Source organism: Pseudoliparis swirei, chromosome 11 (genome assembly GCF_029220125.1).
Source record: "Pseudoliparis swirei isolate HS2019 ecotype Mariana Trench chromosome 11, NWPU_hadal_v1, whole genome shotgun sequence".
Classification (NCBI taxonomy): Eukaryota; Metazoa; Chordata; class Actinopteri; order Perciformes; family Liparidae; genus Pseudoliparis; species Pseudoliparis swirei.
The window spans coordinates 21,884,709-21,940,051 of NC_079398.1; the positions used below are offsets into that span (position 1 = coordinate 21,884,709).

The 55,343-nt window shown below is 41.3% G+C and overlaps 5 protein-coding genes across 6 annotated transcripts; 1 reads left to right on the forward strand and 4 right to left on the reverse strand.

Moving 5' to 3' along the window:
- Positions 1-1,876: 1,876 nt before the first annotated feature.
- LOC130201481 (zinc finger and SCAN domain-containing protein 2-like) lies at positions 1,877-5,355 on the reverse strand. Its single transcript, XM_056426516.1, has 2 exons — positions 4,705-5,355; positions 1,877-4,231 (listed from the first exon to the last, which is right to left on the reverse strand). Exons 1-2 carry the CDS (start codon positions 4,874-4,876, stop codon positions 3,291-3,293), a joined length of 1,113 nt encoding a protein of 370 aa, XP_056282491.1. The 5' UTR covers positions 4,877-5,355; the 3' UTR covers positions 1,877-3,290.
- Positions 5,356-5,943: 588 nt separating this feature from the next.
- On the forward strand, positions 5,944-8,755 carry mrps26 (mitochondrial ribosomal protein S26). Its single transcript, XM_056426301.1, has 4 exons — positions 5,944-6,279; positions 7,290-7,436; positions 8,137-8,260; positions 8,365-8,755. Exons 1-4 carry the CDS (start codon positions 6,059-6,061, stop codon positions 8,494-8,496), a joined length of 624 nt encoding a protein of 207 aa, XP_056282276.1. The 5' UTR covers positions 5,944-6,058; the 3' UTR covers positions 8,497-8,755.
- Positions 8,756-9,095: 340 nt separating this feature from the next.
- Positions 9,096-37,892, reverse strand: loxl3b (lysyl oxidase-like 3b). Of its 2 annotated transcripts, XM_056426300.1 has the most exons (15): positions 37,663-37,892; positions 33,068-33,448; positions 31,911-32,074; positions 28,802-29,019; positions 23,355-23,562; positions 21,849-22,029; positions 21,025-21,179; positions 20,194-20,364; positions 18,911-19,066; positions 17,906-18,065; positions 16,311-16,554; positions 15,596-15,711; positions 14,603-14,739; positions 10,367-10,478; positions 9,096-10,257 (listed from the first exon to the last, which is right to left on the reverse strand). In XM_056426300.1, exons 2-15 carry the CDS (start codon positions 33,438-33,440, stop codon positions 10,184-10,186), a joined length of 2,469 nt encoding a protein of 822 aa, XP_056282275.1. In that variant the 5' UTR covers positions 33,441-33,448; positions 37,663-37,892; the 3' UTR covers positions 9,096-10,183. The 2 variants fall into 2 exon arrangements, with proteins under 2 accessions (XP_056282275.1, XP_056282274.1); XM_056426299.1 differs by lacking the exon at positions 18,911-19,066 and having other exon boundaries at positions 37,663-37,890.
- Positions 37,893-38,846: 954 nt separating this feature from the next.
- Positions 38,847-46,539, reverse strand: pank2 (pantothenate kinase 2). Its single transcript, XM_056427028.1, has 7 exons — positions 46,216-46,539; positions 45,395-45,747; positions 44,233-44,486; positions 42,905-43,081; positions 42,311-42,434; positions 41,634-41,759; positions 38,847-40,929 (listed from the first exon to the last, which is right to left on the reverse strand). Exons 1-7 carry the CDS (start codon positions 46,397-46,399, stop codon positions 40,879-40,881), a joined length of 1,269 nt encoding a protein of 422 aa, XP_056283003.1. The 5' UTR covers positions 46,400-46,539; the 3' UTR covers positions 38,847-40,878.
- A 212-nt stretch (positions 46,540-46,751) lies between these two features.
- On the reverse strand, positions 46,752-54,900 carry mavs (mitochondrial antiviral signaling protein). The gene is made up of 5 exons (XM_056427153.1): positions 54,833-54,900; positions 53,626-53,748; positions 52,361-52,541; positions 50,965-51,620; positions 46,752-49,892 (listed from the first exon to the last, which is right to left on the reverse strand). The coding sequence occupies exons 2-5, from the start codon at positions 53,746-53,748 to the stop codon at positions 49,212-49,214; spliced, it is 1,641 nt and encodes a 546-aa protein (XP_056283128.1). The 5' UTR covers positions 54,833-54,900; the 3' UTR covers positions 46,752-49,211.
- Between the last annotated feature and the right edge of the window lie 443 nt (positions 54,901-55,343).

Here is a 55,343-nt window from a genome sequence, read left to right on the forward strand (position 1 = left end):
TAAGTTTTTCTACGTGCGGCCCTGACGTCTCTCGCTTGACCCTTCGAAGTCTTTCAACGGCTGACCGGCTTCCTATGAAGTCTTTCTACGTGCGGGCCCCTGACCCGTCTTTCTGTCAAACTGTATCGTGATTTCCCTTTTTACGCTTTATTTTAATTTTAAATCAAGTCAAAAAATGTTTGCAGTTTCAATACTCACTTCCAATACTCCTGATCAAATTTAGAGTATTCAATCTGACTGATTCAAAAATAAATAGGTTCAGTCCTACCTTATTTTGTACACCGGTGTTTTGATCAGGGTTCTTGGAGTGGGCCTTGAACGCAGTGGTCCGTCTGGGGTCTCAGGTGCTCGTCCTCCTCAGGTCTCTGGACCGGATTTCACAACCATTCTCTTGCTACCATTTGTTGGTTTTTTGGACAGCATCACACCACCTGGACAGGACTCACTGGAAGAAAGAGCGGTAGACTTCTACGTTACATCTATTAGCGTTTTATTCAGAAATCAGGATACAGGTGGACAATCATTTGTGGACCCTTCTCCAGAGCTCTGACCGATGGCCTCGGCCCCGGAGAAAAAGACCACGACTTAGAGTATGCGGCCATTTTAAATAGCCGAAAGGAACAGTTCTGATTCGTCAGGAGATAAGGGGGCGGTGTCTTCTCATTGGTTCTTGTTGCCAGCTCCCGCCTCTGCCGCTCCTTCATTGGTTCTTCTCGTCTGCCAATGAGTTCACATGTTGTGAAAAGGTGGGGGAAGAGGAGATAGTTGATTTAATAAACCCTCTCTTGTAAGAAGACTTCCTTCGGGCCTTATCTCATCAGCGATGAGGCCTGGATCTTCTCGGAAGGGCGTCCACACACCGGGGCTTCTTCCCACGTGTGAGTGTGTGCGTGTGAGGGGATCGTGAAGGGGGTCAGTGAGGAGAGACAGTGAGGGTTTAAAGTGTCTAAGAAGGAGAATAAATGGCCCCATCTGGACCCTTGTTATCTATCCTCCCGACGAGGTAAGGACTGTGATTGCTCTTTCTAAACAATGAATACAATGAGCTCTTTCTCTAGTCATCTTCTTTGATGAGTGCAGTGCAGAAGGGGGTTTACATCAACATTCCTTAGGTGTCACTGTTATCTTTCTTTAGATCAGCTCAGACACCAGAGTGCTCCGCTGGAGGTTTTAACTTCCATTCAGTGTTTTCCATCTTACACATAATCTATATGCAAACAATACTAAGCTATGCTAAACTATAATATATATTCTTTAACAGGTACAACAACAGAGGACGTACTCACCACTGGGGATTAACGGGACTACTGTGGAGAGGGTGAGCGGGTATAAATACCTGGGAGTCCACATCACCGAGGATCTGACATGGTCAACGAACACAGACACTCTGGTGAGAAAGGCAAGGCAGCGCCTCTACCACCTCAGGCAGCTGAGGAAATTTAAAGTTTCCCAGAGGATCCTTCAGTCCTTCTACTCTGGAGCTGTAGAGAGCGTCCTGACAGGAAGCATCACAGCCTGGTTTGGCAACTGCTCCGCTCAGGACAGGAAGGCTCTGCAGAGAGTAGTGCGTTCGGTGAGCGCACTATTGGAACTACACTCCCACCCTGCAGGACTTGTACACCAGGAGGTGCAGAACCAGAGCCGGCAGGATCATGAAGGATCCTCACCACCCCAACAACAGACTGTTTCAGCTGCTGCGGTCAGGCAGGCGCCTCCGTAGTCACGCTGCAAGAACAGAGAGACTGAGACGGAGTTTCTTTCCTCAGGCCATCAGGATTGTGAACTCCGACCTCACCAGGACCCCCACATAGACCCACACAACTGCCCCTCTTAGGCACACACACACACACACACACACACACACACACACTTACTGTAAATATTGTGTTGTTTTTTATTGTAAATAGTGTGTACTTGTTGCCCTTGCACATTCCTGCTGAGCATTGCCACTTTCATTTCACTGCACACCCTGTGTGTGTATGTGACAAATAAAACATCTTGAATCTTGAATCAAATATTTGAACTTGTTCAATTTTCTTCTCCCTCACAATGGAGAGTTGCTTAATGTGCAATAGAATATCAAGAGAACGCACAATGTTACTTCGTATAACGTTATATTCTCAAGAAATTATTAAATAAAACAGTTGAAAGGAATATATCGTATTCCATGGACGGCAAGTGTACCGTGGAAGGTAGGTTATTTATTCTCTGCCTGCTTCACCTCATTGTACCAACCTGTTCTCATCGGCTGTCAACCATCTGCATGAATCCACGTGACTGCAGCAATAATTAAAAGGATGAGCTATATTTCACACACCTGTTCTGCGTAGCTTTATTTCAGGTTTCCAAACGATGTCCAGCAGTCTGCGCTGACGGTCGACCTCTTCCTGGTACTCGAAGATAGTTTTTTCAAAAACTCCGAAGATTTCTTCCGCAGCAGCAGTCAGCCGCTCGCGGACAAAGTTTCTCATGTTCTCAACTGACGACATTGTTGTTTTACCTCCGCGAAGACGACTAACGTCTCATCTTTCCCCCGCTAACTCCGTTGTTTACTTCCGCTGGGTGTCACACTGTCAAGTTCCGACGTTGGATACGAGTTGTTATTTTGGTTCCGCCTTTTTAATATATTTTTCTCTCCTCTCTACGTCAACTGATGTTTGAGTTATTTCAAAGACAATCATTTAACATAAAAAAATACAACTTTAGCCGGTAGATAAAAGTAACAAGGACCCTGTAAACAATTATCAGCAAGAGAGCAAATGAAGAAAAACACCCTCATGAGTAGGAGTCAACATGAAGCTCTCAGTCTCCTGCTTCAGCTCAAGCTGCTCTCCCTCCTGGCTGGTGCAGAGTTCCTCCTGTTCCTCTTTAATCTGTGGAGGCTCTGGGTCCGTTTGGTCCAGACTGAAGCTCCTCTGCTGAATACAGAGCTGCTGCTCACAGAGAACCTCCTCAAATGCCATGTGTCTCATGCTGACTCATCGTACTCATTGATCGCAAATGACATGAGACATTATCCACCTCAATAAAACACAGTACAACCCATTTTATTGTCATGCATTTATAAAGGAAAAAAAACAGTCTTTGGTTTCTTTAGAACATCAACGACCAGCTCTTACATGTTTGGTGGTGTCCGAAAAGTTCTGTTCTCATGGCAAATACCTATGTTTTCACAATTAACATGTAGTGGATGTTGACAAAGAATAACGGTGGTATTTTGTTGTATGTATGATCTTATAAGCCTCGTCAATGGAGTAGCCTCAAAGTATGTTTTCCCACAGGTCTCGTAGTTACGGCTTCTCCCCAGAGTGGGCTCTTCTCATGTGAACCAACAAGGCTGAATTACGTCGGAAATCTTTTTCACATGTTTTGCAAGAAAATGGCTTCTCACCTGTGTGTGTCCTTGTGTGGACCGTCAAATAACTACTTCTTACAAAACTCCTCGAACATGTTTTGCAAGAAAATAGGTTCTCACCTGTGTGTGTCCTTGTGTGGACCGTCAAGCTAGCATTGGATTTAAAATGCTTCCCACATGTTTTGCAAGAAAATGGCTTCTCACCTGTGTGTGTTCTCATGTGGACCGTCAAATAACTACTTTTTACAAAACTCCTCGAACATGTTTTGCAAGAAAATAGGTTCTCACCTGTGTGTGTCCTTGTGTGGACCGTCAAGCTAGCATTGGATTTAAAATCCTTCCCACATGTTTTGCAAGAAAATGGCTTCTCACCTGTGTGTGTTCTCAGGTGTGTAGACAAAGCTGACCTGCACTTGAATGTTTTTCCACAAGTATCACATTGGAAAAGTGCTTTCCCGATTTGAGTATCATTGGGAATCTTGAACAAGTTCTCATCGTCACAGTGACTTCTATTTTTGGGATCTATTTTCTTTGGTTCTGGCTCTGGATTTCTGGTTGATTCAGAGTCTTCATGCTCACTTCCTTTACGATCTGGGCTCTCAGCTACGAGCTGGTGGTCAGTTGTGGGTTCTGGCTCACTGTGGTCCGTTTCCTCATGGGTAGGAGTCAACATGAAGGTCTCCTTCTCCTGCTTCAGCTCAAGCTGCTTTCCCTCCGGACTGGTGCAGAGTTCCTCCTGTTCCTTTTTGGTCTGTGGAGGCGCTGGGTCCTCTTGGTCCAGACTGGAGCTCCTCTCCTGAATACAGAGCTGCTGCTCAGAGAGAACCTCCTCTTCCTTCTCCTCCTCATCCTTACAGACATGTTGCTCTGGGAGCTCTGGAGGGAGAGAGAACAAAAGGAAATAGGTAATAATCTTGTGATAAAAATGAAAATACCAACAAGTGAAACCAAGCATTCACCACACTGGCTATCCTGACAGTGGACGAGGACAGGATGGTAAATTTGTGTGAACCCAGGGCAGAAAACCAACATCAGTATTGGATCAAATATTTTAACTTGTTCAATCTTCTTCTCCCTCACAATGGAGAGTTGCTTAATGTGCAATAGAATATCAAGAGAAAGCACAATGTTACTTCGTATAACGTTATATTCTAAAGAAATTATTAAATAAAACAGTTGAAAGGAATATATCGTATTCCATGGACGGCAAGTGTACCGTGGAAGGTAGGTTATTTATTCTCTGCCTGCTTCACCTCATTGTACCAACCTGTTCTCATCGGCTGTCAACCATCTGCATGAATCCACGTGACTGCAGCAATAATGAAAAGGATGAGCTATATTTCACACACCTGTTCTGCGTAGCTTTATTTCAGGTTTCCAAACGATGTCCAGCAGTCTGCGCTGACGGTCGACCTCTTCCTGGTACTCGAAGATAGTTTTTTCAAAAACTCCGAAGATTTCTTCCGCAGCAGCAGTCAGCCGCTCGTGGACAAAGTTTCTCATGTTCTCAACTGACGACATTGTTGTTTTACCTCCGCGAAGACGACTAACGTTTCATCTTTCCCCCGCTAACTCCGTTGTTTACTTCCGCTGGGTGTCACACTCTCAAGTTCCGACGTTGGATACGAGTTGTTATTTTGGTTCCGCCTTTTTTATATATTTTTTCTCTCCTCTCTACGTCAACTGATGTTTGAGTTATTTCAAAGACAATCATTTAACATAAAAAAATACAACTTTAGCCGGTAGATAAAAGTAACAAGGACCCTGTAAACAATTATCAGCAAGAGAGCAAATGAAGAAAAACACCCTCATGAGTAGGAGTCAACATGAAGCTCTCAGTCTCCTGCTTCAGCTCAAGCTGCTCTCCCTCCTGGCTGGTGCAGAGTTCCTCCTGTTCCTCTTTAATCTGTGGAGGCTCTGGGTCCGTTTGGTCCAGACTGAAGCTCCTCTGCTGAATACAGAGCTGCTGCTCACAGAGAACCTCCTCAAATGCCATGTGTCTCATGCTGACTCATCGTACTCATTTGTACTCATTGCTGTGCAGGTGGGGCAACCTCCCAGTCGACGACGCCATGCAGTTCAGACATGAAGAGGTGGTGAAGGTGCTGAAAGACTACCAGCAGGTCTACAGGCAACAGGAAGCACAGCACTCTGAGGCTGAGCGTCCCCCAATTCTGAACACCATCGAGAGCATATATATATATATATATATATATATATATATATATAATAAACACACAAACATACGCATACACATATATACACACACATACATACATATACATATATATATTATTTTTTTAAAGAACTGACAAAACACTGTTTATTTATTTGCATGCTTAAAGTTGTGAAGCTAACTAGCTAGCTACCTAGCTTCGTGGCTAGCTACCTGCCATTATAGTTAACACTATAACACCGGTGCATGAGAGCCATTAACATTAAACATTAAAACATGAAACGTTATAAAAACTATTGTAATACATCAATAAGGAACACATGCTGCTTCATTACAAATAAATATAGTGTGCGACCTAAAGGTGGCAGTAGCGGCGAACAGAGGCCTTAGCTAAACACTTCCGCCGGTCAGAGGTCACCAAGATGGCCGCCGCCTCCTGTCGATAGCATTTCTGCCTCAATGTTAACTGTCAAATGCGTTGATTAAACCGTTACATTGAGCAACTTACAGTCCATTTCGACGCCGTCATGTTCCAGGTGATCGGCGGGAGGAGTGTCCAGGTGAGCCGGCTCCTCGCACCCAGGAGCGCCGTGCTCGTGGAGGCTGTGCGGGGCAGAAAGTCACGCACGGACCCGGTGGCCAAGTCCAAAGAGGGGCGAATCAAAGTGCCTCCGCCGGTGGACCCGAGGGAGATGGTCGTCCTCAAGGAGAGATTCTCGGAGTACCAGTTGATCACCAGGGCGCTTCGGTACGTTATGCGTCGGGGTCGAACTTCAGCGGGTCACCTGGGGTTGTGGGAAGTTCTGTTTCCCTGCTCAAAATCTGTGACCCCCAAACTCATTTTAAGTTGTAAATTGCTCCCGAAACCTAACTTTGTTTTACCTTCAGTCCTCATCCAATACATTATTCAGAATTTTTCAACAGGTGCTGCAACATTTGAGCTATTCTTGACAAATTATTTTTCATAATCTTTATTTATTATATTAAATGTTATATTATTTTTTGATTTTTCCATCCCACTGTCCATCTTTTTACTCTTTACTGGCTATACTATCCCATTGCACTGACTGTACTATTTATATCACTTTGCACACTGTAATATCTGTTTAATATATGTATAATATCTGTATACACCCTACTCCCTGTGAACATGGTCTCCCTATGTGTATTGTTTTTCTACTGTGATTCTACTGTGACTTGTGTATGTATGTTTGTGAGTTAAGTGTATAAGCTACTGGATGACCTAAATTTCCCTCGGGATTAATAAAGTTTCCATCTATCTAAAATGTGCAATCAGCTTTGTCAAAGATCAGATGGTACTATCTATAAGTATTTTACATTTGAATAAACACTGATTAAAATGTGTATATTTTGAATTTAGCTGGTAAATAAGATGAAATAAGATTATGCTTTATTGATTCCCAGTAGGGAAATGTGTTTTTTGCTGCAGCAGAAAGATATAAGTGAGACTTTTTCAAGAATCAGAAAGTTATTAATCATAGAATAGTAATGTTATATATTCCAGTCCAACAGAGATCAAATTCTTTGAAGAGTGAATATCTTTTTTACTATTAGACAAAAGAAGCATTTTTCACAACGCATGCTCCTGTTTTAAAACCATGCACACCCCAATCTGGGTCCGCAACTAAAGGTGTCTAATAAACATTAATGTTTGGTCCTGTAAGATCAGAAAGAAGAAGAAATAATCAAAATGTGCAGCCTTGATATTAATGTGGTTGTCTCCTCCGTGTCCGTCAGTCTGGAGTTTAAGGAGGAAGTGCTTCGGAAAAAGTACACGGAGGAGAGGGGCTCCCTGGCGGAGGAGAGGGCGAGGCAGGAGGCGGAGGAGCATCGCGCCCTCATGGCCATGAACAACCAGGAGAACCTCCGCATGCTCGAAGTCCGGTAAGAAGAAAACCCTGGTTGTTGAGACGCTCTCAAATGCATCAAAGGTGGTTCTCCCTATGTGCCCAAGAATGTGTGTTTTGGGACTCAAACCAAAGGACATTAAACTCAGCAGAGCTAACATAAAGATGGTTACCCTATGCCTACTGCAAGCCAGACGGACTATTGCAAAATGTTGGAAATCTATACAGAAGCCGACTAGCAAAGGCTGGTTAGAGGACATTGTACAAATGCCATGGAAAAAATAACATATCACTGAAAGGAAAATATGCAGTTTGAAGAGATCTGGACTTCCTTCTTGGACTTTGTAAAGGGCCCTCAATTTCTTAGGGCTCTAAAAACAACCCACTGTCTAAATACCCCAAATGTACCAATGAGTGTGCCATCCAGTATTCAGTGTCATTTTATATAATTTATTATATTTTTATAATTATTTTCATTTTATTATCGTCTGGTAACATGTTTCTTATGTTTACTGTATTTGTAACTTGTTCTTCCTTGAAGGGAAAAAAATAAGAAAAATCAAATAAACACATTTTGAAAAAAAATAAGAAAACCCCAAAATCACAACATGAAAAGTAAAAATCTCAACTTTAAGACCAGCGGAAGCGATCTGGGTTTCACGACTCATTCCCATCGTCTATAAAAGAAGGATCATTCTCCCAAAGTTACGGCTCACCGTGCCCTCTGACTCTTTCAGGACGTTGAGGGTCCAGAAGGAAAAGGAGGACGCCGAGCGCAAGCAGGTCGAAGCTTCCGTTCAGCGAGAACAGCAGCAGCAAGAATTCCTCAAAGAAAAAGAGAAGGACATTTTGCAGTTGCAGGTCAGATTTTGTTTCTTCTTTCAATCTTTGTTTATTTGTGTATTTGTGTGTGAGCACGTCCACATGTTCTCAAATGTGACTTTCTTCCCCTCAATCTCTCACAGGAGGATGTGAAGAACTTCATCACGTTGGAGAACTTGGATCGGCGTATCGAAGACGCTCTGGACAATCCAAAGAATTACAACTTTGCCGTTGACAAGGAGGGGAGGGTTGTGAAACAGACGATGCTGCAGTGAGCGACCTCTTCTGTGACGTCATTCAGGACCGGGAGCCGGGTTCGGTCTCCCCGGAGGCCGATTTCATTCACCTTCGGCGTTGGAAGATTATCGTACCTGTCAAAATATATACGTGAGACTCTTTCATCGGCAGAGAACTTGTAGATTAATGTGACTCGCTGTAATTTCCTGCCTTTTTTTATTTGTCATGTTTCTGCTTTGTATTTTTTTCTTTTTTTTTGAGAGCTGTACCGTCAAAGTAAAACCTTGTTCCTCTGATCATGACTGTCTTCTTATGATTTGTAACGCATGTAGAGTAAATTAATGTTCACTGGAGTTTCAATTTAATAGGTCTTAATCATTACAACCCTATTAGAGTAAATTAGATTATTTAAAAATATATATATATATTTTTACAATTTGACTGTCCTGTGCTCTCAGGCTGTTATCATACGTGGTTTGTCGCTCTGCCGATAAGTTATGTTCCATATTTGTATACAACCGACGTAATCAACAAAGTTTCTCTAACATGAACCTTCATATGAGGATATGTTAACTTTGACTCGTAAACAGAATAATCTGCTTGTCAAATTATTGTTTTTTTTTTCAACTTTCACAGAAGCATTTCAGTTTTTTATTTAAAAATAGAGATGGGAGGCGTTGGGAAAGAGAGAGAGAGAGGTGTAATATGCAACACAGAAGACGCTGCTAACACCAGGCAAACAAAATGAATTATTCATTCATATTCCTGCCACTTTTTTTTCCTGGACCTATAAACAACCTTCAAATGGCACAATCTCAGATTTAACAATCACTTTAGGGTTGAATTTATATCTGTTCATGTGAGGTCATTCACATTTAAAGAGTGGTCACAATACCAGAAACACCTTTAAAATAGACATTTGCTTGCAAGCGTGTGACTCAACACTGTTTCTGATCAAACGCGTCTCTCAGACGCGGCGTTGTTATCATTCCTCTCCGTTTTATTCAGTGGGTTGAGATCACATCAGTTTACATACAGACACTCATGAGGGTGATTGTAGTTTTCTTGCCCTATAACATCTGTGTTCTGACCCTAAATGACTCCTAATAGTAATACACACAGATTAAAGCCACAGACGGCTTCAAACCGTTCTCAAAGAAAATTGACGAGCGCTTTGATTTTAGCAATAAATACATTCACAAAATATTGTCACCGAGACGGCAGAAAACTGAACAGTAGCCCAGAGCGAATAATCCAGTTACTATGAACTGTTTTGATCCGAGGCGGCGGGACAGTCCATCTCCTCTGCCCATGAATCCCAGTATGAAGACCAGTAAGACTCTCACATTTCTTCTTCCAGTTCCTGCCTCGGACTTTTTATGCGTTACAGCTATAACGCTAACAATCTTCGCTAGATCTGAATCTGTCTCTCTTGAAAAAACAAAAACAAAAGCAAAACACCTCATTCATAACTCGGAACATTCATAACAGTCATTGTAATAAAAAATATGGCATTAGCTCACATTAGACTGACAAAAGAGAAACATTAGCACTTGAATATTCAAGTATTGCATGAAACACATTCAGGAAAACACTGTTGGCTCCTTCCATGACTCCAGATACTGTGTGTGTGTGTGTGTGTGTGTGGGGGGGGGGGGGGCATTTTGGCACCTGAAAACAAAAAGGTGTGTGTGTTCTGCTTTTTGAGCTGGTGAAGTGTGTTTTTTAAGGAATCTGGTTATTCAGCTGCCCGGGGTACTTCTCAAACCTCCTCTCGGCCTCCTCGCTGAACGCATCACCTGCAGGGATTAGAAACAAACCATCACCAAGGGCGGTTAAAAACAAAAAGGGTTGAATATAAGAGATGTGAAGTAATCTGGTAGTTGTAGTGTTTTTTTGACTGGTTACCAATGTGGCAGTTATGGAGCCAGATTCGATGTCCGTCATATTTACAGTTGCATTTCATGGCGTTGTTGCTGAAGTCGCTTTCAGACACTTCCTGATTTGGATTGATAACAATCTGACGGGGTAAGAAACAACAAAGGAATTTTTTTTTAGAACAGAATAGACATTCATAAAAATGTGGTTGAAAGCTGGTGTTTGTTGCTCAGTCTGTCGTCATTATGAACGCAACAGGTATCATTACCTTCGCATTGAAAATGCGGAAGGTTATGTTTTGATCGCCGTGTATTTATTTATTTATGTGTATGCGTGTTACTCAAATAACTCAAAACGTATTGAACTGAATCGCATGAAATTTGGTGGGATGATTGGTTATTATCCGGGGACCATTTGATTCGATTTTGGGATCGATCGGGTCAAAGGTCAAGGTCAAGGTCATGAAAGGGTCTAAATCTTCTTTTTACCATAGCGGGGCCAATTTCTATCCAATTGGCATGAAACTAATGCCACACGCTTGATCTTGTTCTTACTTATGGCGTTGACATTGAGCATTTGAACGTCTTCCCACAGAATCCTCTTCTGTCAGACCACAACCTCATAACTTTTGAATTTATACTACCGGAGTGTACTCCGTTAGTCAAAAGTTTTTACACTAGATGTCTAACTGATAGTGCTGTAGCTAAATTTAAAGAAGCGATTCCTTCTGTATTTGATTCGATACCACGTCTCAATATAACAGAGGACTCCTGGTCTAACTTTAGTCCGTCCCAGATTGATCATCTTGTTGACAGTGCCATAGGCTCTCTGAGAATGACACTGGACTCGATAGCCCTCTGAAGAAGAAGACAGTGAGGAAGAGGAGGTTTGCTCCTGGTATAACCCTCAGACCCGCAAACTGAAGCAAGCGTCACGAAAGCTTGAGCATATGGCGTTCAACTAATCTCGAAGAATCCCGCTTAGTTTGGCGAGATAGTCTTAAAACATATAAGAAGGCCCTCCGTAATGCCAGAGCAGCCTATTACTCATCAATAATAGAAAAAAATAAAAACAACCCCAGGTTTCTCTTCAGCACTGTAGCCAGGCTGACAGAGAGTCACAGCTCTGTGGAGCCGAGCATTCCTATAAACCTTAGTGGTAATGACTTTATGAACTTCTTTAATGAAAAGATTTTAACTATTAGGGACAAGATTAATAATCTCTTGCCCATAACCAGTGCCAATCTGTCCTCAAGTGGAATGGCCTTGGAAACCGCTGTATGCCCTGGTGTATATTTGGAGGATTTTCTCCTATCAACCGTGACCAATTATTTTCAACGGTTTCTACTTGAACACGCCTACCTGTCTCTTGGACCCCATCCCGACGAGGCTGCTTAAAGACATTTTGCCTTTAATTGGCGGCTCTCTATTAGATATTATCAATGTGTCTCTGCTAACAGGCCACGTACCACACTCCTTCAAGGTGGCTGTTATTAAACCTCTCCTGAAGAAGCCCACTCTGGATCCAGAGGTATTGGCTAACTACAGACCGATCTCTAACCTCCCTTCCTCTCCAAGAACCTTGAGAAAGTGGCTGCAAATCAGTTGTGCGACTTTCTACATCATAATAGTTTATTTGAGAAATTTCAATCAGGATTTAGAAAACACCACAGCACCGAGACGGCACTGGTGAAAATTACAAATGACCTCTTAATGGCAGCAGATAAAGGACTCCTCTCTGTCCTGGTCTTGTTAGACCTTAGTGCTGCATTCGACACCATTGACCATGACATCCTGTTACAGAGACTGGAGCAGTCGATTGGCATTTCAGGCACGGCACTAATTTGGTTTAAATCCTATTTATCAGATCGATCTCAGTTTGTATTTGTAAACGATGACGCCTCGATAACCACCAACGTTAATCACGGAGTTCCACAAGGTTCTGTGCTTGGACCAATTTTATTTACCTTATACATGCTTCCTTTGGGCAATATTATCAGGAAACACTCCATAAACTTTCATTGTTATGCAGATGACACTCAACTATATTTATCGATAAAACCAGAGGAGAGCAACCAACTCTGTAAAATTCAAGCATGTCTTAAAGACATAAAACATGGATGACCTGCAACTTCTTGATGTTAAACTCAGACAAAACCGAAGTAATTTTAATCGGCCCTGAGCACCTCAGAGATCAATTATCTGGTGATGTGGATTCTGTAGACGGCATTGCCCTGGCATCCAACACCACTGTAAAGAATCTTGGCGTTATCTTTGATCGGGACTTGTCCTTTAACTCCCACGTAAAGCAAATCTCAAGGACTGCATTCTTTCATCTACGTAATATTTCAAAAATCAGGCACATCTTGTCTCAAAAGATGCAGAAAAATTGGTTCACGTTCGTTACTTGAGACTGGATTACTGCAACTCCTTATTAGCAGGCTGCTCTAATAAATCTCTTAGGTCCCTCCAGTTGATCCAGAATGCTGCAGCTCGTGTTCTCACTAAAACTAAGAAAAGAGATCACATCACTCCTGCACTAGCTGCTCTGCACTGGCTCCCAGTAAAATCAAGAATCACTTTTAAAATTCTTCTCTTAACCTACAAAGCCTTGATTGGTGATGCTCCATCATATCTTAAGGAGCTTGTCGCACCATATTGCCCCACTAGAGAGCTACGCTCACTAAATGCGGGACTACTTGTAGTTCCTAGAGTCTTAAAAAGTAGAATGGGAGCCAGAGCCTTTAGTTATCAAGCTCCTCTTTTATGGAACCAGCTTCCAATTTCAGTCCGGGAGGCAGACACAGTCACCTCGTTTAAGAGTAGACTTAAGACCTTCCTCTTTGACAGAGCTTATAGTTAGGGCTGAATCAGGTTTGCCCTGGTCCAGCCCTTGATATGCTGCTATAGGCTTATAGCTGCCGGGGACGTTTTAGGATGCACTGAGTACCTATCTCCTCTTTTTCTCTCCTTAAGGATGAATTTTCATCTCTCAATCACACGTTACTAACTCTGCTTTCTCCCGGAAGTCCTTTTGACTTTCGTCTCATGGGGTCATCGGACCCTATGAGACGGCATAGATCCCATCTGCCTGATGGATCGCCTGGGTCGGAATTCCTGCTCATGACTACGCCACTGTCCTGTTGAGACTTCGCCCTCCTCCTCCCCACCGCCATCTGCCTGATGGATCGTGGAGGTCTCCATCGTGGAATATGCCTACTATGAACTATTCATACACTCTGTCATATTCATTGAATGTATTTTAACTCTAAATCTGTCCTTCTGTACACATTACATCTATTGCATCTGTCCATCCTAGGAGAGGGATCCTCCTTTGTTGCTCTCCTCCAGGTTTCTTCCCTTTTTTTCCCCCTGAAGGGTTATTTGGGAGTTTTTCCTGGTCCGATGTGAGGTTTTGGGGCAGGGATGTCTATGTGTACAGATTGTAAAGCACTCCGAGACAAATTTGTAATTTGTGAAATTGGGCTATACAAATAAACTGAATTGAATTGAATTGAATTCAATGCCCAATCTTGTGATATGCGAAGGTATGCGCTCTACCGAGTGCCCGTTCTAGTTAATGAACTATTTTGAGGGTCTTCATTCATATTAACAGGATTCTTGAAGTATTTGCATCAGGAAGAAATATGTCCCTCTGCGAATAATCAACACACTTGACTGAACGAGACAAACAGAACGTTTCGCCAACAGTTCCTTCCCCTCCGAAATCTTCTTGCCTGAGAAAAATATACCAAATGTACTAAAAAGTAATGAGTGCAGTCCTTTCTACTGTATTAACCCTCCTGTTACCTTCAAATGTACTAACATCTTTTTACCCAGCAATTAAAACCTCCAGAACATTATTTAAATTAATATTGTTTCCCAAGTTTAAGTGTGAGATACTTTATGTGTGTTTGTTGATACCTAAATAGCCCTTTAAATAAATAAAAAAGTTGATATTTCTTATATGTGTTACAAATTGACCTCAAAGAACACCGATGCGTACAAGTTGTGTTCTGGACGTTGAAAACATATCATCGTGTGAATTTTATGTTTTCCCAGTTGTCCCCAATAAATTAGGAAAAGTCATGAAATATGAAGCAAAATTAATGATGTCAATCATTTTTTTAGAGACGTTAAACATTGAATGGGGTCAAATTGACCCCAAAGGTAATAGGATGGTTAAGTAGTCGTCTGAGTGTTATACATATTCAAATATATATCAATGTATGTTTTGTGCTCTACAAATTGAGATGCACATGCTCACCTGCAGAATGTAGTTTCCAGGTTTGACGTCCGTGATGTCGATCCACTGGCAGTCGATGTCGTGGCGGTACAAATCCCAGCAGCCCACAGTGATGCCCTGATCGCCAAAGTTGGCGCACGCGTAGCGCTTGGAAACATCTGGGAGGCAAAAAGATACATCGATGAATTCGTGAATCCATGATGAAGCAAGCCTCGGTCATGGCCAGGGGTTCCCAAACTTTTTCCTATGAGGGCCACAGAACTTTTCCCTTCTCTGATGGGGGCGGAGTCAGTTTGTAACAGAAAAAGTGTGACGATCGCAGGGGTGCCTAAATGTAAATATTTGTTGTTTTCCAGAAAGCCACATAAGCAAATATTAATAACCCTTTCCGGGATCTTCACAGAAAATGGTAAATACTCTGCATTCTGAATACATTGTTCTCTTACCTAACCTTTTCGCCAGTATTACGTTCTATTTGACAGCGGCTAGTCGAGGATTTGCGTGGCCAGACTGAAAAAATAAATCATAATGCGTCTCTGGTATTGTTCAGGGGGCCGGGCCAAATGTGGCGGCGGGCCGTATCCGGCCCGCGGGCCTCAGTTTGGGGACCACTGGTCATGACTCTTTGATTCAGTGATAATAAACTAATAATAATAATAATAATACATAAAATTTCTTTCGCGCTTTTCATAGTACTCAAAGACGTTTTATAACACATCATTTAAAAAAAATCCTAAAAGCTATGCATTAAAAAATTACAATAAAAACAAACGATAAAAGCGAATATGAACTAGGGAAATAAAGGCAAATTCCTTTCAAAACGTCGACGTTTGATTAACTCACAAGTTACCGTACACACACACACGGCCTCGACACCTTCATGAGGGCAGAACACGCGCGTGTCTTTGCTTTTATTGTCGCTCGTTTAAAAAGGCGTGACGGCAGAGATAGTGTCACCCAACAGTGTCACCGGTGGCTCCGCCTCCTGACTCTCATCTGGAGCCTCGGACTCACCGTCCTGGCAATCCGAGTCTTCCAGACAGAAGCTGGCCTTGTGGCCCTCGGCCACTCGGGTCCCGTTGGCGCTCAGCAGGTCATAGTGGGTGAAGATATCCATGCTGTGGTAGTGGCTGTAAAATACAGAAAACACGCGATGATAAACATGTGAAAACTCTCCGTTGGCTTCTCCTTTTTTTTTGTCACTTACATTTTTTTATTCGTTTAGTAATATAAACATAAAACAAGTAAAAAAATGTCAGACATAAACATATATATACACACATATACATACACACACACACACACACACACATACATATATATACACATACACACGCATAAATACTTATGGTATTACTTATGTTATTACTCGTTATTACTCATGTTATTACTTTTGGTATTACTCATGTTATTACTTATGGTATTACTCATGTTATTACTTATGGTATTACTCATGTTATTACTGATAGTACTTTTGTAGTTCGACTATGTTGAGGAAATATTACTTTCTGTATTCTTGTTGTTCTGAGTTTGTACTCTAGGTTGATGCACTTATTGTAAGTCGCTTTGGATAAAAGCGTCTGCTAAATGACATGTGATGTAATGTAATGTATGTGTTTCTCTTCCACCCCCCCCCCCCCGAGACACATGACATTTCATCACCGCATCATTGAAACTCCAGTCACTCTCATCCAAACAGTTAACGGTAGATGACAGATAATATTACTACCCATGGCAGGCGTGCCAGATCCACGAGTGGCGCCCGGCTTTGGGCTTGAAGTCCGCCCGGCCGATGTTGTGGATCTGGGAGGAGAAGCGCAGCAGGCGTCGGTGTCCGTAGGGCCAGTCGGCCTTGGCTGCGGACTTGGACAGGCAGTCCTCCTCGGCCGCGCAGTAGAGCATGTGCAGAGGTCGATCCTCGATGTAAACCGTCTGCTGGACCAGAGGGGCGTCCAGGACCAGGTCAGAGGTCGCTGCGGAGAGGGGCAGCAGTAGGATTAGGCTCCAGCTACACTTGAGCTAATTTGAGGATTTTTTCTCTCTCCTTAAACTTGATTTATTGACATTTTTTCTACGCTTGTTTCAACAAAATAAACATTGTGAAGGTGTCACTTTGGGCGCTGTGTTTTTTTTCATCTGTCTTTTTTACAAATCAAACTATAAATTTGAATAGCGGAGAAAATAACCAGTAGATTGATTCATAATGAAAAAGGTAAAATCCTGCTTTTACATGAGTGCATGAGCAATAACAATCAAATGATATAATAAATAAGAGTGTAACAGTCGCTGGGGAACGTTTTCTGTTTTGAATTATTTTACTTTTCTCATTACACTTGCATACTTTTACTGAAGAAACATTCTTAATGCAGGACCTTTAATAGAGAGTATTCTTTAACAGTGTACTAGTACTTAAGGAAAGGATGTGAAATAGAGCAATTTGGCAATTTAGATAAATACATTACTACATCATCAGGCAATGTTATGGTCAGTGTTTTATTGAATAAATGTTCACTAAAAAAATAATCGGCGATTGTAGTAATGCGATATAATAAAACTATCCGGCGATTACAATTACGAACCAGCACATTTACTCACGTTTATTGTATAGCTCACTATACCAGTACCAGCTGAGGGAGGACATTTAAAGAGAGCTAAGTTGTAACAACTGAAGGGCAAAATGAATGATTCTCTCCTGATTGTTTCTTGGCTTTTGTTTGTGTTTTTCTTCTCCACAGATCGATCCGTTATGCAACGCAATGAACGGAGCAGCTTAATGAAAAACCTTCCGGCTATGGAGGACTTAAAATGACTTAAGTATAAATAAATAAATGCATGAATAAATACAAGAATAAATAAATAAATGCTTAAATAAATGTATAAATAAATAAGTAAATACAGGAATAAATAAACGAATGTTTAAATAAATGTATAAATAAATAAATAAATACAATAATAAATGTATAAATAAATAAATAAAGCTCATTTGAATATACGGATACGTAAATGTCACACATAAATAAATGAAGAAATACGTGTGGGCACATAAATAGATAAATAAATAAATGAAGAAATACAGATATGTAGAAATATATTTATTTAATGATGTCCTGTTGATTTATAACTTATATTTATTCATTCCTGTATTTATTTATTTATACATTTATTTAAGCATTTATTTATACATTTATTTAAGCATTTATTTATTTATACATTTATTTAAACATTTATGTATTTATTCCTATATTTATTCATGCATTTATTCATTTATTCATTTATACTTAAGTCATTTTGAGTCCTCCATATCCGGCTTGTTCGGTCACTCACTGTCAGAACAGATGACTCCCGCCGCGAACTTTGCCGCCGCTTTCTGGCAGCTGAGCGTTTTGTGATGCTGGCACTGAGCCAGAGACATCTCGCTCCCCGTGCACTTCACGCCGCTCATCATCATCTCCGTCACGTTGCTGCTGTCCCAGTACCACGTCTCCTTGGATGGGGTTCGGACAGAAAAGAGAAAACACAAAACAAACGCGGTGCGTCGGTCAGGAGAGAGCTGCCGAGAAGCAGATGTTCGTGACTCATTTTTAAGTTGCTGTCTGAGGACACAGCGTAACGCTGAGTTTATGAGCACAGGAGGACAAAAAAAAAGTCATTTTGTGATTCAATAATCGTTTAACTTACTGGAAGGCTTCTTATCAGTAACTTCTTTTAAATCACTTCTTAAAACTCATTTTTATAGAACAGCTTTTAAGTGATCTAGTCTTTTTATGCAGATCTTTGGTTCCCCTAATTTAGTTTGTCTGTTTATTTTTAATTTATTTGGTTTTTAATTCATTTTTAATTTAATTTTTAATTTTAATATATACTTTAAAATGAAATATTGGTTTCTTGCTATTCCACTTGTTTTGCTTTGACTCTCTGTGGAGCACTTTGTAAACATTGTTTTTAAAGGTGCTACATAAAGAAAGTTATTATTATTAATTCTACACCAAAATACATTGAATAAATGATCCATTATGATTATTGCAGTTAAATACATTCTCTCATGAGTATGTTGCTTTGGTTTGAGGCTTACTTACTTACAGCTTTTAATCTGTGGTTTTTTTGCAATCACTTTTAAAGATATCAACTATTTTGTTTTTTTACTTGAGAGCAACTTGATTTTATCGAAATATTCACAAAAGTGCTCAACAGATTCAGTCACGACATCAATAAAGCTTTTTTCGGTGTAAGTTCCTATCACGATGCCTCTCGAGTGGTTTCCTCTATAAATAATACATTCCTTCACCCTCTCATCGAGGAGCCGAGGGCTTCATCCGTGGGTCTACTTACAGTGATGGCATGCATGGAGTAGCCGAGCCCTAGCTGCCTGCAAACCACCATGGCTTCCTTTGTGGTCCAGCCTGTGCTGCACACTGTGCCCCACTTGGAGCCAACCTGAACCTCCACCCGGCCCTCATAAGTGGTCCGGCCTCCCACTATCCGGATCTGCAGAAAGGCCCTGCTGGGAGTCAGTGAGGGGGACACACACTCCCCGTCCCGTCTCTGGACCGTCTGCACTGAAGCTAACGCTCTTAATCACACAGGCAGGGCGGAGGACGTGTAGCAGCAGCGAGGTTAGACGTTGACGGCGTCGCCGTGGTTTCCAGATGAGGTCGCCACTTGGCTTTAGTGGCGAGTAGCTTTCTGAGTTGGATTAGAAACGTCATGCGAGTCTTTTTTGGTCCGCCCGTTGAGAAAAGACCAAAACGGCATCATGATGTGGGAGAAAAAGAAGCGTCTACTCCACAACGTACTGTCATCAACACATGCATGCTGCAAGTATCTTCCAAAAATACACATATATCAAAAATGATCATGTATTTTTAGGAAGATCTTAGAATGTGTGACCAGATCTAATGACAAGTGTTAGTATGCTACACTTACATAATATACGAGTGAATAGAAATATTGATTATATTTGAAAATATACACTTCCGTTCAAAAGTTTGGGGTCACCCAGACAATCTCGTGTCTTCCATGAAAAATCACACTTTTATTTATCAAATGAATATCAAATGTAGTCAAGACATTGACAAGGTTAGAAATAATGATTCATATTTGAAGTATTAATTTTGTTCTTCAAACTTCAAGCTCAAAGGAAGGCCAGTTGTATAGCTTATATCACCAGCATAACTGTTTTCAGCTGTGCCAACATAATTGCACAAGGGTTTTCTAATCAGACATTAGTCTTCTAAGGCGATTAGCAAACACAATGTACCATTAGAGCACTGGAGTGATCGTTGATGGAAATGGGCCTCTATACACCTCTGGAGATATTTCATTAGAAACCAGACGTTTCCACCTAGAATAGTCATTTACCACATTAACAATGTATAGAGTGTATTTTTTATTAATTTAATGTTATCTTTATTGAAAAAACAGTGCTTTTCTTTGAAAAATAAAGACATTTCTAAGTGACCCCAAACTTTTGAACGGTAGTGTATGCAGATAATGTAATGAAAGTTTTCATGAGAGTATATTATATTTGCATATGTCAAATATACCAAAAAGCAACCCGCTGGTCGAAGCGGCTGAGCGGCAGGAAGTTGGCCTCAGTGGTGTTAATGACCTACTTGCACGCCCTGGTTAGCGTAGCCCAGGCCCAGCTGCCTGCAGACCACCATGGCCTCCTTGGTGGTCCAGGTCTCTCCACAGATCAGACCCCAGCTCTGCGTCCCGTTAGCGTCCGGGCGCAGCACCTCCACGCGGCCCTCGTAACGGGTCCGCCCTCCCGTTAGTCGGATCTGTGTGTGGGGCCGAGGGGTTACGGCGGGCGGTAGATACACAAGGGGGCCGGGCGGGATTTAAAAAAAAACTTTCATCTGTTAGAAGTTTTTTTGTTGGTACAAATCTTAATTGGGACGTGGTCATGTGACCCGGAGAGTGAACCCTTGCCTCGGTGTGTATCTCCAGGAAACAGGCAGTATCATCTGGTCAAATATCAACTGCACAACCAGAAATACTTTGGGTTAAAAGGAAATCACTGCGGTCACAGAAAAATACACGTTTCTCACTGATTCTTCAAAGAATAATTTGGCCTGGGATGGTTTCAAGCAGCTGAACTGATTCGGAAAACATACATGACAAGGTTTTTTTTGTGACAGCAGTGAAGAAATATTGTTAAAGAGTGAAAATGTGAGATTTATCAGCTCCTAATCTCAAACCGAAAGGAGCAAACCAGCAAAGAGCGCAATGCATGGATAATACAATAAACACAATATAATATATCCTATGCAACATTACTTAGAAGAAAGTCTGATGCTGCTCTGCAACTACTAATTATTATTAATTATTCGTGCCACATGGAATAATACATGGTATAAAAACAGTATGTACAACATCTACTTCTCCTCCAGTTAACGCATGTTCAAATGAGTGACGCAGTAAGACGGTTCGGCTCTGACCGAGTCCTCCAGGCCCATGCGGGGCACGTTGCAGCGGACCGCGGCGTCCTCCACGTGCTCACAGTCCTCCGCTGTGATGTTTTTAAAGGGGCAGTTCCAGATGGACCTCTCCCGGCCCAAGCACTTCACCTCGTTCATGTAGATCGGACCCATTCCTGGACACACACACACACACAGTTTAAAAAAAAATCAAATAATACATCGAGAGCGTCTTCAGATAGACGCAAATATAAATGTTCTAGTTAAGTGTGGAAACCCCGAATCAACTGTTATCAAATGAGTATTCATCAAGTTACAAAATTAAAGAAACGCTCGTGTTTCATCAGGAGGCTTTCCTCAGCATTTCTGATAGAAACCTCTTTGAGTTTGTGTATTTTATTTTATTCAGTCAATCAAATCAAATACAATATATAATATACGAAACAGAAAGACTGAAAAGGTATAGGTAGAAGCAAAAAATGCTTATAAATTCCTATCCTAAATTAAAATCAAATAAATCAGAACATTTATATAAAATGGAAAAAAAAATATATATATATATATATAAATAAATAAAACATTTTTAAAATAATAAAATAAACAACAACAACAACAAAAATTAAAGCGACATAGCTGGAAAAAGTATTCTTCACCTCTAATCAAACTGCACATTGTACTAAAATGTAATAAACACACCCCGCCTTAAAACACAGCGTATTAAAAAAACCTTGGCTGGCTTGTATCACGAAACTACCTTTAATTTCATGTTTTTTAAAAATCATTGTAGTTACACACATACGGGTGGGCAGAAATCAAATACATTTTCAATTTCCTCTTCAACCCACCTTGTCCCATGCGGCCTCCGGTGAGCGCCTCCTTGGCGCTGCCGAAGCCGAGCTCCCTGCAGACGACGCTGGCCGACTGCAGGTCCCAGCGGTCGTCACACACGGTTCCCCACTCGTTGTTCTTCAGCACCTCCACCCGACCTTCGCCCACCCTGGCACCTCCCTTCAGCCTCACGTTGCTCTAGACAACAAGCAGACACGTACAACTAGATATTGAGGGGCCAACAGGAATGTGACCAGGCTATGAGAAGCCTTGCTGTTGGCTAATATGTTTTAATAAGTGTTTAATGGAGCTCTCTTTCATGAAGATCTGATACAGAGAATGTAGTATCCTTAATCCATTCCATTATTAGACTAGAACGGGCACTTGGTAGAGCGCATACCTTCGCATATCACAAGATGGGGCATTGGATTATGAACATGTTGGCATTAGTTGCATGCCAATTGGATACAAATTGGTAGAAAGAAGATGTTGACCTTTTCATGACCTTGACCTTTGACCCGATCGATCCCAAAATCTAATCAAATGGTCCCCGGATAATAACCAATCCCCAGATAATACCCAATCAATAACCAAATTTCATGCGATTCTAGAAGATGTTGACCTTTTCATGACCTTGACCTTGACCTTTGACCCGATCGATCCCAAAATCTAATCAAATGGTCCCCGGATAATAACCAATCATCCCAACAAATTTCATGAGATTCGGTTTAATACTTTTTGAGTTATGCGAGTAACACTCATACAAATAAATATATAAATAAATACAAGGCGATCAAAACATAACCTTCCGCATTTTCAATGCAAAGGTAATAATCAAGGATGACATTTCATGCACAGTCATGTAATTCTGCTATTTAAGGTAAACTTTCCACTAATCGATATTTACTGGAGGAAATAAAGTGAGTCGCCAAAAACTGGATTATGTCTACAAACTGTGTATTGATATATATTATTGATACAAAGGCCCTTTTTAAATGTAGTTTCACCCCATTACTCAACATTACACATATTTCACAAATAACTGTGTTGTTGATATTTTGGGAAGAGTAAAACAGCAATTAAACAAATTCAAGGTCCACAGACGGCTTCTTCTTCATTAAAGAGCAGAGCGAGACCAAAGTTTAACGCACGACTGAGTCGTGTCTGTTCCAACTGAACAACATCCATCTACTGAGGAAGACCTTGAGACAATGTCAAAAGCTGTTTCCAAGGTCAAGATCTCAATGTCACGCTCAACAGAGTGATGAAGCTGCGCTTTAAATAAATAAATGAACTAGATGTTTCTATCAGAGCATAATGGGCCTTTGTTTTCGGAAAAGCACGTCAATAAATAACCAATTAAGATGTTTGTATTCCATTTAGCTGCTTCGGTTTCGGGGTCACGGCATCGTCACGACTTACTGGATGAAAACTCGAACCGCTGCTGCTTTTCCTAAGATAACAAGTCAAAATATCTGCTGAGAAAAAAAGGACAATTTATCGATTTGAAGAAAATACTTTACCGAAGTTTTAGCTTTCTTTTTCATGGCTTTCCTCTGCATGAACAGCGGCCCCGGCATGCAGCTGACGACGGCCGCCGTGCCGCCCTCGCAGGTGGACGTGGCGTTGGCCTTGCTGAACTCCAGAGGACACGCCGCCAGGTGGACCTCCGTGCCCGCGCACGCCACCGAGTGAACGTGGAAGTGGTTCTTCTGACGCTCCAGATACAACCTGGAGGGAGCGGAGACGAGGACTGAGAGGTCAAACCTGTTATATACAAGATGCACGTACTCATCGGCATAGAATGTCGTTTAAACAGTTTGTATGGAGAAGCATAAACGCTAAACGTCAAAATGTTTAGGTTTAATACTTCCGCTTTTGTTGTTTTCTTTTGGAGCTGTTTCCAGCTATATTGATGATAATAATAATAATAATAATAATTTTATTTATATAGCACCTTTAAAAACAAATAGAATAGTAAGAAACAAATATAACATAAAAAAGATATATATATATATATATATATACAGTATATACAATGCAATGATGTTGTGCGTTGCATTGTGGGAGAATAGTGTCCATCAATAGCACACTCAAAAATGTAGTGAACTTAGCTTTGAGAATATACATTTTTGTCTTATTCATAGTGTGAAGTTTTGCTAAGAATAAAAAATGTAAATAAAAAAAGACTACACAAAAAAAATTCATTATTGAAAATGAGGCCACATAATGCTCCTTATCTACAAAGAAAAACACTATAACCATGAGCTCATATATGAAGATGCTGTAGGCTTGTTTCAGGTCCTCACAACATGCACCACCATCAGCTCATATTAGAGAAATAATTATAGCATATCGCACAAACTATCGAAGATACCAGTTTCAAAATATAAAAAACATGCTGTACAAAAGAATAAAAACACAGAAGTCAGCATCCCGGGTCCCAACCGTACATCGGTGTCCAGTAAAGCCAAATAATAAGTGGAGCTGATTGTATAAATTGAACTTGGAAAATCTTTAATTAAAAGGTAAAGTTTAACTTTTTAGTAAAAATGCTAAACCACTGTTTTATTATATTTTATTCTATGGGCCAAGATGCAAACACACACAAAACAAACCGTTATTAATCTCTTAAATGGAGCTCTTTAAGTAGATCACATGTCTGGGTTCTACCCATATGGATGAATGTATTTACTATAAGTTGCTTTGGATAAAAATCTAAATAAAAGTAATGCAATGAGAGGAGAAGATTGATACCACTATCATGCCTGCACTGTAAATATGATATGCTAAGATGGTATCAATATTCTTATTTAACTTATGGCAAGGAAAGGGAACAAGCATATTTACACAAAATTGCTCTTTTTGATCAAAGATCCTTGAAATTATTTGCATCGATTTATCACACAAGGGGATTTTAACTCTGCACATCTATTCCAGTGTTACTTTCACCAAATATTCAAACAAGTAAAATATTTATAAATATTTTTCTGTTTTTATGAACACACTAAAACAATGTCTGACTTTCTTATTAGTTGAAAGGACATTTGTTTTTGTCTTGTGGAAGTGTGCGTGTCTTTTCAGACAACTTGAATTTCCGTTAATCCTCAGATTACCTTTTGCCAGCGCTGCTCAGTTTAGATTTAGAGTTAGCTTTAGCTTTGGGAGTCGGCCTGCAAGGTAAACACGGGTTAGACTGCACACTCAGCAGAACACGAGGGCGCCAAGGAAAACATCACAGCAACTAAAGTCACATGACGCACAATTATGTGAAAACTTAAACTGAAGGAGGCGTCTCCTTCAACATTAAATATGTATAGAATACAGTTAAAATGTGGAGATTCAGCAGTTAAATGCATTAAATATTTATATAATACAGTTAAAATATGGAGATTCAGCAGTTAAATACATTAAATATCTATCTATCTATATAATACAGTTAAAATGTGGAGATTCAGCAGTTAAATGCATTAAATATATATATAATACAGTTAAAATGTGGAGATTCAGCAGTTAAATGCATTAAGTATGTATAGAATACAGTTAAAATATGGAGATTCAGCAGTTAAATGCATTAAATATATATATATATATATATAATACAGTTAAAATGTGGAGATTCAGCAGTTAAATGCATTAAGTATGTATAGAATACAGTTAAAATATGGAGATTCAGCAGTTAAATGCATTAAATATATATATATATATTATATATATAATACAGTTAAAATGTGGAGATTCAGCAGTTCAATGCATTAAATATATATAGAATACAGTTAAAATGTGGAGATTCAGCAGTTAAATGCATTAAATATATATAGAATACAGTTAAAATGTGGAGATTCAGCAGTTAAATGCATTCAATATATATATATATAATACAGTTAATATACCTTTACCTTTGGCCACATAGTGTATATGACACGTAAAGCATGATCAATAAATGCGTGTTAGTTCTTCTAAAGAACCAATGTGAACCTGGAGTTACCACATTGATTTAACGTATGGCAATGCTTTTAAAGCGAGGAGGTAGGTTTAATAAAGAAAGCATGACATTTAATGTCAAACCACACACTCTGTTAATTGGTTAATTGATTCTTCAACTGTTTCCGTACAGGGCTAAGATTAGAAATGCAGTTTAATTTTGTGAATCAAGCCTCAGATTACTCTGGTGCACAACCGACTCATTGAGAATCTGCAAATCCTTATTATCTTGTTTTAGCGCGACCTCCTCTAAAGCAAAGCCATACTGTCATGAGGAATGGGATTTACAGCTGGACTAAAGGACTAATCTGTGGAGAAATTAATCCCCGGTAATTGAGGCAGCACAGATTAACGACGTCCGTCTCATCCAAAAGGGCCTCAGATAGTCAAATTGACGTCATGTTGAGAGCAAAGAAGAAAGAGATTCTTGCGTATTGACTGCAATTAATATCAATTATAATTTGACGACTTTACAATCTGTGCCATGTCAGTGGAAATGTGAAAGACAATAAACAGAAATGAAAAAAACGATAAACAGAAATGAAAATGAATAAAACTCCACACAAAGCAACAGAGAGCTTCAGCTAGATCAAATATAAACCTACAACCCATTCGCATGAAAGAGAAGCTAAATGGTTATTGTCTCGCACACCGACAGGAAACCCCCCGTCAGAGATACGGAGGGCAGACGGAGGGTTATCCCGGGGACGGAGTACCTTCCACCGGCTGAAACATTGACCTTTGGCCTGGAGGGCGTCTCAGCTGCTCTCTTTTTCAGAAGTCTGCAACAGTGAGACAGCCATTCCATCACACACAGGAGAGAGACAACACACACACACACACAGGCTGCACAGCACACACACACACACAGACACACAGACACACACACACACACAGACACAGGCTGCACAGCACACACACACTGTCTCTGAGCTGCACACACACACACACACACACACACCAGTACTTTCAGGTAAAGTACTGGCGGGTCAGCAGTGATTAGCATTCCTCAACTCTTTAGTATATTATATTACAGACTTCAGGTCTGTAACAGTTTAGCTCCACACCTTCCTTTTTTTATTCGTGGTTTTCATCCTGTCTCACTAACTATCACGTCATTCCAGATCTTGCTTCCCATCTCGTCAGTCCAGCTCCCTTCAGCTGCCTCTGGTCACTCCCTCGTTAGTCCCTCATTACCTTCACCTGGTCCTCATGCCCGTCTCACCTGTTGCTCATTCCCTCGTTAGTCCCTCATTACCTTCACCTGGTCCTCATGCCCATCTCACCTGTTGCTCATTCCCTCGTTAGTCCCTCATTACCTTCACCTGGTCCTCATGCCCGTCTCACCTGTTGCTCATTCCCTCGTTAGTCCCTCATTACCTTCACCTGGTCCTCATGCCCGTCTTTTTTTTCAATTTAACATAGTATCTCATCGTAGGAACATCCTTAGATATGTGAGTTAATGAAACATTAATTTTAAAGGTCAGGTATGATGTTCAGATGAGGACATAAACAGGAATACAGTGCTCAGTCTTTGAAGACGATGCCATCAGATGCCATTTTTTTGCCATCAGAATGGTCAAATATGTGGGACAATTGCAAAATAGTCTATAGTATCTGCCTTTTGCCTTTAACACCAAACTCATAGGTACATTTTAAGTACTGAAGTAAAAAGTAAATCTGAATGTTCTCAAATTGTAAATTCATACAATACAACCAAAAAGACCTAAAAATGCCAGAAGCACAGAGACAGCACACGACAATGTGAGTGTTCTGGCTTCTCTCCCGTCGTCTGTTCATCACGTGACCTCCCCGGACCCATTCCTCTCAGCCTTCACACATGTTTGAGAGAAGACACACGTTTCCCCTCGTACTACTGTGAACCGTCTGCAGGGGATGAATAATGCTGGAAGAACAAACTCGGAAGAAAGGAAGTGGAAGTCTGAGAGTCCACCAGACTCCATGGTCTCTTCAATCCACCGTGATGTTTGAATTAGTAAAGAAAACAATGGGAATAGGTTTTAAATGTAATTCTGGGTTCATACACATGTTGACCAATGGATTTCCAGGACTTTTCACAAAATTTCCATGACCAAGCATTTTGTGAAATCTCGGCGCATACGTGAAAAAGTGAGAAAATGTCGTATTTAAACTAACAATGAAAATTACAAAGCATACGGTATATAACCTTAAATGACAAAAATTAATGCGAGACAATAGTTTGATTAAAAGAATAAACATGTTTGTCTTTTTAGTTAAGGTGCGTTCACTTGCAGCGTGAAGAATTTAGAATTAGAATTAGTACGAGAGCTTGTATGCCGGGTTATATTTTGAGCGTCATTCTTTTAAAAGCATATCCATTATTTAAAACTCAGCGTAAATGCACATATGAATATAACACAGTTTCATGACTTTTCCAAAACTTTGGGGATTTTTTGTTTTTTCCAGTCCTGGAAATAACCATTTTTAAATTCCATGACTTTTCCAGGTTTTCCATGACCATACAAACCCCGGTAGTTATTATTAATTAATTATTCCCTGTAACGCTACTCTAGTTTAGGAAACCTCTCCGACCTCTATCCCTCTCCCTCCCTAGTCTCCCCCTTGTCTGATGTATTTCTCTGTTTATATGTACACTCTCCCAAAAATGTTCAATGTTATTTAATTTGAAAGACTGGATGGTATATATTGAATACTACACCTGTGCTGATGTATACTTTGTAAATTAAGACTGTCCAAAAACGAAAAATAATTTAAAAAAAAAAGAAATATAAAAATATTAATAAATTATTAATTTGGTTCTGTTCAATTGTCCTGTGCATGTATTTAAAGCTATAAAAGTGTATTTAAAGCCATAAAAGTATCATGGTTAACATGTACATGCTAAACGACCTCCAGTGCTTCTGATTGTCCGTATAAAAAGTTGTAAGATGCATCTGAACCAGAATCAGAGTTTATTGGTCGAAGTGGAGCAATTATTTCTTACTTGTAGAACTTCTTGTTGACTTTCCTCTCGTGTGGGAATCCCAGCATGCCGCAGACCACGTGTGTGTTTTTGATCGTCCACCCCAGGTTGCAGATCTGCGCCCAGCCGTCTCTGCGTCTCACCTCCACCACGCCCTCCGTGACGGGCGGCTTCTTTCTGGACATGGCGACCACGGGCCGGAGACGCACCTCCTCGATCCTGTTCTCTTCGACTTGAACCTTGTTTCGGGAAAAAAGAAAAATCAGGAGCCGACTGCTGATTTAAATTTGACTGAAAACTCAGCGGAAAAAAAACATAATCCCACGACTCATCTGCACCTACATCTTAATGGAAATAACCAAATATATCATGCAGAAAATTGGATTGGATTCAATCTATTCTCATTGCACAGAGTACAGGTACACAGGCAACGAAATGTATTCATTACATTACATGTCATCTAGCAGACGCCTTTATCCAAAGCGACTTACAATAAGTCCATCAACCAAGAGTACAAACTAAGAACAACAAGAATACAGAAATTAACATTTCTTCAAGATAGTCGAACTACAAAAGAACCATAAGTAATAAGTAAGAGCCATTTAAGTGCCAATCTGTGTTTTAATCCAAATATAGTTGGATATATTCTCTGCATTTAACCCATCCTTAGTCATTAAGGAGCAGTGGGCTGCAGTGATGCGCCCGGGGAGCAACTGGGGGTTCAGTGCCTTGCTCAAGGACACTTCGACTTGCAACTAATGGCGAGAGCGGGGATCGAACCGACAACCTTGGGGTTGCAGGACGACCCCCACTGAGCTACACATCGTTCTTCTTCTTGTATCTGCGTGTAGATTTCTTCCAAATCCCTAATGATGATATTTAAATGACGATGAGAAGCTTTATTTTGCAGTTTCACGATCACGATCCTCCTGACACGTGACGCTCACAGACATGCGCGCGTCTCTTTAAGACTCCGGAATGAGAGGAACAGAATAAACAATGAGTCACAGCTATTACGGTCATGCAAACGGCTCGTAGCGGTAAACTTTACAACCCTCGGGTCGCCAGCGCTGCAATGAGTCACGTCCGCTGCGGTTTACTTGGAAAAGGAAAACAGGCTCGAGGTCGCAGATTAAAGTCTGTTGACGGAGTCTGACTCGCAAAGGAGCCAACAGAGGGAGAGTCGCTCTGCCTCTGGAAGGACGCCCACTGACGAAACTCTTATGAGACATTTTTTCCGTAAGACCCTTCGAAGCAACAGAGACCCCTCATCCAGTCAGTCAAGCCGTTTCCCGGAGTCAAATGGACATCCCCCCAAAAAATGAAGAACATCTAGAAATAGCTGGTATACCTCTGAACAGTGACTTCTTAGATTACGATTCCAACTTTCTGTCAGTTTTAAATGTTTATTAATTATTCAGGGAGGTTTTACTAAGCACACTTTTCTCTTACTATGTTTATTACCTTCGCATTGAAAATGCGGAAGGTTATGTTTTGATCGCCGTGTATTTATTTATTTATTTGTATGCGTGTTCCTCGCATAACAAAACAATTTTTAAACCGAATCGCATGAAATTTGGTGGGATGATTGGTTATTATCCGGGGACCATTTGATTAGATTTTGGGATCGATCGGATCAACGATCAATGTCATGAAAAGGTCAAAATCTTCTTGAATCGCATGAAATCTGGTGGGATGATTGGTTATTATCCGGGGACCATTTGATTAGATTTTGGAATCAATCGGGTCAAAGGTCAAGGTCAAGGAAAGGTCAACATCTTCTTTTTACCATAGCATGGTCAATTTCTATCCAATTGGCACTAATGCCAAAATGTTCATAATTCAATGCCCAATCTTGTGATATGCAAAGGTATGCGCTCTACCGAGTGACCGTTCTAGTTGTGACTGTTTTTTGGATGTAAAAATCTATATTTGGAAATAAACTGGTTTCTTATTCTGATGTAATCAGTATCTTACGTCTTTAAAATGAGGTGAGTTACGATATAGAGGTATTTATGATACTCGTGATATTTAAGGACGAGGAATGCACACTTGTGTTGGAGAGCTGCTGACCACAGATCATAGTCACAATGTAAATAATATTTAATAATTGACCAACGTTTCGACATGACATCTTCCCCTGGGTAATGCATCACAACAGTGACGTGTTAAAAAATTAAATATTGATGTCAAGATAATAACATATGATAATACAGTATAAATACAACTAACTACATCTTTTAAATAATTAAATCTCCCTCCACAAATGCACATACACACACAAAAGAGTGTAATTAATGTACCTCTCTGAAAAGTGAACTGAACAGTGTCATTAAACCAAAGGCACGCCACACAATCTGTTCATCTTCATACAAATAAACACAAAAAGGAACTGGATGGATAAAAACATTTTTTTTTAAAGGATTTCATCCTTTACAATTTGCTCTGATTAAACCCAAACTGGGAGTTGCTGCTGAAGGAATGGACTGAATCTGACCCGGTGACCTGAGTTCACAACCTCGACCAATCAGCCACCGGAACTGATGCTGCACTCCGTGATGGAGTGTATGTCAGGAGGACACCATGCATGGAGAGCCTGCTGCTTTAACAGGCTCACACACACGGAGCAGAGGATCAACACCATGTGTGTGTGTGGAGTAGCACCGAGACCATGAAGGCCTTCCAACATATAGACCACAGGTGTCAAACACAAGGCCCGCGGGCCGAATTCGGCCCGCCACATCATTTCATGTTGCGCCTGACAACTTGAAAGACTTATAATCACCTTTTCTTCAAGAAATGTAAGAAAATATCCTGTGCTTTTATGTTGAAGGTTCCAAATTAAATGGATTTATGTTATAATATTAGAGAACATTTCTTACGTACAATATTTCTACACTCAAATAAACAAATTTAGAGTTATTTAACAATATGTCGGGTAGTAGTGTATACGTTTATATGTTTCAGTGACAACCTTTTGAGGACAGCCATGAAGCTGATGTGGCCCACGGTGAAAATGAGTTTGACACCCCTGATATGGACTGTGGAGCCCTACGGGGCTCAGTTTATGGGCTTTTTTCGCAGCTTCTAAATGCACATTACTTTTTACTGCGACAGAATTACAACTTACGTCAATAACGTTGGAATCCACAAAGCCGGGGATCCTCTCGTCTTTGCACACCGCCCCGGCGTCCTCGTCGTGAGTGCAGTCGCTGTTGCCCCAGCCGCGAGACTTGCAGAGTTCGATGCTCTTCTCGCCCCCGTTGCACTGCACGTTGTCCAGCCAGATTTTCCCTGAACAGGCAGCAGACTGTTAGCGCCTTTCGGAAAGTTGACTTACGTGTGTATTTACCCGGGGACGGCGCAATGAAATCAACAGTTCAGTGTCCAGCTCAACGTTAGCTAGAAAGCTCATGTCCGTCTGCACCGCCGTGAGCTTTTCTCCTTTCACAAAAACATCTGGTTGCCTTTTATAGTTAGGAACATACAGATGTGTTGTTCATGTTCAGGTGTAAACATCAGCCGCTCCACACATCTGATATATATGGGCAATAGATGCGGTGAGTTTGTTTGCAGCTTGTTTGTTTTTTGCGTGAACATAAACTAGAACGGGCACTCGGTAGAGCGCATACCTTCGCCGCAGCCACATTTTGGCCTTTTCATGACCTTGACCTTGACCTTTGACCCGATCAATCCCAAAATCTAATCAAATGGTCCCCGGATAATAACCAATCATCCCACCAAATTTCATGCGATTCGGTTTAATACTTTTTGAGTTATGCGAGTAACACGCAAACACGCACACATACAAATAAATAAATACGCGGCGATCAAAACATAACCTTCCGCATTTTCAATGCAAAGGTAATAACGATGTCATCAGCATACAGTCGAATGCTAAACAAAATAGGGCCCGGTATCACCAGGATTACGTCATTAGTCCAGGCCTGGAAGATGCTCGTGGTGCTCTGGGAACTCATGGCGACAATCTCTTATTATCAAGAGGCTGAATAAAAGATACGAGTCGTTGTGTTTTAAAATACTCTGAACAAACATGAGGGTTCCTTCACGATTCAAATGTATTTTAACCTACTTTAATTGCAGGATAGGGGATGATTGCTACAACTGCCAAACAGTAATAAATTGATTCAATATTACATTGACACACATCATCCTATGATTGCATTCTCTGAATATCTTGCGTGATCTCCAAACATGTTGGACGTCATAAATGCCCGTGTGTGATAGCACACAGTGTATCAGGTCAGAAGCTGAGGTCACTCTTACCTTGGCCCTTGCCGTATTTGGCGCTGTGGGTCCATCCCGTGGCCGAGACGAAGCCCAGTTGGCGACAGAGCACGTTGGCGTTATGTAATGAGAAGTCGTCGTCACAGATGGTTCCCCACTCCCCCTTGTGGAAAAGTTCGACCCGACCCTCGTTGTGTTTTCGGGGGTATCCGGACAGTCTGACCTTTAGCCGCGCGGTCGGGGACTGGGGGGACGGGGACGGGGTGGGCGTTGCGGTCGGCGTTGGCGAGGGCGCCCGCGCGGATGGCCGAGTGGTTGCGCTTGGCGGCGTCGTCAGGGCCAGACAGCAGGAGAAGCACAGCCCCAACACAAGGCCGGACACCAACTGCTGCCTACGGCTGGACTTCTCCATTCTTTCAGCTGCGCGTGAAGAAAAAAGAGGCATGTTTCAACGAGGATACATTTAAAAACAAATTTAACTAGAACGGGCACTCGGTAGAGCGCATACCTTCGCATATCACAAGATTGGGCATTGAGTTATGAACATGTTGGCATTAGTTGCATGCCAATAGGATAGAAATTGACCGCTATGGTAAAAAGAAGAGTTTGACAACCAATCATCCCACCAAATTTCATGCGATTCAAGAAGAGTTTGACCTTTTCATGACCTTGACCGTGACGGTTGACCCAATGGATCCCAAAATCGAATCAAATGGTCCCCGGATAATAACCAATCATCCCACCAAATTTCATGCGATTCGGTTTAATACTTTTTGACTTATGCGAGTAACACGCATACAGATAAATAAATAAATACACGGCGATCAAAACATTACCTTCCGCATTTTCAATGCGAAGGTAATGAATATGATCAATGAGCATTCAATAGTTTGATGTTATGGAAAATGCGCTTACATCTTGCTGGCATCATCCGACACATAACTTTCCAACGAACATATATACGTTTTATTTGTGAGCTTTAGGGCAATTCTTTTTTAAAATGCTCTTCCATCAAAGCCAGACCATCATGTTCACAGTGTGGTTCTCCTTTATGACGATTCACACGTGGATTGGATGCAGACGCTTCTTAACAAGTGTTATTTTTTCTCTAAATTCATTCTTTGGAACACTTTTTATTACCGTTTTGTCCTGTTCTGATTTCTAGGTGTCTCCTCCATGTCTCTCAAATACACTCTGGTCAGCCCTGGAACCCCCTGAGTGATACCCTGACTCTTCCTCATAAGTAGTTGTCGCTAAAGCCATGAAGAGGGTTCACGCAGCGGAGCGTATAAGACGTTCACCGTATGGAAGCACTGTGAGGACTCACGTCACCGTGCAGAGTTGCTCCAGCAGTTTGGGTCCAACCATCTGGTCAGTGTTGGGGGGGGGATAACAGGGAACAAGGCGTAGACCTCAATGGCCACACGAAGAGGCCGATCACAAAGTTCACATGAATATCGACAGTTTGCCCGTTTTTTTGTGGTGTTTTTTCTTCCCTCCACTGTTGGCGAGCTACTGTTGACATCACTGTCAGTCAGTTTTGATCCAGCTTCATATTCGTTCATATTTCTTGATAAAGTTCCCTTTTCCCTACAGAATGACTCCCCTGCTCTCTTAAACATTCCTGACATAGGCCTGCTATTGATAACTTGACGGCTACACTCCTTGTTTGCTTTGAGTGGTGGTGTGTGTGTGTGTGTGGGGGGGGGGGTGTTCCTCCAGAGACACAAATACAGTAGTGTGGTGTGTTTTTACAGAAAAACCACAAAGTTAAGTTGCCCTTTTCCCAAAACATGTCTGAGACTGACTGCGTCGTCTGAGTATAATTTCACGGCGTGCGGAAAGACGGAAAGACACACACACACACACACACACACACGTTCACACTCGGCCCTTAAAGGCACAGCCACCGGGTCTCAACCGGAGCCGTGTGGGGCCACATTGCGAGGCCGTTTATTAAAGCTGATTTCAAGGATTTCTGCCTTTATCACTGTTGTTGATGGCAGGGATCAGAAATAAACATGGAGATGGAGGCGAACGATATACAAAGAAACCCCAAAAGAATGTAACAAATTTCAGCTTGACGGAATACTCCAACAATTTGAGACAAATACGTACCGACTGATATACAGAAAGTATGCAAAGCTAAATCTGATAAACAATAGTTCTACAGACCGGCTTCTTCTTCTTTTGAGCTTTCCTTTTCAGTGAGGTATCATTAAGGGGGGGGGGGGGTTGTGTCTCAGGGGTTTTAGCGGGTTGACCTTTAACCCCGGTTGGCGGTTCAATCCCCTGTACCTCCTGTCCACATGTCAAAGTGTCCTTGAGCAAGACACTGAACCCCAAGTTGCTCCCCAGGCACATCACAGCAACCCACTGCTCCTATAAAGGCTGAATTTAATTAGCATGTGATGTTTGTAAGTTTAATTATTACCAACTATCGGTTGAACTGTCCGATCAGCTGACCTCTCGAGGTCGAAATCACAACGTTTCTAGATCTCAGCAATCACTGGGTCAGTACAATGTCATCGTAAGTGATAAAGATCACAGCCAAAAGACCCAAGCTGAATTAAGTGGGGAAGTATATGACACACAGAAGATTCTTCTCATTTACAAATGTATCCGGTGGTCATTATGTGAGGCTACACAGTCAGGCAAGAACATCTGATTTTAATCAGTCCGACCTGAATTCAAATCCACCCTCTCGCTCTCTCACCCCTCCATTGAACTGGCTCTCTTCCCATCTCGCCCCTCACTCCATACCAATGTGCACATGGATCAGGTCTTGTGAAAGGCTCAAACCAGCAGCAGGTTCTCCGCATCAGAGCAGCTCTTTGCTTTAACCCTCCTGTTACCTTTAGGGTCAATTTGACCCCATTCAATGTTTAACGTCTCTTAAAAAAATTATTGACATCATTAATTTTGCTTCATATTTCATGACTTTTCCTAATTTATTGGGGACAACTGGGAAAACTCAATCCACATGATGATATGTTTTCAATGTTCTGAACACAACTTGTACGCATCGGTGTTCTTTGGGGTCAATTTGTAACACATATAAGAAATATCCAATTTTTTATTTATTTAAAGGGCTATTTAGGTATCAACAAACACACATAAAGTATCTCACACTTAAACGTGGGAAACAATATTAATTCAAATAATGTTCTGGAGGTTTTAATTACTGGGGTCAAATTGACCCCAAGGGTAAAAAGATGTTAGTAAATTTGAAGGTGGGTTAATATAGAGTAATACAACTTCGGTTTTTGCCTGAGACACTTTGCACACATTCGCACGAAAACAAGCAAACGACTTTGACTCTGTCAGCGGATCATTCTCACTCCCAGAGTCACACATTTCATTGATTTACACAACACACATACACACACATTTCATTTTCATTTACACTACACACATACACACACTTTGCATTTTGCACACTGTCTATATTTAATATTTTAATATTTAATTTAATTTTAGTCATTAGTATTGTATTGTGTATGCATATATGTTGTATATATACATATATATTTTATTTTATATTTTACTTTGTATACTTCTTGTATACATCCATATCTTTCATCCCTGTTCTTTATATTTTATATTTTATTTTTTATTCTCGTGTGTTTCGTTTATTGGTGCTGCTACTGCTACGACAAATTTCCCCTTGGGGATTAATAAAGTATTTATCTATCTATCTATCTATCTATCTGGAGCTCGTTGTGCTTCTGTCGCCAGAAACAGAAAGAGAAAATGTCTGCCTTGTTGCTGCATGTAGTTGACCTGAGAGGAACTTTGTGAAGCTTTATGTCTAAACCAGTCACCGCGAGTCACATCCAAGGAAGCGGATGGAAGAAACTGTATCGCAGAGGAGCGCTGGGGGATGAGCGGGGTCTCCATTCCAGAAGCAAACAGAAGGAAGATCAGGAAAAAAAAGGGAAACGAAAGTTGCTCTAAATGGAAAACAGATGGCGGTCAAACATTTCTGAGAGGTTCTGGGAAAGTGCACGTCGGGCTCGATGGCTTTGTCAGACACGGAAACATTTAACACTTTCTAATAAAGGATCCTTTCTAAGTTAGTACGTATTTGTCTTTAAGACATCAGGAGACCCAACTGGTTTATTTCAGTTTTAAAATCACAGACTTCTCAGTCAGGAGTTATTCATGAATTACCAAATAAAAAACACCATCAGAAAGGATTTTACAACCCAAATGTTGTATAGAGGACCATTAAATAATATAGCTACGACTTATTTACCCCTTATGAGTGTGGCTAATTAGAATTTCAGGGCATCACACCAGATATTTTGCCAGAAGGATTCCTATGAAGACACTTCGGACTCTTTTTCTAAGTCAATATTTGGCTTTGGGAGTACGTCTTGTTTCCTGTTGCAGCATTCCTCACATTTTTTCCATCTCCAATATTTGGCATGCTAAAAGTGAAAGTGTTTGTTGTACTAGTAAATACTGTATATTATGAATGGGGCTTGAGCCACATTAAAGCACAATTCTGCCTCACATAGTATTACATGTAACTTGCTTTTTCTTGTTTTACTGTTGAAAAAACCAACTAAAATCTTGATTACTCGCTGCAATTCTCTCCATTTCAGACTCACCCAACAGATCTGCCTCACCTTATGTTTCCAGTGGATGAGGAGGTTATAACGGTTCCAGTGGAGAGGGGAGGGGGGCTGGGTCTTCAGTTGTTGGTGATCCCAGAAAATTCACAAGCTGAGCCCCCAAAAGCAAAATATGAATAAATATCCCAGTACTTGTGCTAATTCATCTCCTTCAAACACAGGTCCAATCGGCGGGGCAGTGGTCCATCGAGCAGCCAATGTCTCCTTGATGCCGTATTGTCTGTAAATTGCCAGCTGTGCAGCGGTCACTGAGGAGGAGGAGGAGGAGGAGGAGGAGGCGGCGGCTGCAGTGGGCTGGTTATATTCCCTGGAAAGACACTAACTCTTTCATGGATGGTTCTGTAACGGGCGGGATCCCCTTTGAATTAAAAAAAAAAAGTCAAGTATTTCGCACGCAATATAGCCGACGTGCATGAAGACTTAAAACCTGAACTTAGCTGCAAATAAACTTCTTGGGAAAACCTTTTGCCTGTAAAATCCATAAGAAATAGCATTATATTATATTATATATCTCATCTTATAAGCCCAAAACTTCGAAGCAGGTAAACTGTCGTCAATAACCACCACGACACTTTTGATCGACTTTACGGCAAATCACTACGGGGTTTCCGGGCGAACTTCGTCCTCATTAGCAAAACATTCCCCCGTCGCCTGGAATCAGAAGCGAAGCGCTCGTCTCCCATAGCAAATGAATGGGGGCGAAGTCCACGTCGCGTCGCCTTCAGTTCGTCTTCGCGCGGTGAACACAGTAAATATATTTACTATACCGTAACATATTTAAGGACTGTACACATTGCATATTATACTTCTTACTGCACATTCATTGTTTAGCTAGCCTGTCTTTAAATGTTTTTTCAGATTCAGATCAATAATCATAATTAAATTATGATTCTCTACAAGTAGACTACCAGTCAATATATACAAAATATTACTAATGTGGACCAGCTTCAGCATTAATTAACGTACATATTAATGAAACAATAATATTGTATTCTTATAGTAACTTTTAGCCAGTCTGCATGACTACTTTCATTTAGTTTAAGTATATTTTAACTGCCGTACTTTTAAAATGTTGAACTTTTACTTGTAGTACTTCTACACGATAGTGTTGCTACTTACACTTAAAAGACATGAGCACTTCTTCCAAAAAATAACATATTCCTCCACACGTTGTCACAAAGATATGAAAAGCGTGTATTTATTAGGATTTGTAATGACAGTTAAAAAAATAAGTACAACGTTTACTTTGCAATGTAACATTACAATCTAATAGAGGGACGCCTATAAAATCACAGAGCAGTTTGTCTCATTTTAAATCACTGCTGAACACATTATTGTATTCTATACAAAAACATGACAGGCACTTTATTTTAAAATCAACTAACTGTATAATAATAACATTCAGATACATTTTATCAAGTAACTAACAGCTGAAAAACTGTCCAACTTATTAGTGAGTCAAATCTCTTTCAGGTCGTGGAGGATTCATTTTGGTCCCTGTAATTCATCAATGGAGCGAATACTGAACAGATGACATTGAAATGGGACGGATAAGCATTAAATGAAATGATTGGACAAATCACAACTCAAGAAGCATGTCAGAAACATAAAGTTGAACATTTTTCAAGTCATACTTAAACTAAAAACCGTACTAAGGAAGCCTGACTAAGACATACAGTGAATTCAAAACATTGCCTCCATTGGAGGGATGCAACACGTCTCTGCATTAAATTAACGGGTTTTTTGTTGTTAAATCTGGGGAAAACTCAGGGATATAATGCCCTAATTTTGACCTCAATTTTCACATTCATCAAAATCTATATCTTTTCACTTGCTCTGATTTCCCTCTACTGGGAGAGGGATGCAATGGTCCAAGGGCACTTCAGCAGGGCAGAGGTCAGGGAGCGACTTCAATTTATCACGCTAGCTTTTCAGTCCAGTCTCACTAACCTCAACGCCGATTATCCAGTTTTACTAGATACACTTTTTGGGGTAAAATAATTGGGTTCAGAAACATAACAAACATTTAGATCTCAATTGTTAAACGTAAATAAGCGATACACATTCTGTAATGGTTAATGACTCATTTGAAGATGATATGGCTCTGATCTGGTGTAATGAAATTAGTTTTTATTAATCGATTACGTTGACAGTTAAGAGACTTAAATACAGGTTTAAATGAAAGTCAACATTCAGTGAGACCTGCTTGTTTCACTCACAGCCTCATTTAAAGTCCAAAGGATGACGATGAATAAGTGCTCCTGGATGATAAAACACAATTAGTGGTTGTAAATTATTCTCAGTGTACCATCAGGACAATACCTTGCCTTACAGTCTTTACATTTTAGTTCAAATCGTATAAATTCTCAAGATTTCATCCTTGAGTTTGACAAGTTTGACCAGTGTTGATTTCCCATCTGTTGTTATTTTGGACAGCACGCATGTAGAGCTGAAAGGATCAGTCGTCAGTAATAATCTGCAATATTATTGTTGCGAAACGTCCTCTTTCCAGCTTCTGAAATGTGAAGATTTATTTCATATCACTGTGTCATATGATAGTAAACATAAAATATTTGGGTTTAGAATTGCTGTTTGGACAAAACAAGCATTTTAAAGACGTCATCTTCGTCAGGCATGTTAAGCTATTGTCTGATTAATAGACCAAACAATTAATCTACACCATATTTAGGAAATAAGCAATGATGAATGATGCTTTACTGGTAAAAGATTTCCTGTGATGATCTTTAAGTTCTAGCAACCGTAACATAAACTAATAGAGTACAGTCGGATTGAACAAACTTCCATCCAGGAGGGTAAATATTAGACCCGAGACCTGATGCAGTCCATTAGACTTTGTTTTGACGAGGATATTTTAAGAGTTTCAGGCAAACGTGGTGAATTTCCACGACTTTCAGGCCCAAACCCGGCTGGTTTCAGCTTCATTCGACCGTAGACAGGAAACACTTCTATCCACTGACTATCACAGCATGTGAAGCACAATTTAGACTTTTTTCTTCTTCACATTTTTACAAACCAGTTGATTGCCGAAAATATAATAGGACCTCCAAATGTTTGACAGTTTTCCCAAACAACCAACATCGACCAGTGACTGGCTGGTGGCTGACACGACATCCCATCATGGAATAACCCTGGACAGTCTAAAGTGCGAAAGATTTTTGCAGCAGATTGACAAGTACTTCTTTGGACGGATTAGGACGGATGCAGGAGCTCCAACAGGGCTCCAACTGCTCCGAAGTAGCCCTAAAAATAAAATAAAAACAGAGTTAGAAATCATTGAGCACAAAACTGCCATTTTGGTCTCTGAAGAAGACACATTTTTGTCTCTATAACTCTCCTGTTACCTTCAAATGTACGAACATCTTTTACCCTTTTTGTCCCCAGTAATTAAAACCTCCAGAAAATGATTAGAATTAATATTGTTTCCCAAGTTTAAGTGTCAGGTACTTTATGTTTGTTTGTTGACTTCCTAAATAGCCCTTTAAATAAAAAAAATGTTGATATTTCTTATATGTTTTACACAGTGAAAAACAGCCTGGGGTCAAATTGACCCCAAAGAACACCGATGCGTACAAGTTGTGTTCAGGACAGTGAAAACATATCATGTGAATTTGATGTTTTCCCAGTTGTCCAAAATAAATTATTCATGAAAAATAAAGAAAAGAAAATGATGTCAATCATTTATTTAGAGACGTTAAACATTAAATGGGGTCAAATTGACCCCAAAGGTAATAGGAGGGTTACATCTTTTATTAAGACCAACTTTTACCATATGACTTATAATTATTGACTTATATTATATTTTAAAAGTTGGTTTCGTGTTACCTCCTGGGTTCTTGATCTTATTTGCTGGCATGTTTCATTGCGAAAGCCCTTTGTTACTTTTGAAAGCTGCGATGGCAATAAAGTTGTTGGAATTATTATTAATAAGGAGTGGAGTTATTTACCTCATGCTGTAGGAAGAGCGCCTTGAGCTGTCCGTTAGACCAGTAGTCCATGGCGTAGGCCAACAGCTTCATCGAGAGGGTGTTCACTCTCAGGAAGTTACCCACAAACACCACTCTCTCAATGTTCTAAGTAGGGAAAGAGAACGGGGGATAAAACAATTTGGTTAATTAGTTTATTATCTGAAACAGTAAAAACACAAACGACAAATATTATTATCTCTGTGTCAATCTGTGAAATTTATTGAGGCAGTTATACAATAGCCAAATTCAGCAATCCACAAAGCATAATGGTAAATATGTATAGTTTTTAAACATAAAAATGATAAATAAATACATATATTGGAGTCATTAAAGACTGTATATCATACCCGCTATTGTGTCTGCTCAAGTGAAACACACACATCTCTCATAATTCCAGGTTTGTGTGTCTAAGTGGCGTCGAGCGGGGACCCCTTCTGCGTGAGGTGTTGAAAGACAAGTGGGTAACGCGGCGTACGTCCTCGACGCCTTCATAGCCCTGTACAATGCTGCTTGATCAAGACGCCACAAGGCAGCACCGTAAAGAGGCTGAACGCAAAGAGGAAACGACCACCGGGGACAGCACAGTGGTCCACAGACGGGGTCATGGGAAGAAAGTCTTTTAAAAAAGGCGATTGAACTTGAACTTTATCACCGACCTCATTGAGGGCACACATCCTGGTGATGGAGCCGATGTTATTGGTGATGGAGACCAGTGTTGCCCTGGCCAGGTCCTCCTTGGACACCGACTCCCTCTTGTCCTTGGACATCATGTTGCCAAAGCTGTCCGATCAAAACGACCAAATTAGACGGACACATCCGCCAACGTTATAAAACCAAACCGCTAATCCCGAAAGTCAGATTCCGAGCGACTTCTTTTTCATTAAAATATATTCAGAAGTTACAAAGTGGCAGAGATGTTGGTGTACGCTGGTCCATCTGAGGATAACTGAAATAGATAGATAGATCTTAATGCAGCGGAAATAAATGCACATCGTATTGTCACCGAATTGTGAGAGAATTGAGTTTTAAATGTCCAATTATTGAGTTTTCTGAATTGAGTCTTTCATGGGAGAATCGTGATGCCTCTAAGAATCCATGTTCTTCCCCCCCACCCCGAATAGGAACTGGAGTACATTTAGCACTGGCATGGTTCCCTGTTTTTAATTTAAGCTGTGACTGTGTTTATGCTGGAATCCACCAAAAAGACTTGTGACTAACCACAAAAAACAAACCGCTGCTGTAAAGCGCACCTTGAGGCTACAGCCCAACCTGGCAGCCCAAACCTCTCATAGTTTCCTCCATAGATGTCCCGAACCAGCTTGTCCACTCGTGTGCTCTCCCCTTCAGAAGCCATTTCTAGAGCTTCCTCGAAAGTAGAGCAGCCAGTCAGCAGGCAACACAGGCCCAGGAAGGTCCCGCCACCGAGGCTGTAGACAGAGTAACAGATGGTTTATGAGCTCGGAATATTCTAGAATCAATCTGGACTGAGAGTCTAACATTAGAGACATAAGGGAGGCACAATGGAGACACAATGGAGAAACAAGGGAGACATAAGAGAGACACAATGGAGACAAAAGGGAGACACAAGGGAGACACAATGGAGGCACAAGGGAGACACAATGGAGGCACAAGGGAGACACAATGGAGGCACAATGGAGACACAAGGGAGGCACAAGGGAGACACAAGGGAGGCACAAGGGAGACACAATGGAGGCACAAGGGAGACACAAGGGAGGCACAATGGAGGCATAAGAGAGACACAATGGAGACACAATGGAGGCACAAGGGAGACACAATGGAGGCACAATGGAGACACAATGGAGACACAATGGAGACACAAGGGAGACACAATGGAGGCACAAGGGAGACACAATGGAGACACAAGGGAGACACAATGGAGGCACAATGGAGACACAAGGGAGACACAATGGAGGCACAATGGAGGCACAAGGGAGACACAAGGGAGGCACAAGGGAGACACAATGGAGACACAAGGGAGGCATAAGAGAGACACAAGGGAGACACAAGGGAGACACAATGGAGGCACAAGGGAGACACAATGGAGGCACAAGGGAGACACAATGGAGGCACAAGGGAGACACAATGGAGGCACAATGGAGACACAAGGGAGACACAATGGAGGCACAAGGGAGACACAATGGAGGCACAATGGAGACACAATGGAGGCACAAGGGAGACACAATGGAGGCACAAGGGAGACACAATGGAGGCACAATGGAGACACAATGGAGGCACAAGGAAGACACAATGGAGGCACAATGGAGGCACAAGGGAGACACAATGGAGGCACAAGGGAGACACAATGGAGACACAATGGAGACAGTGATAAACATCCAATACGTCGTTGAATAAATAAAGTTTTGTCGTTTTCTTTTGCTCGTTCTTTCAAGACTGGAGAATATTATCTGACCTCCAAATTTTTTTTTTTCAATCTTTCATCTGTGGCAGACAAAGGCCTGACTCACCGAGAACATAAATTAAATATTCAGAAAAACATAACGTGGTATTTGACTTACAGTCCACCATCTTGTGACCAGAGCAGATCCCTGATAATTACCTGGTCCCGGTCACTCGTTTGTAGTTGCTCTCAGAGTAAACGGCCAGGATGCTGACCCCAGACCCTATGTTGACCAGCAGCAGAGGGTAGGGGTTCTCCAGTGTGTAGGGCTTCTGGACGCAGAGGTCAGGGTCAGTGGGGTTTTCAAAGTAGTAGCACTCTGAGGGTCCGCTGGACACCACCGAGTCGATGTACATCACCCCTCGAATCAAACAGTCCAGCTCATCCAGCTTGTGGAGCTGTAGGTCCGCCATCTTTTTTTGGGGCGGTACGGAAAGAGAACAAGGATAACGTTACTGAGGGGATGTGGTCAGGAGAACAGAGGCGGGAAACCCGGGGGAAGGGGGGGAAAGCAGGGGGTTAAGAATCTCAAATTGTATTGCTAAAAAGAAGAATAACAGTTTTACACTAACAGATTTCTTCTTGCCATATATTAGGAGGTAAAATACAGTTTAGTAACAATAAAGCACTTTAGTGCAACAGTCCTTATTTATCTCATTGCAGTCACTGTATAATTCGTCCAGATTGATTAACGGATATTTTTCCTCATGGTCCAGAAGGAGAGAAATATGTTAAATGCGTGTGAAAAAAAGTATTTGCTTCAGTTTCTAGGACATGCATGTCATTGTTACCTTCGCATTGAAAATGCGGAAGGTTATGTTTTGATCGCCGTGTATTTATTTATTTATTTGTATGCGCGTTACTCGCATAAGTCAAAAAGTATTAAACCAAATCGCATGAAATTTGGTGGGATGATTGGTTATTATCCGGGGACCATTTGATTAGATTTTGGGATAAATCGGGTCAAAGGTCAAGGTCATGACAGGGTCAAAATCTTCTTTTTACCACAGCGGGTCAATTTTTATCTAATTGACATGCAACTAATGCCAACATGTTCATAATTCAATGCCCAATCTTGTGATATGCGAAGGTATGCGCTCTACCGAGTGCCCGTTCTAGTTGTCCTTGTAGACACCGTCAGTATTGCTGCATCTTTAAAATGTGGATTTCAAGTGTTCTCCATCCCCGTCTGTCCTGTTCACATTACATCACATGCTATAAATAGGTTATACTTCACAACTCAAGTCTGCTCTTTCCTTCCTGACAATCTTCATCATCAAGCCTGGGAAAAAAAAGAAGAAGAGGAGAATCGCAGACCCACCGTGCGGAAATCAGACTCAAACTTGTACGCCCCCCCTCCTGTGGCGCAGAGGGTGGTGTGGAGGCTGGAGAAGTGCTTGTTGCGGCCCATCTGCAGGAAGGCCGGCAGGTCATGCGTGGGGAAGCGGATGAAATGCAGGTTGCCCGTTCTGCCGCACAGCGTCAGGTCCTGCAGCTCCAGGTGCACGTCTCTGATGCCCGTCTTCCCGTAGGCGGTGTTGGAGGTCAGGTAGTGCCGGATGCTCTTCAGGTTCTCCACCTCTTCTTGCTCCTCCTCTGCTGTGATGTCTTTGGGCTCAAAGTACACCAGCTTCACAAGGGTGCCTCCAATGTCCATCCCAAACCAGGGAAAGGCTGCAATATGGGAGATTATATGTGTCAAAAAAATTACATTTACATTAAATCACTATCTATATATATATATTAAAAATAGCATAATATGATATATTTAAGGTTGAAACGCTTAGTGACAGTGAGGACAATAGAGCTGACGTCTCAATAACATCAGAAGCAGAAGTACAGTGTGTACCGAGAACGCCATCTTGTTGCAAAATAGATCCTGGCTATGTTCTGCCATTACAGCTAACCGATATTACATTGTAATACCAATACCTTAAATGATTTATCAGCTTTAGCAAAAACCCGAGCCCAATATACAGATAATCCGAATTTATCTTGAGAAATTGATGCCACTCATGATAGGATCTTTCCTAATGTTTATTTCCACTACTATATATATTTTGTGGGGAACGCCTTTTAAAATTGTGCAGACATTTCCCAGCAAATACCCTGAGCCCGATGCTGGAATCGGTTAACACCTACGCGGCCTTGTTTTCTTCACTGAGTCGCTCCGATGCCTCGGCGTCGAGTTGGAGCTCCGCCGCTCGGATGCGTCTCTTCCTGCGGGCGCGGCTGCCTCATCGTCGGTCTCGTTCCGCGGCTGCTTCGTGGGCGTCAGGTCTTCGTCGATATTTTCATCCTCGCGTTGGTGGCCCATGCACGCCATTTTACTAACTAACTCACGACGTACATGCTACAGGTTATGATGAAATAAAAAAATGTAGAAAGATGATTTGTGTGGACAGTAAAGTCCAACGGTCTACGAGCTAATTAGCCAGCTAAGTGGCTGTGTCGCTAACGGTCGGCGTATATGTCCGTTTTATGTTCGCTGTCAAGCCTGGGGGGCGGGGCCAGTCGTTGATTGAAGGACTCCAGGACCAATCAGAATGCGAACCCATCCGTCAGAAAAAGGTTTATAAAAAGAGGCTGATGTCCCATTTTTTCTTAAGTAAATACAAGCACACTTTTATAATCATTAAACAAACATCTTAAATAAAGAATAGCTACAGTACATTCCACCGGATCCTATATGTTATGTATTTATTATAGCTTAAACAATACATATTGATAAACCTTAAACATGTCATGACATTTTTTTTTTAATCCGAAGAAAAGGATATATTTATAATGCTCGGGCAATGGATATTTAATTTACAAAATAGCATTCAAATGGAAATAATCTTGTTTTCAGGATGCAAAATAGCAAAATAATGATCCAGCTACTCCCAAATAATCCATAAACACTATAAAATGCACCGTACACCTATGATTGCTCTGCAGGGAAATAAACATTGCACACTTAATAAAGGATTTATTCTTTTGTTTATAGGATGTCAAGTCCATAGCTAGAGACAGTGACTCAACATTTTGACATTTGATTGTCCCATAATATCCTTGGTCTTTTCTGACATTTATTATGTTGACAATGCAAATAAATGGCATATTACAGAACATGAATTCTCAAACGTGCTTCTATTTAAAAAGAAGAACAAACTTTTCAAACATCAAAACAGAAGAATTTAACAATAACCACAGAAATTACTATTGCAAAACCCAGTTCAATATGAAGCTACGGAGAAGATATCTGTGCCATGGTTTTACTGGTATGCTATTAAATGATGCAGTGTTTAGCTGACTGATTCTTTAAAAAGGTAATGCGTTGGTACATTTCTGATACATCCGTTTATCTTAAAATACCTATATAATATATACAAATATAAATAAATTAGGGCTGTCAATCGATTAAAAAAAATTTACTAATTAATCGCACATTTTGAAATTCATTAATCGCGATTAAAAGTTTTTTTTCCTTCTTTTTAAAGACAAAACTTCACACAGAGCTGTGTTTTCAAAGAGGCTCCTACCTATAAAGTGCCAGCGAGGTATTTAATATTGTGGATGATAAATTGTTTCTTCAGTGAAACATCCAGATTAGTAAAAAAAAAAAGAAGTAGATTGAGACCCCATTGGTCCTGTCATCTTTAACATTGAACAGCAGAACCAGTGGCCTTGGGAACTGACTGACATTCACATATGTCACGTTAACCCTCTGGGGGCTGGGCTCATGTTCTCCATTTTACAAAAAAATGTAAATTCACCTTTTAAAGGCTTTTGCATATGACACATGTTAACGTGCATACATCAAACATTCCAGAACAATCTCAGCTCTATATATATTGAAACACATTGTCCTTGCGCCGTGTTCTCTGGTTCTCTGACTGACAGGCTGCTAATGAGCTTCACCTGTGTGGTGGGTCGGTCCTTTGTGATTTACTGAGTGTTCATTGGTTGTTTTTTTCGCTAAATGTTGACGGACAAACGGATTGATAAATCACGGTGAAGGTTTCGTGTGACGAGTTCTTTTCGCGCCGCGTCACCCGACACGTCGCCCCTCGGTTCCTCTGTGTCTCAGAGGGGGAGACGGGAGGAAGGAGGAGCAGGAGGAAACCCGACTGATTCATCCACGAGTTAAACTGATTTCTGCTTCTTATTTTCGCGGAGAAATAATTGTTTTAAAAATGGAAACAGTGTCAACGCACACCGGAAGTAAACAAAGTTGCGTTAATTGCGTGAAAATATTTTAGTACGTTAACGCGGTCAAATTAATCGCATAGATTAACGCGTTAACGCTGACAGCCCTAAAATAAATACAGACAGTGCACTGGCCATCATTTACAGTGTGATGCTGGATACTCTTTCTCCCACAGTCCACATCCAGTAAAATGCAGGTCCTTTGTACACTAATCTTTACTGGATGACAGACAACAGTCTTATCTTAAAAGTGCTTATCAGACAAGTGAACATACAAACATTTATATCACTAATACGCAGCTTAAGTGTATCATAACACACCACATATTTATGCAGCAAGTGCATAAATGACCTGAGATCTCAACCCCAGTTCCATGAAGTTCCATAACTAAAATAAGAAGGGTAGTTTGGGTTTTTGCTCACGACGGCAAACGTCATTCTACATTCAAAATAATAAAACATAATGCGACTTCACAAAATACTTGAAATTAATGACATGATCAAAGGTCTGGCAAATCAGCTCGTATTACTATCGCTAATTATTAAACAGCTGCCTCTCGCCTTTCCAGTGACGACAATAAGGCACCATCACCTAAAGATCCTCTTTTCATAGCCTAATTTGCACTTCATTTAACCCTCCTGTTACCTTTAGGGTCAATTTGACCCCATTCAATGTTTAACGTCGGTGTTCTACGGGGTCAATTTGACCCCAGGCTGTTTTTCACTGTGTCAAACATATAAGAAATATCAACTTTTTTATATATTTAAAGGGCTATTTAGGTGGTCAACAAACAAACATAAAGTACCTCACACTTAAACTTGGGAAACAATATTAATTCTAATATTTTTCTGGAGGTTTTAATTGCTGGGGTCAAATTGACCCCGAGGGCAAAATATGTTAGTAAATGTGAAGGTAACAGGAGGGTTAAAACGGGTATTAAATCCCCTTAATTCCTAAACCTCCTCGCCAACAGCAGCGCACAGGCGCCCACTGCTGCAGCTGTCAGAATGTACTTTCTATTGGCTGACAGGGTGCAAGCAGTCGTCGTCTTCTCTGAATCAGACTTTGTCGAAATATCAGCGGGCGCGGGCTCATAGGGGGGGCGGTCCTCGCTGCAGGGGGTGTTCACGCTCTCCTCGGCCGCTTCGCCGTGACGAGACGCGGCTCGTTCTGGGCTCTGGCCGTCGAGGTCGAGGATGGACGCCTCCTCGGCCACGTGCACCACGTGGGTCATCACCCGCTGCGTCTCCAGACTCTGACGAGGGGACTCGTAGTGGTTTTCCTCCGGTTCATTGTGGTTCAGAGAAATGCCGCTCTCCTGGCACGGCAGTGCGGACGATGTACTCACCGCGGTGGAGCTGAAGGCGGAGCGCGCGGGAGGTCGGGCGAAGGTCACGGCGTCCGGCGCAGAATCGCTCAATTCCAGACGACCGCTGTCACCGGAGTAAGGCTGCACGGCGGCGCCGGCTGCAGGGGCGGCGGCGCCGCCGTTGTTTTGAGGTTGGATGCTGACGAGTTGGCTGGGCTTGCTCAGACACACGTCGCCGTCGTCGCAGAGAGAGGCGTCGATAGCAGCAGAACCCGGCAGGGGGGGGGAGGTTTCCGTCTGCGGGCTGCTTTCAACAACCTGCAAACAAATCATGGCAAGTTTAGTTTTTTAAAAAGGAAGCTGGTGTCGTGTTTTTCCTCTCTCAGGTACGTACATTACGAAAGCTTCAATACTGTTCAGATAATAGTTGAACACGTTTTTGTGAAGTGGTGCATCTCAAGGTGCGTTCACACCAAAAGCGAAACTATTTTTTGCGTCGCCCAAAACGCGTGAGTTTACTCGCTTGACCGTTCACCGTGTTCTCGCCATGAGCGTCGAGACGCTCCGCGAGGGGCGGGGCTTATCTCCGTGTCTCGTCTCCGTAGAGACCGTTATCATCTCCTCCATCCACCAGAATAACTCACCACTAGTTCTGCTTTATACTTGTTGTGGACGTCCCACACACTGACGCCCTCGTGTTTGGGTTGATGACATCACCCGTAGGCTCACTCAGCTCGGTCACTTTCACCGATGAAGTCACTGTTACGTCTGAAAGACTTCCGCTTCCAGCGCTACGAGAGAGAACTCAAGAGCCGATTGGCCCGAGTTGCGAGATGACGCCTCAAAGTGGAAATATTTCAACTCGGGACGAAAATTGCGCCGCTGGAAACGCGTCGCCCCAAACGCGCCGCCCGGGAAAATATCGCGTCTATCGCAGCCACACGCGTCTGTACGTTGACTTTTCATGGGATTCGGTCGCGCGAAAAAATTGTTTCGCTTTTGGTGTGAACGCACCTTTTGTTGTTCAATAGGTGTCTTTCCTGATCGAAACAACGTGATGGAACTTGAGGAAAATTAAAATGGTGGTTGGTTGTTTCAGAAGATAAAGAAATACACATTCCACCCAGAGACGCAAAACACACCAGAATGCAACACATCTACATTATGAATATCAGTGTTCATTTGAGGAAATGTAGGAAATAAATTAAAGGAGACACTTAGTTGTAACAAGTCTTCCCTTATCTTATTGATAAAAACTTCAGGTGAAACAAAACAATTATAATATGTTTTCTATGGTAGTAATAACGTCTCAGTCCTCAGACCTTCACCAGGTAAAATTCATGAATTCATGCGTGATGAAGTCGTAAAATGAACATATTTTGGTCTTCACCTGTGTGGACGGATGTTCAGGAGTCTCTTCAGGCTTCAGGACAACAGCTGGAGGCGTGGTGTCCTGGACCGGAGGCTTCTCTGGGGTCACCGTGAGGACATCCGAGTTCATCTGGGTGGGAGAGGGACTCTGTGGCGGCCTGACCTCTGTGGAGGTCATCGTTGTTTGGAGGAGATCCGGGCGAGGTGGAGTGTCCGTCGCACTCGGGGTCGGTTGAGGTTCGCTCACGGGGTCAATCGATACCTCGCCGTTGTCCGCGCTCTCCCGATCAGGGGTCACCCCGTCACCACCGGAGATATCCTGGATGTCGGATTCAGAGTTCTCTTCCGGCTCCTGCTGGAAGGTGATCTCCCTCTGAGGCGCTGGGCTTGTAGTCGCCGGAGTGTGTGCGCTGTCAGGGGACGCCAGGGGAGGTGCTGATGGACGGGCCGCCACTTCAACCGGAGTTGACTCAGGGACCGGCTTGGGGGGAGAAATAGCCTCGGGGACTTGTGGCTGCACGGAGGTTTCCGGAGGTGGTGAGGCCCGGGCGTCCAGCTCTGGAGGAGCAGCCTGACTGCTGGCTCCACTCTCTGGGACGGCCAGAGGACAGGCGGGTGGTGCAGGATGGACGTGTGCGCTGACCACAGTCGTTGGAGCGGAGCCGGGGTGGGAATCTAGGGCGAAGCCAACAACGTTGTCACTTAAATACATTTTGAATACATGTGACTGAAGCTCCTGAGGGGCTGGCTGACTGTAACCATGCAGTAGTTCAGTTATCATTTACTCATTTACTGGAGCTTCCAACGGCAGAAAAAAACCGCTCTCAAGTTCATAGGAAAAGTAGACATGTGCTGTATACATGTATCTATTTATGTGGATTTATTGTTTTTATATTGTCATTAAGATCTAGTATATATATATATATATATAATATAATAAAAATATTTTAAAAACTATAAAAAACAATACATTTACATGTATACATACACCAATAGGACATATTATATATATATATATAATATGTATATATATATATAATATATATAAAAAACAATAAATTTACATGTATACATACGCCAATAGGACATATTATATATATATGTATATATAATATGTATATATATAATATGTCCTATTGGCGTATGTATACATGTAAATGTATTGTTTTTTATATTTGAAATTCTATGAAAATATGTGATATATGTCCTATATGTGTATGTATTCATGTGGGAGTAACATTTGTATATCGTTATATGTGTATATGTAAATACTGTATTCATTATTATCTTATTTACTACTTCTATCACAGGAACCCTCAAAAGTGTTTTGATGGAATTAGTTTGAGGTAGTGCTTAATATTTTTTCATCAAAAGAGAAAAATACACAGTGCGAGGTACTTGACCTGAAGACTTACTGTTGACGCCTCTCAGAGAGTCGTATTCTGCCCTGATCTCTGCTGCCAGAGTCGTGTGCTCACACGCCTCCAGTGCGTTGATGAACTGCTCCGGCCACCTTTCTCTTCTCCTCAGACAATCCAGAAGAAGCACCATGCCGTTGAAGTTCCCAGAAGTTTCTCTTTTTGCCTCTATGGTTTCCTAAAATTACATTTTATAAAAAAAACCCAGAGCTGAATTCATCAGTTTGTTGTTAGTGCTGTTGATGATTTTCAGTCAGTTTGATTGTTCAAAATGTCATCAGTGGTAATAATAAACATTATGTTTAGACAAAATGTTGGCAGATATTATTTCTAGACTTTCAATAGTATATATAAATATTAGCCAAAATAAACCAGTATTGGTCGGGCACTAATGCTAACAGAGCTGCGTCATCCCTGCTTATACTTGTATTCTTAAAGCTGCAGTTGGCAATTTTTTCAACATGTACTATGTGTCACTATACCTGACATGAGAAAAACATGAGAACAATAAACTGAACAAAAGCAGGTTCCTCTGCCTCCTTTTAAAAGCTCATAATGTTCTTTTCAAGATTCCACCACGCCATAAAAAACCGCCAGAGGCGAGGAGTCTGTAACGCAGCTGCCAATCACTGAACAGGGATGAGACGGATCAAAGAGGACTCACGCTTCTGTTATTACAAGGCCCTTTTTAATATACACTACCGTTCAAAAGTTTGGGGTCACTTAGAAATGTCTTTATTTTTCAAAGAAAAGCACTGTTTTTTCAATAAAGATAACATTAATAAAAAATACCCAGTATACATTGTTAATGTGGTAAATGACTATTCTAGGTGGAAACGTCTGGTTTCTAATGAAATATCTCCAGAGGTGTATAGAGGCCCATTTCCATCAACGATCACTCCAGTGTTCTAATGGTACATTGTGTTTGCTAATCGCCTTAGAAGACTAATATCTGATTAGAAAACCCTTGTGCAATTATGTTAGCACAGCTGAAAACAGTTATGCTGGTGATATAAGCTATACAACTGGCCTTCCTTTGAGCTTGAAGTTTGAAGAACAAAATTAATACTTCAAATATTAATCATTATTTCTAACCTTGTCAATGTGTTAACTATATTTTCTATTCAATTTTCAATTCATTTGATAAATAAAAGTGAGTTTTCATAGAAGACACAAAATTGTCTGGATGACCCCAAACTTTTGAACAGTAGTGTATGTGAAGCAAATCCCAGCCATAGAGCTTGAAACCGAGTGAAACTCACCCTGTCGTGAAGAGTCAAGCAGGGCAGGTGGATCATTATTTCTCTCACTTTCACCGTGCTCACAATGGCCCCCATTTTCGGCTTCAAGTATCCATTGTACAGCTTGTCACTCACAAACGACATCTATGAAAGAGGACCAAAACACAGAGAGAATAAAGATTGATGAACATATTTTTGAAATATAGTTTCTCCATTGGGGCAACTGGATCGTTATCTCACAGACTTCCTTATTCTGGACTTTTTACTCAGTGGAAGTGAAACTGAAACTGAAAGTGAAAATTAAACATCCTGCGGTTTTGGAGGAAAAAAAGAAAATGTTCACGTTTGTTACAGTTTACGTGCAACACTTCTGGGGATGACAACACTCTTTTATTCAAAGGTTGCACTTGTCTGGCATACGAAGAAGGTGAACGGGCCCAGACTAGTCACTGATTAATCACCTCCAGACTTCAGTTTAATATATAAACTTCAAATGTGCAGCATTACGGTCTCACTCCATTCACACCCACACATTCCCATGGCTGAGCCAGGGACAAGTATAAAGCCTGAGTGCACCTTTTTTTTGTATTGAATACAATTTAAATCCTTCACTTTGTTTCTATCTAAACAGTCAAGTGAAGTAAGGTGTGGGAGGGGGAGGGGGGGGGGGTTCTCAGGATTATCTGTCATCACTGGCCTCCTCAAATCGAGCAGGGCCTTCCAGTTTCGTGTAAATATGGGGCAGCAGCAGTCAGGAACACATGTCAGAGGCTCAAACCAAAGAGCAAAGTCTTCCTCACTGTATCATTAGCCCTCAAGAGGCCGAGGTTTAGCTGACACACACACACACACACACACACACAAGGACAATAAAGACTGATAAATGCCTGTAAAATATAAAAATGTATTGTAAAAAATACTTTTAAATCCTCTTTTTGGTAAAAAACAATTGCTTGTTTGGAAGACAAAAACAGGCTGCGTAGGAACAACAAAAACAACTCAACTGCCCGTAAACATATTGAAATATCTTATAAAGAACATGAATTAGCATTAAAAAGTCAGCTACTTTAGTTCAATGAATAAATACGACACGGCCGAGCTGATCTCGCTGCTGTTTCCAGAGTTGACTCAACTACTCAAACAACACTCAAAGAAACACCGAGTGTATGATATATAACACGTGTAATAGAGAATACATTGTCGTAATGCCACATGGTATAGCGCTCACCTTTCGTGTTTTGGTGCCTCAGCAGTTCGTGACTCCACGTCAGAAGCTGTTCCTGCTCTCACTAAAACCTGCGCGGTGTTCCTCACGCACATCTGCGCAGCGGTTCTTCCCGGATCCCTGTCCTCCATTCCCATTGGACGAGAGCGCCGTCAATCAACTCGTGGGCCAATGGTATTGATGTGAGGCTATAAAGAAGGCGGGGCGTTCTTATTCGTGACGTTCTATCTCCTGTGCTGGGATGGCAGCAGCATTAGATTGGATCTAGACTTCTGTTTTACATCTGTTTCTAATCCCTGATCCCAATCTCTTCACATGCACACACACACACACACACACACACAAGCACAAAGGGGAGGGGAATACATGGTATATTTATGAAACAGAAGGTATATGAACATTGCAATTAGAGAGAAATAGTGTACTTTCTTCTTAACTACATTTATGTGATAACTACATTTGATTTAATCAGAAACACACCTTTTTCAGCAAACAACTATAGTGTCGTGAAGTA

Coding starts and splice junctions, on each gene's coding strand:
- pank2 (XM_056427028.1), bottom strand. CDS start 46,399: ATGGCGTGCATGGGCCACCAACGCGAGGATGAAAATATCGACGAAGAC. Junction 45,748..46,215: donor AGTGAAGAAAACAAGGCCGC/GTAGGTGTTAAC, acceptor CCCATATTGCAG/CCTTTCCCTGGTTTGGGATG. Junction 44,487..45,394: donor TTGAGTCTGATTTCCGCACG/GTGGGTCTGCGA, acceptor CCCCAAAAAAAG/ATGGCGGACCTACAGCTCCA.
- mavs (XM_056427153.1), bottom strand. CDS start 53,748: ATGTCGTTTGTGAGTGACAAGCTGTACAATGGATACTTGAAGCCGAAA. Junction 52,542..53,625: donor GCTTGACTCTTCACGACAGG/GTGAGTTTCACT, acceptor ATGTAATTTTAG/GAAACCATAGAGGCAAAAAG. Junction 49,893..50,964: donor CTGAACATCCGTCCACACAG/GTGAAGACCAAA, acceptor ATTTGTTTGCAG/GTTGTTGAAAGCAGCCCGCA.
- mrps26 (XM_056426301.1), top strand. CDS start 6,059: ATGTTCCAGGTGATCGGCGGGAGGAGTGTCCAGGTGAGCCGGCTCCTC. Junction 6,280..7,289: donor TTGATCACCAGGGCGCTTCG/GTACGTTATGCG, acceptor CGTGTCCGTCAG/TCTGGAGTTTAAGGAGGAAG. Junction 7,437..8,136: donor CTCCGCATGCTCGAAGTCCG/GTAAGAAGAAAA, acceptor TGACTCTTTCAG/GACGTTGAGGGTCCAGAAGG.
- LOC130201481 (XM_056426516.1), bottom strand. CDS start 4,876: ATGTCGTCAGTTGAGAACATGAGAAACTTTGTCCACGAGCGGCTGACT. Junction 4,232..4,704: donor AATAAAGCTACGCAGAACAG/GTGTGTGAAATA, acceptor CTCTCCCTCCAG/AGCTCCCAGAGCAACATGTC.
- loxl3b (XM_056426300.1), bottom strand. CDS start 33,440: ATGGAGAAGTCCAGCCGTAGGCAGCAGTTGGTGTCCGGCCTTGTGTTG. Junction 23,563..28,801: donor GTCAACAAGAAGTTCTACAA/GTAAGAAATAAT, acceptor CGCTCCCTCCAG/GTTGTATCTGGAGCGTCAGA. Junction 22,030..23,354: donor AAAAGAAAGCTAAAACTTCG/GTAAAGTATTTT, acceptor CTTGTTGTCTAG/AGCAACGTGAGGCTGAAGGG.